A 72,089-nucleotide genomic window follows, 5' to 3' on the forward strand; every position below is an offset into this window, starting at 1 on the left:
GTTCACAAAATTAAATCAAACAAAGGAACAAGAAACCTAGAGGGCACGTGTCTTCAGAGTGGAATGGTTAAAAAACAGCTCCAATTCATTGATTAAGACAGTATGCCCTGTAGTTGTTTTATCCTGTGTTTAGATATAAAACTTATGAATCTTCACCGCCTAAAAGATAAAGTTCCAAATAAACTTCTCAAAAATCTGGGTTAACCTTTTCCATTTCATTTTCTATAACTCCTCCTTATGCAACGTAAGCTCCCTCACACTGAACTCATCTCAATTCCTTCTACACATGATGCACTTACACTATGAACTTTTATTTCTTCTGCCTTGTTCAGGCTATATCATCTATAGGGAAGCAAATCTCCCTCTTTTTTTTTTCTCTAACTTTCTAGATGCTCCATTCTCTATCATTATAACTTGCAAATGGATCAATTATTTTCTGAGCCCTTCTTTTTATTGTACTACTTTGTCAACTGTTGCGAATAGCAACTGACACATGTTCCTAACATACCCTTTGCCTGCCATTTCACTGAAAGCTCTGAGTTCATCAGGGATGTTAACTGCCTTCTAATTAATTGAGAATTATTTCATGAAATGTTCCAGCACTGCATAATATAGATTGCCATCCTTCTAGCCTCTGGTAATAGTTACCTCGTCACACATTGTTGGGTCCTGAATCCAATGTCATATATTTTAGGATTTTTATCATGATAATACACCACCACACTTTCAGTGCCAAATTCTGTATTAGACACAGTAGGCTAGGCTATGCTGCAGTAACAAACTACTCTCAAATCTGGTGACTTGCAACAATAACGGTTTGTTTTTCGTTCTCAGTACATGACCACCGTAGGTCAGCAACATATCTGCTCCAAGTAGTTTTCAGCCTGACACAGAAGGCTCTATCTACAACATTGCTGATCTTGTAGCAGAGAGAAAAGACAGAACATGGCATTTTTTGGCTCTTAAAGCTTCTGCCTGTGCATGACACAGGCTACTTTTCATATCTCATTTGCGAATAAAGCAAGTCATCTTATCAAGCCTGACATTAATGAGGCAAGTAAGTGATATCCCCTTCCAGGGAGAGGCAGCAGGTATTTGTACACAATATAATCTACCACACATACCAATCCTACTTCTAAAGCTAAAGTTTGTTTTTACAATATGTATATTCTACTATGGCTTCTTTTTCCAGATTGTCACTTCTAATCTTCCAATCTCTGCTTAAAATATTGCTCACAGACTCCCCTAACTTTAACGTGCAAAATTTAAACTTTTACAATTGGACATTTTGGTTAATCTTTAATGCAACTTAGGGAATTCCCTGGCGGTCCAGTGGTTACGACACCATGCTTCCACTGCCGGAGGGCCGGGTTCAATCACTGGTCAGGGAACTAAGATCCCCCAAGCCATGTGGCCAAAAAAAAATTTTTTTTAATGAAATTTATATTCTCTAACCCTGCTTTGTTAACAATTCCAAAGGCATCACTTGACTACCTATATTATTGTTACTTCTAGAAACTAGGTCAATGACAAAAGAGTAAGCCACTGGATTTTACTTTCTTATTAACAGTGGCATTCTTGTGTGCCTACTTATCACCAAGTGTTATCATTAAAAATAAAATATTGCAAGGAGAGGTCTTCTGCTTCTAATTTCTTTAACGAAAGCCTACCTACACTTATTGCTATTAGGCTTCTGTGTTCACTTCTAAGTATCTTCCATGATTTTTGTGCTGATATTTTCTTTTAACATAACCATACTCCTTACCATAGTTTATAAGGTCAATGTCAGAGAGACCTTTATAACCTCTCTGATCTCATTTTGTTATGGGTCAGCCACACTGGCCTCTTTTGAGCATTTTATTTATTTATTATTTTTTAAAATCTCAAAACCATTTTTCTTGACAGTTGGAATATTCTTCCCTCAGATCTTCAGCAGTTTACCTCCTTCTTTTCATTTAGGTTTCAGCTTAAATATTACCTTCTCAGAGGAACCTTCCATGTCTACTCTCACTAAAGTAAATTTCTTTCCTCCACTCCCCCATGTCCTTCTCTCTCATTATTGTATTTTATTGGTTTGTTACGCTCTAAAATTATCTTAATTGTTTGTTTATGGTTTGTCTTCCTAACCAGCATGTAAACTCCATTAGGGAGGAACAATTTTTTCGTTCACTGCTGCCTCCCTAGTTAGAACAGTGCCAGATGCAGAGTAGGTACTTAATAAAGATTTACTGAATGAATGAAAAAGACACCAGTCTTCATAAGCTTCATGACATGTCATCTTAATAATCACCACTTATTATTTTTTTCCTACCTCGTTGGCCATATCTCCTCTCCTAAGCAATGCATATTGGCATTCCCCAGCTCCATGTCCTTTGTCTCTCGTCACTCAACCTTCTCTCCCTAAACAATCTCATTCAGTCACATGACTTCGTTTCCTATTAATAAAATGAGTCCTACGGAATTCCCTGGTGGTCCAGTGGTTAGGACTCCACACTCTCACTGCTGAGGGCCCGGGTTCAATCCCTAGTTGGGGAACTAAGATCTCACAAGACGCGTGGTGGGCTTAAATAAATAAGTAAATAAATAAATAGAGTCCTAAATGTATTCTTCTAGTTTATATGTCTCTTCTGCCCTACAGAAGTCCACTTGGATTTTACATAAATACGTATCCATCATTCTCTATTGTTTCTTATCTCAATAATAGTCATCAAAATCCACACAGCCAGAACTGAACCTCTGAAACTATCCTGGACTCCCCCATCCTCCCATTCCCCTATGTCTGACCAATCACCAAGTCTTGGTGCTACCTCCTAAATATCTCTGGAATCTTTTCGTCATCATCACATCCCCTATACTAGTCCAAGCTACCATTATCTCACAGGGACTACTGTAATGGCCCCTTAACCAGTCCCTCCCCTTTCATGTTTATCTCCTCGAATTCATTCTTCATAGACAAAGCAATCATTTAAAACCACAACATCTTGCTTTTGCTTAACTCCCTAATGCTCTCAGCATAAAACCTATGCTGTGTAAATGACCATTGGTCCAGCAGATCCGATTCCCGCCTTACTCTCCAAGTTCCAACCATACGTATAGATCTCCTTCAGCTTCTCAAAAAGTCTCTTTAGTTTCAGACCGTCACACCTATTACCTCTCTTCTGTATATCTACATCCTTCCTTTCACTTGGTTAACGTCTACTCCTCCTTCAGGTCTAACATTACTTTTTCAGAGGTGACTTTTCCTATTCTTTCCAGGCCCAATTACTTGTGTGATCATTTGATTGATGCTTAAGTTACGTATGGGGTTGGAGGGGGTTCAGAGTGTTCACTAAAGCCTGTCACAGGGAAGACTTTCGGGTTAAAAAACAAAAACAAACAGATAAATGACAATTGTATTGGGGTACAGGAAAAGATTATGTGTAGCGACACGACCAATAAAAACATATTTTTAGAATGCAATTTCAGGCCCGGGGAGAGGATAGTGGCAATGTCGCAAAGGTCTTTGCAGCGTTGAACACTTAAACGAGGATCAGGAACTGTTTATACATCACACTGCCAGGACAACTGCCATCTTTAAGTCATTTACTAGTTTCTAATTTCTGCCCGTAAACGACAGTCAAGGGCAGGAAGCAGCTGCAGTATTTTTATTTTATTTTATTTATTATTATTATTATTTTTTTTTTTTTTGCGGTACGCGGGCCTCTCACTGTTGTGGCCTCTCCCGTTGCGGAGCACAGGCTCCGGACGCGCAGGTTCAGCGGCCATGGCTCACGGGCCCAGCCGCTCCGCGGCATGTGGGTTCTTCCCGGACTGGGGCACGAACCCGTGTTCCCTGCATCGGCAGGCGGACTCTCAACCACAGCGCCACCAGGGAAGCCCAGCTGCAGTATTTTTAAACCGCAGTCGCTGACCTCAGCGGCTAGAGACTTAACCTTCCCTCCAAACGCCCGGCGTTCAGCTGCCAAAGGCGCCTCGCAGCTCCCTCAGCGGCAGTCTCAGCAGCCGGCGCGCGACCCACACGCGCGCCCCCAGCGTCTCGGCGCGCGGACCCGGCTCGCAGAGAGCGAGGCCCGTGCGTCCGCCTGTCCGATCCCTCTTTAAACACGGGGCCTACCGAGAAAGTGCCTGTGTAGTCAATCGAAAGATTCTACTTTTGACGCAAAAAATTACCCATCAGAAGTATGAATAGCATAGGAATGAGAATGTTTCACTTTGCAGTTGAACTCTGTTGGTTTGAACAGGTTAGGCGGGCGCGAGAGCTGCTGGATCAAAGCAGGCACTGTTTAGGACAGCTGTATCCGGGCCCTCCTGTCGCAAGCCGTCCTCAGAGACAGGGGTCCTTCAGGTAGGAGGTGCTGGGTGACTTTGGACGTCCGCCCTTCCTCGGCGCGAAGACTGTTCAGTCCCGGGTTTTGCACGTTTGTCGTTCTCTTCGCCTGGCCTCGAGGCTTCTGTCGCAGCCATGATCCGCCAGATCATCGGTCAGGCCAAGAAGCATCCTAGCGTAAGTTCTTAAACCCTTTCCCAGTGTTTTCACTTGTGCATCCTGTGTCGGGTTGCGGCTGCCTCAGTCCCCTGGGAGCTTTCTCCTTCGCAGCCTTTTACCGTTCCTTGGGGCTGGACCCTGTCTCACTTTGTCGTGTTCTGCTGGTTGCCCCAGGACCTTGAGCTCTGACCTTCCACGCCTAGCATTGCGGGGTTTGGCCTGGCACACGGAAGGTGAGGGACGCTCTCGAGGAAAATAAAATGTTGGAACTGTGTGGTGGGCGCGCGTCCTCTTGCAGGTTGGTCGGACCAAGAGGGGTAGTTGTGCGCTGTGTGGGTTAAAGACCAGGAAAGGTCAGGCACCCTATTTGTTGTGCTGTTTAGAGGCTCGTATTCACTGCATTGCACCATGAAGCTTTGAGGCAAATATGAGGGTCTCTGATCTTGGAATGCTCAGTTTGTCTGGACGTCTTGATATTTGGGAGGATTTTTGTAGTGCGGAGTTTAATCGCAGTTGAGTTCTTTTGTATCTCACATTTCCCCCTGCATATCAACGTGCTGTGGCCCTAAAAATCAGTTACGCAGTATTTAATTTTTATCTTAAACCCAGTTGCCTAAAGACGCATTAAGCGTCGGTAGCACTACGTTTTCAGAGATTATGCGTAAAACCGGTATTTATAATAGGTATGTTTCTGTTTGCTCATTCACACTCTTTAACAGAATTTTTATTTTTCGTAACGTGTCTGTATCGAAGCAAGCTTAAGTAATTTGCCAAGAGCTTGTTTTTCAAGCCTTGAGATGAAAGAAACTGGGAAATTTAATGGGAGTGATGTATAAATATTAAGTGAAGAAGGCGATATATTTTCTGGGAAAATTTAAAATTTGAATGTAACTTTTTCCACATTTAAACCAGAATTATCTTTACATCCTTTAGAAATTACATTTCTTTCTTTTGAATGTAGCTATAAGAAATCTTACCTCAATATGAGGTCTATCTTTTTTCAAATTTTAAGACAAGATTAAAAAGACGGTTTGAAGAGAAGGTAAAACTATAGAGATAGAATGCAGATTAGTGGTTGCCTGAGGCTGGGTGTGGGGATGGGGAGTGACTGCAGTGGCCATGAGAGATTCTTGGGGTGATGGGAATGTTCTAAAATTGTATCGTGGGATGGTTGTACAACTTCATAAATTTACTACAAATCATTCGTGGTTTCATACTTGAAATTAATGAATTTTATGGCATGTAAATTAAACCTCAATAAAGCTGTTAAAGTTTTTTAAAAACATAAAATAGGGCTACCCTGGTGGCGCAGTGGTTGAGAGTCCGCCTGCCGATGCGGGGGACACGGGTTCGTGCCCCGGTCCGGGAAGATCCCATATGCCGCGGAGCGGCTGGGCCCGTGAGCCATGGCCGCTGAACCTGCGCGTCTGGAGCCTGTGCTCCACAACGGGAGAGGCCACAACAGTAAGAGGCCCGCGTACCGCCAAAAAAAAAAAAAAAAAATTAATTAAAAATAAATAAGTAAAGAGGTGGCTTGAGACTTGGAAATCAATGTGTAGAAACTCCTGTAGTCTTTCTGTTTATTTTTATCAGTATGTAGGTATTTGAAGATGACTCTTGATTCTTGTCTATTTTGTTTTTGGTTCCAGTTGATCCCCCTCTTCATATTTATTGGAGCGGGAGGTAGTGGAGCAGCGCTGTATGTTTTGCGCCTGGCATTGTTCAATCCAGATGTCAGGTAAGTGCTTGAAAATGTTCAGAACTTTGATTGTTTATCAGACTGATTCAGGAGCCACAGCCTTTCTAGGGAGGCAGCATCAAGTAGTAGAAAGAACCTGAAATTTGTTGGCATACAGTAAGTTCCGATCCCGGTTCTACTGTTGTCATTTACTTTTTCTGGTTCATGAAATTATCTAAATTTCTCTGAGTCTCATTTTCTCATTGGTTGAGTAGAACTGCTAATACCTATTTTGTAATGTGAGGATCGAGATAATAACTTCTATAAAACAGTCAGGGTTGCTGGTATGTTTAAGTGTTTTTTGCCTGTTTTCCACAATAGGGAATGCTTCTTTTTGAAGTTGTAAAAGAACAGGCATGGAAAAGGTTGTTTCATTGTTTTTCTTTTCTATGCGGTTTTCTATATATCACTTCATTGATGAAATAGAAAACACTAGTAAAAGCCAAGTGTAAAGTTTTTTGTAACAGGGATAGGGACAAGGACAACTGCCCCAAGAGGCTCTGTGTTGTACCTTTTTCTAATTGGTTATGTGAGATTGCTTATTATGAATCCTATCTCTCAACTCCATAATGAAAATAACACCATCCTTCACCTTACAGGAAGTGGGATTAATCTATTTGAAACGTTAGCTTCTTGAGTACAAGACTGTTTTAAAAAGTGTTTTATTACTGTAACAGTTATAGTGTTTTATTTCTTTTAGTTGGGACAAAAAGAATAACCCAGAACCCTGGAACAAACTGGGTCCCAATGATCAGTACAAGGTAAGCTACAAAATTGCTTCAAAATTGCTGGAAAGTGTATTTTAATAAACTTTGTCATGGGGTATGTTCTTTTTGAAATTGGATCTGCAAGTAAAATTCTGTTATAATGAACTTAGAAGAATTGCTAGATTGTTCTGTGAAATTAGAATGGCATATTTTTCTAATAAATATTTTTTCTAAGGATTTTATTCACAGGCTTTAGACTCTGTATGTGAAATGAAGATAATGCTCAATTCTACTGATTCGACTAAGAAAAAAAAGAGTATAGTTCTTGTTTAATATTTTCTTTGCTCTTGGGTAGTGTAGTGCAGTGGTTCTCAAACCTCAGTGTACATAGGCATCTTCTTCAGCTCCATCCCCAGAGATTCTGATTCAGTTGATCTGTTGCGGAGGCTGAGAATTTGCATTTCTAATAAGGTTTCAGATGATGTTGATGCTGTTGGTCCATGGACCACACTTTGAGTAGCACTAATCTTGTGGCTGGTTTGGTTGGCTGTTCTTTCTTCTTGGTATGGTTGACATATTTCAGCTGAGAATTAGTAGGAAGAAATGAAAATCAGTTGAAACTTATACTTTACCATAAACCTTCTAGATACACTTTTTAACATCTTTCTGGAAAACTGGTTTGTGAAACTACTCTTCCAAAGAATGACTTCATGGACTGAGGCCATTTACTTTTTAAAATTTGTTTTATTGATACATGATTGACGTGCAACGTTGTATAAGCTTGAGGTGTACAACTTGTTGTTTGATGCATTTATGTATTACACTATGATTACTACAGTAGTGTTAGGTAACACCTTTATCATGTTACATAATTATCACATTTTTGTGTTGAGAACAATTAAGAGATAGTTCCTTAGCAACTTTGAAGTTTATAATAAAGTATTGTTGACTATAATCACTATATTGTGTATTAAATATCCAGAACTTGTTGATCTAGTAGTTGCAAGTTTGTACCTTTAACATCTCCCTAATTTCCCGGCCCCCCCCCCCCCCCCCCCCCCCGCCATAGCCACCATTCTACTTTCTGTTTTTACAAGTTCAGGTTTTTTAGATTCCATTTAAGTGATATCATACAGTATTTGTCTTTCTCTGTCTCACTTATCTCACTTAGCATAATGCCCTTAAGGTCCATCCATGTAGTTGAAAATCTGAGACCATTGATTCCCCAAACACAGCTATACTTACCTGTAAAATTTTTGCATACAAAGAAAAAATCCTTGCAATGTCAAAAAGGGTAGGGGGCAGCTTTATTAGGGTATGATTCACATACCATACAATTTACCTATTTACAGTATGTAACTTGCCATGAATTTTCCATTATACCAGGCTGCTTCATCAAAAAATAGCAGTTTCGGGCCTCCCTGGTGGCGCAGTGGTTGAGAGTCCGCCTGCCGATGCAGGGGATACGGGTTCGTGCCCCGGTCTGGGAGGATCCCATATGCCGCGGAGCGGCTGGGCCCGTGAGCCATGGCTGCTGAGCCTGCGCATCCGGAGCCTGTGCTCCGCAACGGGAGAGGCCACAACAGTGAGAGGCCCGCATACCACAAAAAAAAAAAAAAAAAAAAAAAAAAAAAAAATAGCAGTTTCTTTGAGCACTCTCAAGAAGAGGTGTCTTGACCGAGGAGAGTTCAGGACCCCTTAGCAGATATACCTCCTTGATGGAAATGGATGCTGTCATTACTGATGACAACAACTTTTAAGATAACTGTCACCTTTTACAGATTCCAAGCTTTCCACTCAACCTTCTGATTATAATTTGGCTTCCAAATCTCTAAACAGATCTTGCTACAAGAAACAAACAAAAATGCACTGGTGAAGCTGAAGTGAACCATCTTAATCTGTGTCACATTTTGACTCAAAAAATGATACACAGGCATCCTGTTTTTTCTCTCCTATAAATTTTAGTCCATTCTGGAGAAAATGATTCCACATCCAATAAACTTCAAAAAAGAAAAGAAAACAAAAAAAACAGGCCTTAGTCCTTCCACCAAAGAGCATATTGGAGTCTCTGCGTATGTAGTTCAGAAAGCTCCTCAGGTGATTATGATAATGAAGCTAATTATTCTCATGTTCTGGAACATGAAAATACCTGCCAGTATGAGGCCATGTGAGCTGGAAATGGAACGTTGCTGCAACAAAAAACTAATGTGTGTGGCATAGATTGGGCTGTGAATAGCTAAGATACTGGTATTAGAGCCTGGAAAAATGAATCATGTAATGGCAAAATATTTGATAAGGTGTCACCTGCTATAACTTGGAAAGAAGACTATGTGCCTAAAGAGTTTGTTATACAAAAGATTTTTGGAAAACAGGATGTTTGTGGACCGTTGCTGGCTCTACTTGCCAAGAGATGAGTTTAGAAGAATTGGGACATTTGCAAGCAGAAATAAAAGGGAACCAAGTCCAGAAGCTTGTGAGCCTGGAGTGGATGATGCCTACTACTGCTTCTAGACTAGAAGACTAGTAGACTAGATTATTCTTTCTCTATCATTCACTTTCCCTCACCTAAGATAATTTTTTTTTCTGGCCCATTAACATCAGATTTGGCCATGTGACTTGCTCTGGCAAATCAATTGAGGGGAAGTGCTATCTGCCACTTCTGAGCCAGTGTGTAGTTCCCCCGTTGTTCTTTTCCATCTGTCATGAGACCAAATTGACAGTTAAGGGCTACTCATTCAGCCCAGGATTAGAATGAAGAGAACACAGGGCAGTCAGCTTATAAATGGCATATAATGTGAATGAAAAATAGACCTTTCTTGTAAGCCGCTAAGATTTGGTGGTTATTTTTTGCTACTTCACAATCTAGCAGAAGCTAACTAATACAAACAAGAGAGGGGACTAAAATAGGATTTAAGCATTAAAGGCCTAGCAACACTTATCATCTGAATAAAATGCCCCAAAGCCAAGATCAGAATATGTTGTGCCTTCCCAGCTATTGTTACAAAAACCTTAAAGGTAGCCACCATTAAATTGAGAAAAGGAATGTGGACATGGAAGCTGAAAAATAAATCAGATTTGAAAATTACTTCAACGGAGTATTTTGATACTGGCACATGGAACCGAATAAAAGCAAATACATCAGAAACCTGCTTAGTTTTGAGAAAATTAGCAGAGGTTCTGTGACCTTTCCACTCTGCTTGGGTGTAGGGGCTTGATCCTGCTTCTGGCAAGTCATATAACTTAATCTTCAGTGTCTTCTTTTATAAAGTAAGAATGAGTAAGGTTGTGATAATTAAGATAAAGCATTCTGCCGGCAGTGCCTGGGATCTATTAGAAGAGTCCAACAAATATTTATTTCTTAAAATATAACCTGCAGTTCCTTTTATAAATATTCCCTTTAATATTTTTTTAATATGTTAGAGATGATACAGTTAGTTTCTTTTTAAGTCTCATTGTCCAGTTCAGTTGCTTCATAGGAGAACACTGTCAGAACAAAAAATAGTGCTTTATGACTGATTCATACTTTTATGTTTATAAAGTTTATAAAAGTCTGTGTATGTATCTCAAGGATAAGCTTCACAACCTGGGAATTTTTCTTTTTTTAAAAGTCAAATAAAATAAGAATTTTTCAATTAGAGATAAAGAAGTTAGGGTATGTTTGGAGAAATAAAGGAAAGGGTTTCAAGAAATAACGGACACAGATTTATGAGCTTCTTGCTTAAAAACTGAAGAAAATGATGATAATTCTGCAGTTTTGGTTCTTTTGGAGTTAAATAATGTAGTCTCCAAGTAATTATAGCACAACCTCTTCAGTGTTCTTTGGCACAAGAATGAGTAAACTCAAGATTATAGCTTTATTTGGGCTTATGTACAAATCCTAATGTTTCCTCAGTAGGAATGCTAGAGCAGTATCAAATATAAATCATTTTTTTTTTAAAGTGTTGAGAGTTAGAGGCAGTTTTTTTAAGTAATGATAGTAAGATATATTTCTAAAATTAATTTAAGTTGAATATAAGGAAATTTATGGAAATTATAAAGTTTGCAAAATACAGTATTATTTAAAAGCAGAAATACTGTACTGTTTAAAAGCTTTTGTACCAAAGGTGGTCAGGTGTGAATTTGATTTTGATGCATTCTGGGTTAGGAAATTAAGGAAACGTCTAAGTGAGAGAGAGAAAATGGACAGAAAAGCCATCAAAGCAGGCCAATTTGTATCTAAAAATTATGGAAACAAACACGCAACAAAGTATTACTTTATATTACTAGCCAATCTTTATTGCTATAAATCTTTCCCATCTAAATTATAGCCCTTTCCTAACCAAATAGGGATGATAACTGGTATTTCTCTATTCTGTTGGAGAGTCACCTGTGTACGTAGTGAAGATGGAAGTAAAAACATAAGAATTGGAAGTATATATCAGAAGAAATTCATAATTATTCACCTTGAAATAGAAGTATTTTTTTATAGGTTCTACCAGATTATACTAGCACTGCTCTTCTGAGGAAGATTGAATATTTTTACCTTACCAAAACCATTATTAAAGAACTGGAATTTTAATGTCTTTGTTTGAATGACTTTTGTATTGTTAAATATTCCTAATACAAAATTAATGTCTGTAATTGTTACTATAGAAAGCTGAATAAAAATAATCTTAAACTTCTATACCATCTTTGTGTATTTGATTGATTATCTAAAATATCTTTTTTCTTTTCCAAGTTCTACTCAGTGAATGTAGATTACAGCAAACTGAAGAAAGAAGGTCCAGACTTCTAAATGAAATGTTTCACTATAAAGCCGCTTAGAATGAAGGTCTTCCAGAAGCCATCCGCACAATTTTCCACTTAACCAGGAAATATTTCCCCTCTAAATGCACAAAATCATGTTGGTGTATTGTGATGGGGTTTACACTGATTAATAAATAGTTTGAAACTTGATGTGTGTCACTATTTAATGCCGAAACTCTACTTTGAATTTTATAACTTAGGGTATAGGAAATAAACTATTAGAATTTAAGGAATTTCTTGAATTTCTGTGTATTCGTGTAATTTGAAAATAAGACTTTAAGCTGCTCTAATAAAACACTTTTATTTTGTGTGTAGGCCATTGGTAACACTAGGGCATATTTAAGAACTGGAACTGGAAATCAAATGTAGATTGGCAAGATTATTCAAGGATCTTTGGCATGGGCAAAATGAAAACCTCTAGATTTCTGTTACTGGCTGATGTCGAAGTATGTGCAGTTGTTAATGCTGGTTTTTACCATGGCATTCTCTTTGCTGAAGATTTTTAAGGTTAGTCGCTGTGGTCTGGCTGGGGATTGTAGTTGGATCTGAGTCCATCACTACTAACCATGGAACTAGTGGCCAAGAAGAGCTCTTGAGAACTTCTGCTGAGTCTTGGCAGGTTTTTAAAGGCTAGAAAGTATGTTCGTAGCAATTTTGAGTGAGAGTTAACTTTTTAAGAATGGGCTGTGGAATTGGAATTTGGTAAGAGAAAATGTTTGGGTGTATACTGTTGTTACCTGTTACATAGCTCTGACCTTTTAGCTGGATCTCAAATGATCAAATGAGCAGAACATTTCAATGGTTCAGTGGTGGCTAATCAAGAATTAACCATGTCATATATCAGGTTTTCACATAGGTATATGTAAATCATGACATTATAGACACTTGAGTTTAGTGAGACAATTTTGGATTTTAATATATAGGTATAATAAATCTTTGTGTTTACAAAGTAATAGCACATTTTACATGTCAGGAACTGAATTAAATTATGTGGATTATATCAAATACTTAAATTTTTTTCAAAAACAGTAAGGAAACCAAGACTTGGATTAAATAATTCAAGTTCATTCTGTTAGTCAAATGTGGATATAGTCGTCCCTTGGTATCTGGGAGATCTGTTCCAGGACACCCATCCCCTTCCTACCCCCGCAGACACCAAAATCCACAGATGGCTCAAGTTCCTTATATAAAATGGCATAGTGCAGTCAGCCTTCTGTATCCATGAATGCAGAACCCATGGATGTGGAGGGCCAACTGTATTTGAACCCAGGTAGTCTTGAAATGAATGTAGAGTGCATTTCAGTTACTTGACTGTCCATACTTTTAAGCTCCTGTGTCTCTTGGATAATTTCAATCCCCAGAGCAGAGTTTCTCAGCCTCGCGACTGCTGACTTTCTGAGTCACACCATTTGTTGTAGTGGCCTGTCCTGTGCATTTTTATTTTAGCATAGTTAGCAGCATCCTTGTCCTCTGCCATTATATGCCAGTGGCACTCTTCCCCTCTCCAGGTTGTGAAAACCAAGAATGCATGTAGACATTGCCAGATGTTTCCTAGTGGGCAAAACTGTCTCTTTCCCACCCATGTTGGGAACCACTCTGGATGCTTTGGCACAAATCACCTCAAAGTTTAAAAATGTGTATAAAACTACACATTAGTTACAAATAGCTAAGTAATTGAAAGACACATTTTATTAAGCAGTTCTGAATAAATGCATTAAGAAATTAGTAATAGCATTGTCTACTATTGAAGACAATTGTATGGATCTTTTAAGATTCTTAAACTTTAAGTAAGCTCTTTGTGTTCAGTATTCCTGGACTTTCCCACATAAAACTGAATGTAAAATTTGGCATGAGATATAATATGTCTTGAAGAAACTATTACATCCAATTACTGCTATTCAGGAAGCTGCAATGGCAGTGGAAGTTGACTGTCACTTAGGACTGCATCAGATATCAATGCTGCCAGGAAAGATAATGTGCTCTTTTTTTTATTTTTCCTTAAATGAATTTGTTTAAAATTATGCTTTTACTGTGCTGCTTATTTAAATATACAGCAGACTGCTTTGTCAGTTCCTCAGCTTAATGAGGTCACTAGGCAGAGCTGCATTTAAATACAGATCTTGCCTTGGGTAACATTTATGTATATTTGAAAAATTGCAGTTTTGGGAATTGACAAGTGCTTCCCAGTAGGTACTTGAAACAAGAGCCAAGCAAAAATTATACTGAATTTTGCTTCTTTCAAGTTTATTAGCCCACCCTGATCAGGTTTTATCCTTTCCACTCAACTAAAAATGCTTCTGTTTAGGGCATCAATGACCTCTGTGTTTCTAAATTCAAAAGGTAATTATCATTGCTCACTTTGACCTCGTAGTAACAGTTGATCCAGCTCCTTGAAATATTTTCTCCCTTCACTCTCTAGAACAGCATGCTGTCTGTGTTTTCTTTTTTACATCGTTGGCTTTTCTACTCAGTCTCTTGGTGATACACCTTCACTTAGTGTCGGAGTGCCCCAAAGGAAAAACACTTTGGACCTTTTCACTATTTGAACTCTCTTTATCCAGTCTCATGTCTTCAAATACTATGCTTTGGCTGTCCAAAGTAATTTTTCAGATTAACATGTCCAGTTTGAACTTGTGAACTTCTCAGTTCCCACATCTGCAATCTTCATTCCTTCTGTTTTCATTATGTCAGTTTATAGGCACACCATCCTTCCAGTAGTTCAGGCCGAAATCCTCGGAGTCTTCATTAAGTCTTTAACACCTCATATCCATATATTGATTACATTTGCTCTAACTTAAGAATAATGCCCAGAATCTCACTATTTTCAACACACAATTCCCCTACTGTCACCTTGGTCCTAAGCCATTGTCATCTAACCTGGAATATTAAAATAACCTCTCAGCTGGTCTCCCTGTCTACAGTCTGTTCTCAGCACAGCAGTCAAACTGATCTTTAATATAAAACTCAAAGTGATCTTTATTCCTTTGTTCAAAACCCCCAACATTTCCCTATTTTACTCAAAAAAAGCTAGATACTTTAAAAAAAAGAAAACGTTCTGACTTTCTACTATTTTCCATTTTGTTCCTACACCAGCAAGTGGATATCCTAGATCCTCTACATGCCTCAGGGCTTTGCATTTGCCCTTTCCTGGCTTGGGATTCTGTTCCCCAAATATTGGCATGGCTTGCTCTCTCACTTTTTTCTTGTCTTTGCTCCAGTGCCTTTTTAATGAGGCTTTCCCTGTCCAAAATTTCACACCTACTGCATTCTCATCACTTTTTATCTCCTTTCCCTTCTTTGTTTTCATCTCAGTACTTATTACTGTCTAATATGTTACATAATTAGCTTATTTTGTTTTATATATCTCCCTCCACTAAAATGTAAGCTCTGTGATGACAAGAATTTTTGCTGTTTTGTTTGTTTGTTTTGTTTTATGTATCCTCAACACCTAGAATGGGACCAGGCACATAGTTGGTGTTCAAGAGATATTTATAAAAGACCAGTTCATCGAGTGTCTAGAGTGGCTAATCATAAGTGGCTACAAGTGACTTGATGGAGGCAGAGAATCAGAATTGGAGATTATGGAACGCCTTTAGCAAAAGGGCTCTGAGCTTTACTTCACCCCCCCTCCAGTGGATAATTTTTTAATAGATCTTTTAAATTTCCAACTAGAGCATTATGTTGGTACTAAAACAACATCTCCTATCCGGATATTTGAAGCCTGTTTTCTTATTTCACAACATTTCAGTCAGGATGAATGTGAATGAAGGAAGAATCAGGTACAAGCACAAATAAAACCAGATATGTCCTCCTTTTATTAACAACAGCAAAATGTTTCCTAGAATCCACATACCGTAGTCACCATTGCCAAAAAATATCCATTTTCTTTTTTCGCATTTTTTCTTTTGTTTCCAATTGTAAAAGCAATGCATGCTCAGCATGATTAAAATAATTCACAGGAAACATTTTTATATATCCAAGGCTTACTTTTAGTGGTATAAGAAGATATGTTAGAATGCTACTCTGTAACCCCTTATTCAAAAATGCTTAAATATGGCATGCAGGAACCTTGTTATCTTAACAAATAGCAGTTGCTGCATAGAAAAACAGAACCTCTAAATTTGAAATTTAAATTTCAAGTCCAGTAAAAGTATACATAGAAATTATATATACATTCATTACTCTTTGGTATTTCCCACTGTAGCAGTTCGTTCCTTTCCTCTAAGGTGGTTGGTAGAATTCATCTTTGGAGGAAATCTCCACCTTTCTTGGTTAGGTAGAAGGTAAAAAGACAAGAGAAAGGGTTATAAGAAGGCATCTCATATCAGGATGAAACGAACTATAATTTTTTTTTCCTTTATGTTATTTCCTTTTTTAAATTTTTTTATTAGTTTCTGCTTTATAACAAAGTGAATCAGTCATACATATACATCTGTTCCCACATCCCTTCCCTCTTGCGTCTCCCTCCCTCCCTCCCTCCCTATCCCACTCCTCCAGGCGGTCACAAAGCACCGAGCTGATCTCCCTGTGCTATGAGGCTGCTTCCCACTATCTATCTACCTTACGTTTGGTACTGTATATGAAACGAACTATAATTGATAACATTATTGAGCCATGCACGATATGTATTCCTTCATTTACTACTAATTACAACATTGTAAGGCAGACTTATTACTCTACCACCACCCCCTGCCACTTTTTTAGACAAATGGGGAAACCAAAGCATAATAATATGCCCAAGGTCAAACTTAACTAGGAAGTAGTGGAGCCAGGCTTTGAATCCAGACAATTTGACTTCAAGTTCATTCCCTGAACCCTCTAGACCTGTCTCATAAGGTTGTCTTTAGAATTAAATAAGATAATGTATGTAAGAGGCTTAATGTATCTCCTGCCAGAATAAGTATTACTTAAATATTAGCTATTATATTTATAAAGCCTGGAATTCATTTCTTTGTCTCCTTCCATCAGAAACTTTAATGGGAGACTTCTAAAAGCCATATTATATAAAACTTAAAGGAAAGAAAAGGACTGTTTAGTAAAAGCTTATCCAACTACCAACAATCTGATCAAGTAACTCTTTACTGCAAATATCACTGATTTCAACATGTAGACAAGGTGACCCCCTTTTATACCAGAACTGTAAGTCTAAGAAGTGTGATTTATGTTTCTCCGTAGGTTTGCTCAAGCAATGTCTGCCCACATAGCGTGCCATAATAATGTTCCACCCTCTCTGATTTGCATTATGACTCAGTGAATTAAAATCTTGATATGTAGGTCATCTCTCCTTGGTTAAAAATGATGCTGAGTTAATCCATGCCTGATATTGAAAGAATTTTTTGATGCTATTTGAATGATAAATAGCATCTGGAAAAATTTATCTCAGGTCTCTTTCCCAGCTATTGTTTTTTAATCTTAAAAGGCAACAGCTTGTATGCTCTATAATAAGCTTTTCTGTTTGTTTCTAACCAAATCTTTTCTAGGAGAAGAGTTAATACTTCACGAGATTTTCAGACTCCATATTAATCCATCCTAAATGAAGATACTTTGCAAACTTAATTTGTTTAGACTGGTCAAAGAGTAATTTATCCTTCCTTGTTATATAGTATATTTCAACATCTTAAATTACAAAGCAATTTTGTTAGAAGAATCCTGTTAAATTGCTAAATTGTTAAATTAAATCTTATAATTTTTACAAGGGGCTTGCCTCATATTCCCTCATGATTACTTCTAGCTGTCATGTGCAGGCAAATGTTTAACAACCGGCTCTCCAGAGGGAAAAGTCCTGATTTTAAGCATTTGCCAGTTTCTGTGATTGGCAGTTTAATGCCTTCCCCTAGAGTAGTCTACCTCCTAATCCCTGGAACCTGAGAATATATTCAGTTATATATTCAAAGGAGAAAGAAGGTTTCACATGAAATTAATGTTGCTAATCAACTGACCTTAAAATAAGGACATTATCCTGGATTATTCAGGGTCCAGTGTAATCAGAAGAATCCTTAAAAGTGAAAGAGGGAGACTGAAGAGGAAAGTCAAAGGGAGGTGTGACTATAAAAGAATGGCCAAAGAAATGCACTGTTACTGGCTTTAAAGATGGAGAAAGGAGGCCATGAGCCAAGGAATGTGGGAAGCCTCTAGAAGCTGGAAAATCTACAGATGTGGATTCTATTAGAGGTTCCAGAAAGGAATTCAGCCCAATGAGACCTGTGACAGGCTTCTATATAACTGTAAGATAGAAATTTGTGTTGTTTTAAGCCACTAAATTCACGGTGATTTGTTATAGCAGCAATGGGAAAACTAATACATCCACTGCGACAGAGTTTAAGGTACCATCTTGTTTTTATTGATCAAAGGTTGGAAAAAGATGAAAAGAATTAGCTCTTGAGAGCTGATGTGAACTGACTTCAGCACATCACTGAGTAGACTCAAATAAGAAAAGTTGTTCATTTTCTCCTTATATTTCATAGTAGAATAATAAATGCAACAAAAAATGACTAATTGAAAACCTTATACTATAAGCTATTCCCTAGTATTTACTTTTCTTGTGTTGTTGTTGTTGTTGTTTTTTCCTCTTAGGACCTAAGGCAGCTGGAAGGTAGGAAGTGGGAAGCAACTAGGGAGGGGAAAGAAAATGAGATGAGGTCATCATGTTGAACAACTCCTGAGGGGGACTACAGTACAAATGATGTCCCATTTAGTTGAACAACATTAAGTCCTTAACATAGTTTTAGATTTTTACACAAGTATGAAAACTGCTGCTCTTTTATACAGTGTTTCTTTTAAATTGTTCACTAGAAACTAAGTCAAAAATCAGGATCATGTAGAAAAAAGAGAATGGGGTTTGAATCATGTAGAACTTGGTCTTAGTCACTGTCCAGCCAAAGAACCAAAAAGAAATTCAAGAGATCAAAAACACCATAACAGAAATGAAGAATGCCTTTGATGGGCTCTATGTAGACTGGACAGAGCTGAGGAAAAAAATCTCTGAGCTAGAGGATATGTCAGTAGAATCATTGGAAACTGGAAAGCAAAAGGAACGAAGACTGTAAAAAACAACAATACCCAAGGACTGTGGGACAACTACACACATACATGTGATGGAAATAGAAGGAGAAGATAGCAAGGAGCAGAAGAAATACTTGAATAGTAATGACTCAGAATTTGCCAAAATTAATGTCATAAACTAGCTCACAGATTCACAAAGCTTGAGGACACTGAGCAGATAAATGCCAAAAAAACACCCCTAGGCATATCGTTTTCAAACTACAGAAAGTTAAAGATAAAAAAAATCCTTAAAGAAGCCAGAGAAAAAACAATTAATTATAGAGGAACAGAGGTAAGAATTACATTTGTCTTCCCCTTGGAAACCACGCAAGCAAGAGAGTGGAGTGAAATATTTTAAATGTTTTGAGGAAAAAAACATGTACCACCCTAGAATTCTGTGCCCTGCAAAATTATCATTCAAAAGCAAAGGAGAAGTAATGACTTTCTCAAACAAAAATGGATGGAATTTGTTGCCAGTAGATCTGCCTTGCAAGAAATGTTAAAAAGTTCTTTAAGATAAGGGAAATAATATAGGTCGGAAACTCAGATTTACTTAAAGGAAAGGGATAATGTGGAAGAAGGAATAAGTGAAGGTAAAATAAAAATTTTAATTTTTCTTCATAATTTATCTAATAGATAACAGTTTGTTCAAAATAATAACAATGTAATGTATTTCATTATATGCTATGGATTCAATGCAGTCGCAATCAAAATCTTGGTTATTTTGTGGATATCAACAAACTGATTCTAAAGTTTTCATGGAGACGCAAAAGAGTCAGAATAGTCAAAACAATATTGAAGGAGAAGAACAAGGTTGGAAAACTGACAGTACCCAGCTTAAAGGCTTACTATTGATAGAAAACCACAGTAACCAAGTGTGTTACTGGAAAAGAATAGACAAATAGATTAATGAAATAGAATAGAGAATCCATAAAAAATGGTACAGCCACATTGGGAAACAGCTTGATGGGTTTCTTATATAACTAAACATACTGTTACTATAGGAGCCAGTAACTTCTCTCCTTAATATTTACCCAGAATAATTGTAAATCTGTGCCCACAGAAAAGCTGTACATGGATATTTATAGCAGCTGTATTATTAATTGTCAAAACTTGGAAGAAACCAAGAAGCACTTCAGTAGGTGAATGGATAAATAAAGTGTGGTACATCCAACAACTGAATATTATTCAGCACTAAAAAGATATGAGCTATCAAGCCATGAAAAGACATGGAGGAATCTTAAATACATATTACTAAGTGAAAGAAGCCAATCTAAAATACTCCATACTGTATGAGTCCAACTATATGACACTCTGGAAAAGGCAAAAGTATGGAGACAGTAAAAAGTTCAGTAGTTGCCAGGGATTAGGGTAGGGGGTGGGGAAGGGATAAGGAAGTGGAATACAGAGGATTTTTAAGGCACTGAAAATACTCTGCTTGGTACCATAATGATGGATACATGTCATTACACATTTGTCCACACCCACAGAATGAATACCAAGCATGAGCCATAATGTAAACTATGGACTTTGGATGATTGTGATGTGTCAGTTTAGGTTCATCAACTGTAACAAATGTACCATTTTGCTGGGGGATGTTGATAACGGAGGTGTGGGTTTATGCATGTTTGGGGGCAGGAGCTCTATGGGAAATCTTTGCATCTTCCCCTCAGTTTTTCTTTGAACCTAAATCTGCTCTAAAAAAAATAAAATCTTAATTAAAATGAAGAGAAGAAAAGAAAGGAAGGTTAAAAAATTCAAGACGGTGACGTTCAGCCAATCTGCAATTCTTTTCCCCTTTGCACCTCTCATTACACATGGCCATGGACTTTATGACAGCTACAAAAACTTGATGAGTAAATCTACTTCCGCATTCCACACATCTTGAGTGCTGCACTGAGGTTTTCTTTGTATCCATGAGAACAGAGTCTGTGTCTGTTTTGCTTATCATTGTATCTCCAGGGCCTGACAGTGTCTGCACTTAATAGACCTGCAAGTATTCGTTGATTGAATATATAGAACATAATGTGATTGCAGAGGCTTTTGATTTATAGACATTTTCTGAGTGATAGTGTAACTTAATTTGTAGATGATAGCTGAATTTTGAATGAATGTTTAGAAGTGAAAACTCAAGTGTTTATAGGTTATTAAAATGAAAATAAAATGCAGTAAGATGTTTTTAATAAACACCCAAGCTTTCATATATGAAACAGCAATAAAATAGCTATTGAAAAACCCTAATTACTGACAGTTTACTATGTAGACACCTTATATGATGTTTCTAGATGGAAGCTACTAATTTGAATTACTCTAGAAAAATAATGTGTAGAGGCATTTTTAGTTTATCATTATAATATGGTGATACTCCCCCTCTATTTTACTAGAATCCCACAGTGCCTAACAATCATGAATAAATTTATAGACTTCTTTTCCATATTGAAGCAAAATGACTATGAGCATGAAATGCCCATTTCTTTTAGTTTCCTTACTGCAGGCAAATGAAACAAAGGGCCTAATGGATAGTGAGAATAAATTACTCCATGGAGAAATAAGCACTAGATGCCTATTATTAATTTTTAGGTGCATAAACAAGGAAACAAAATAGATCATATTACTGGTCAATATTGGTACAAAATATAATTTTAATTCTAGTTTTGTACTTGATATTCAAATAAGTATAATTTTTGAGTTCAGCTAAATGTTGCCAGGAGAAGAAAATGAGTTTGGTATTTGCTGGCATATCAATTTGTAAACATGATCACAGATCACAGACAATTGCAAGAAATACAGTGCTATTTATATTTTAGATTGCAGTGAGAATTAGTTCGCTGGAAAGAAAACAGAAAGACATTTTAGCTAATATATGCTGCTTCTTAAAAGCACAAACCTAATATAATGCTGTGTTAGGAAAGAAATGCTTAGGAAGTAAAGAACATGGAGAAACATTGAGAAATCAGATTGCTAGGTATAAAAAGTAAAGCTTAAGGAATTAGGAGGATTAATTTTGCTCTTGCTTTCTGTAATGGATAGGGAGGGGAGAGAAGGGAGCTCTTGCTTAAATGTGCAAGGCTGTTTACATGGGTTATCTCACTTTTTATCCTCACATCAGTCCAATTGGGCTGGCATTATTATACTCATTTCCATATAGAAAAAAGTAAAGTTCAGGGAGGCTGGTTGAATAAGTGATTCAAAGTCACACCTACCACCTTATAAGAGCAGGCATTCGGATCTAGATCTACATAGCTCTAAGATCCATTCTCTTTGCATCATGCCTCTTCTGTGGCAGGACTTCTCTTTATTTTCAGCTATGCTTATCAGGGAGTGCCAATAATTTTGAGTCTTGACGCCACTGACAAAATGATCTGGCATTACAAGTCCACAACCTGGTGGGAATGGCTTAAATTTGCCTTAACTGTAGCTTGCTCTTTTCATTGCCTTTGGGTATTTTTATTCCAGTGTTAACAGATGAAGAAACTGGAGTAGTTAAGTTAAGTAAGTTATGGTAAAACAGAACACAAATTGCTGAAGTGGGGTTTGAAACCAGGAATGGTAACTCCAGAGCACACACACTTAACCATTGTGTTAAAATGCCAGGGCTCATGGAGGAGGAGATATAGTCCTTTCTCCCTACCACAGATTTCATTATCTCCTGGAGATTTATGCTGCTTGTGGGAAGGCGGCTGAGGATAAGGAGGTGAAGTGGGGAGCGGAGTGGAAAGAGAAGAGAACTCAAATGCAGTTCTTTAATTACTCACTCTGGTGGTTGCTTCATGGCTCATACCTTCTTTTGATACATGTTGTGGGAGGCATGAAAACAAAAGGCATATTTGGATGGTGATAAACAGGGATATAAGCTGTAAAGTTTATAGCATGAGGTGCGCAAGCTGGCGGTCAGAGATAGGATCGAAATGTGTGTTGAAGACAGATCAAGAAAGGAAGAAAAGGTAAAGTTTGATTTTATATGGTAGTTGAAGAGGAGCATTTATGATGGACACAATCAGAGGTTTGCTTTTGGGAGATTAATCTGGCATAGCTGTACATGGAGAATTTGAGAGAGCAGACACTGGAATCAGAAAGCCCAACTGAAAAGCTATTTAAAAAATAATTTACACTACATGTATTTATTTAGGAAATATTACTTGTTTATTTATTTATTATTAGGGAAATATTACTTGTTAAAACAGAAAAATCCCCATCTTAGTCATCTCAGGCTGCCATAACAAAATACCATAGACTGGGTGGCTTAAACAACAGAAATTTATTTTCTCACAGTTCTGGAGGCTGGAAGTCTGCAATTAAGATGCTTGCATGGGTTGGTTTCTGGTGTGAACACTTCCTGGTGTGTTGCCTTCTCTCTATGTTATCACATGGCTGAGGGAGAGACAGCAAACTCTCTGGTGTCTCTTTATGAGGCCACTGATGCCATCATGAGCCCCACCCCCATGACCTCATCTAACCCTAATTACCTCCCAAAAGCCCTATCTCAAATACTATCACACTGGCGTTCAGAGCTTCAACATATACATTTTGGGGGAATATAAACATTCAGTCCATAATACCCCAAATGTTCATGGCTTAACACAATAGAATTTAGTGAAGTCCAACCTGTGTTCCTTGGCAGGAAGTTTTCAATATGGGTCATGTTCAAAGTTGTGATTGATCCTTGCATGATACATAGTAGTTTCTACATCAGGGAGTGATGTGTAGTTATTTCTAAGCTAGCTCTGAATATAGCTCCTCTTGATCTAGAGTCTTAAGAATTACAAGATGAACTCTCTGCATACTCAATATATAATATATAATCATATAGGATATAGGATAACCCCAATAAACATGCCCATTCAGAAAGAAGATGAATGGGAACACATAGCAATCTCTGGTCCATTAAAATTCTGAAATCTCTCCATGTTATAAGGGTCCTCTACCCTAGGGATAGGGAATGTCCCTTAATTGGGTAATTCTACTTTCTGGAAGGTGCTGCTCAGTCTATTGTTCTCTGTGTCTCTCAGGTCTTTCCTTTTGAAGAGTATTCCTTTCCAATATTCCTCTTGGTCTCACCTAAAATGAACGTTGGAGAATATGCCCTCCCTACAGGCTGAGTAGCTTTTTTTCTACCCTGCTTTCTGTCTGAGGAAGGTTGGAGGCCAGGGTTTGTTCTAAAACTCAGAAAGTCTCAGATATTTCTAGTCTAGGCTCATGATTTATTTGACAGAATAATGTTCTTGTCAACTTAATAGGCATTTAATCTGATTCCAGTTACTTTTATTTGCCTATCACACACCTGTAGTTCTTTTCTAGACATACTTAGATTTTCTGTATATCTTTTTCTTCTTATCATCTGCTTCTTCTCTGTTACTCTCACTCTCATCTTATTATGATCTCTTGGTGTTTCGCCTTAATTGGAGTACCTTGGACTTATCAGTCTTTGGTGGCAGAAGCATACCCTTAATTTTTTGCCTTGGGTCATTTTGACCAACTGAAAGCATATACTGGGTGTCAAGTCAATTTATTCACAAACCTTAGCTTTCATCTTTGCCAGAGACTCAGTTTTAATCAGTTTTAATTCTCTGCTTTATCTTTTACTATTCAGGTTTGAGGAGAGTTACCTCTGTCAACCCTATAAATCACCAGATTTGTACATTCTTTCTAAATTGTATATTTCTGCTTATTACCAACCAGTTCTTTTCATGAGCTTCTCATTTTCTTGTGATACCTCATTGAATGTAGGCAACACCAACTAGAACATGTTGCTAAACTTCTTTCTAACCTTTTCCTTTAGGATCACAAGTTCATCAGCTATATAATCTTCCATCTAAGTTATTTCAGGTGGCAGGTCTGTCAGATGTTTTGCCATGGCATAGTATTGGACAACCATATTTTCAGCCTTTGAAAAGAGTTTCCTCATTACCTGTTGCCTGAACCCAGTGCCACATTTGTTAGGTTTTATTGTATGGCAGCATCTCACTGGTAGGTACTAATTTCTGCATTTTTCAGGATAGGCCAGATTATGATATATAAACAAAAACTCCCAAATCTCAGTGGCTTACTAAACTGAATTTATTTTTCTTTCATGCTACATGCTTAGTGTGGGTTGGGTAACAGGTTTTTTTCATAGTAATCACTAAGGAATCAAGGCTAGTGGAGGTTTCATGTAAACACTTTCTTCCAAAATCACAGGGTGACCAAGCCATTCTCATTTGTCTGGATCTTTCCCAGACTTAGCACTGAAAACCCTGCTTCCCATGAACCCAGTCAAACCAGAGCAGTTTGTCTGGTACTGTTGTGATCTTGAATCTCGAAGTCCTGTGTACCAGGAAATCCCTCAGTTCTGGGGAAATTGGGGTGGTTGGTCACCCAACACAGTCATTACAGTAGTGGGAAGGAAATGTCATGCTTAAGGCATCCACCTAATAATGACACCTGCAACTTCTCCTTCCTCTCATTGGTTGGTGTTAAGTCAGTCGGATGACATTGCCTAAAATCAAGGTGGGCAAAGAGCAATTGACCATGTGTCTGTAAGACAGAGTCAGAAATATTTAGTGAACAACACAAAGAACTACCACACTAGTTCTGTGCCCAGGAAGAAGACAAAAGGGATTGATAAGCATCTGGTCAGATCATAGCATATAAAAGAGATTGTGGTGGTTTAAGATATTAAAAGATATGAAAAGTTGTACAAATAAAATCAATTTAGAAATGATAAAAGCAGATGTTTAGAAGGAAACCCAGAAAATAAATCAGATCCAAAAGATAACAGATCTGCTGCTGAACTATAAATTTAGCAGCAAGTACCTTCTTGGTTCAAGTTAGTATATATACATATGCATGTGGTGGTGGAAACAATACATGTATAATTTTAAGGTCAGTTATTCTCTGAGAGTAAAATTTTGTAGAATATACAGGCAATGAATGCAAATCAGCCACCTGTGAAAATTGCTCTTCCTGAGCTCTGCAAATGTGAGAATGAACTAAGAATTTCCAAGGCTATCAGTTACTAGAGTATAAGTTCAGAATAGTATTCAATCATTTATTCATCTGTCAATTTATTCAATATTTACTGAGGGACAAAAACTTTGATAGAGACTAAGGATGTAGACATAAATGCCCCTCTTCTTATTGGAAGAGATAGATGAACAGGTAAATATGTCAGTTATAGATTGTGATAAGTACAATGAGGGGAATAAACAGGATGATAAATAGAGAACAAAAAGAGGGCAAAGAAGAGGTAGGAAGAATTTTGAATTAGATTATAATGGAGTTTCTCTGTGAGGAAGTCATATAGCTGAAACCTAAAGGGTAGGAATGAGCTGCTAAGAGAAGAGCTGGAATAGCTTTACAGCCGCAAGTGTTAGCAAGTGCAAAGACACTGAGGCTTCAAAGAGGAACCAAATAAAGCCCACATGGCAAGAATGTAGCCATGGGAAAATTAGTACAAAAAAAGGTGGAAGGGCTTCCCTGGTGGTGCAGTGGTTGAGAGTCCGCCTGCCGATGCAGGGGACTCGGGCTCGTGCCCCGGTCCGGGAAGATCCCACATGCCGCGGAGCAGCTGGGCCCGTGAGCCATGGCCGCTGGGCCTGTGCGTCCGGAGCCTGTGCTCTGCAACGGGAGAGGCCACAGCAGTAAGAGGCCCGCGTACCCCCCCCTAAAAAAAAGAGGTGTAAGAGGAGGCAAGAGCCAGGCCAGGGTAAGGCGTTTGGACTTTATTCTGATAATAGAATAGAAAGATTTTTATTCAGTAAGTGATATGATCTGCTTTTTGTTTTACAAAGAATAATCTGATTACCATTTGGAGGATGGATGGAAGAGGGCAAGAGCAAAGGCAAGGAGACTAGTTAGAAGACACTTTTAACAATCTTGGTGAGACCTAGTGGACTTTTGATTAGGGTGGTGGCAATGGGGGTGGAGAGAAGAGGATGGATTTTAGATATAAGGTGGAACTAGCAGCAGTGGGACTTGATGATGGATGTAAGGGGGGAAAGAAAGAGAAGGATCAAGGATGACTCTTAGTTTTTGGCTTGAGCAACCTAATGTGTGGATGTACCCTTTAGTGACCTATGAAAAACTTGGAAAGAAACAGTGTCTGTGGAAAAATCAAGAATTCTGCTTGGACAGATGATTTACTTGCTGGACATCCAAGTGGGTGTGTCAAGTAAGTACTTGGATATGTGTTTCTGGAGACCTGGAGAGATACACATTTATGAGACATCAACATATTGATGGTATTGTAAGGTCAGGTAGTGGTTAAGAAAAAATAGGGAGAATGTGCAGATACAGAAGAGAAGAAGTCCTGTGCCAATCTGGAAGTACTCCAGCATTTAGAGATTCTGTGGAGACAGAGGAACAGGAAAGGAGATTGAGAAGATGCAACTTGGTGAGACATAGTGTAGTATAATGGACACCGATGGAGGAGATTGTTTTAAGAAGGAGTAGTGGTGGTGGTGAATTGTGCTATTGCTGCTGAAATGTTCAATAAGAAAAAAACAAAACAACCATCAAATTTGGCAACATGCAGACTGCAAGAGCAATCTCTATGGAATAGGTTGAGGAATGAGTGTAAAATGAGGAAATGGAGACAGTGAGTGTAGATAAAATCTCCAGGCATAAGCTAATCATACCAAATATAAACAGCTGTAATATAATTAAATTGCAACTTAATATACTCCAGTAAATAAAAAATTTACCAGTTTATAATTATATTACTTATCTCTAGGTGGAAATTAATTAACAGAAGGTGATAGTGAGTGCAGAACCTAGAAAAGGGAGGCCAAAGTCCAGGAATCTACCGATTAGTCCAACAGGCTCAGAGGGAGAGTGATGATGAACCTGGAGATAATTGCTTTCATCACTATAAGGATGGCTTTGGTGAAGAGCAAGGACAATTCTTCATATTTCACTATTGTCTGATCAAAAATTTCCCCAAGACTATTTATCTCTCTTCACTTTGATTTCTTGCCTCCCAAACAACCTTCTCACTAATAGTTCTGTGTTCCAAAGTAACTGATACCAGAGAGAAGGGAAAAAGAAACAGAGGGGAGTTTTGATGGAAGGCTGAATGGATGGAAGGATTCATTTTGGAGATGAGAGTTTTCGGTTTTTGTCTTTTCCTAAGAAGCAAGTAAAGACGATAGGATGCAATCAGACACAGCAAAATATGTAGTAATGGACCAAGTGTGGAGCTTGGGCTGCCATAACAGGGTACGACAGACTGGATGGCTTAGACAACAGAAATATATTTTATCACACTTCTGGAGGTTGGAAATCCAAGATCAAGCTGCCGATAAATTCAGTTTCTGGTGATACCTCTTTTCCTGGCTTGCAGACTGCCTTTTCCCTGTGTCCTCACATGACCTTTCTTGTGTGTGTGTGTGTGTGTGTGTGTGTGTGTGTGTGTGTGTGCGCACGCGTGCACAGAGAGAGATTTCTGATGTCTTTTCCCCTTCTTATAAGAACACCAGTCCTATCAGATTAGGGTCCCACCCTTATGACCTCATTTAACCTTCATTACCTAAAGGCCCTGTCTTCAAATACAGTCACTTTGGGAGTTTGGACTTCAACATATGAATTTGAGGGGAAGACTATTCAGTTCATAACAGATGGTTTTGCTCTTCTCAGAAAAGGAGGATGCATTTCCTATTGACTTTATGTAATAAAAATGGAAAGATTATGTACCCACACTACAGTTTGATTCCATTCTAAAGCAAGACATAGCAGCCTGGGATTGGGAATTCGTATAAATGCCAGAGGTTAAACAGGATTGGGAATTGGATTAGTAGACATAAACAAGAATGTCTGAGAGAGTGGGGGTAGATGTGGGGAGGAGAAAATATTGTTAATGATGGCATCCTCAAAATGGTGGGCCATTGGATTTAAATTAATGCTTTCCTAACTCTTTTCATGTCATGGCAGGAAAATGACATAGAAATGACAATTTTTGTGGCATTTGGAGGCATCTTTATAGGTCTTGGTGGAAAAAATTTTGTACTATCAGTTTTACCTTTTAGTAACATACACTTAATGAGAATAATGAATAGCATATACTACAGAAGATATTACTGTTGAATTTATCTGCAATCTTAAATAAAATCCTTTAAAATGTTTTAATGGAAAACTTCCATTTGTTTTCTGAGCATATTTTATATTGTTTTCTGAGCATATCACCTTTTTTTTTTTTTAACCAGTTACGGCAGTTTATCATAAAGTTAAACACACACTTAGCATATGACCAGTAATTTTGTTCCTAGGTGTCATGCAAGAGACATGAAAAGTTATGTCCACATAAAAACCTATATGCAATGTTTATGACAACTTTATAATCACCAAAGATGGAAGCAATCCAAATGTCTATCAATTGATGAATAGATAAACCAATTGTGGAATATCTATACAATGAAACACCACTCAGCAGTAAAAAGGAACAAACTGTTGATACATGGAACAACATAGATAAATCTCACTATTATGTAAAGTGAAAGAAGACAGACTCAAAAGTCTACAGAGCATATCATTTTTAATATCAGGATTTTCCCCCTAGAATAGCCATGAGCAATTACTGATCAAGACTTTTAAGTGATCATCCATTTAAATTCCTGATAGTCATTATTGATGGAACAAATAAATATATAATAAAAAATTAAAACAAAATTTTAGTACAAAATATTATAGGAATTGAAATCAGTTCCAAAAATGATTTTTAAAAAGCTTTTTTCTTTTTTTTTCATTGACAAATGTAATGGTGGACTTTTTCTAAGATAGTGGAAAAAGATTTCAAATCCAATTAAGCTTTTCCAGACCAAGCATTTAAATGCATATGCATTGTTAGAAGAATCATCATGTAGCTAGCTTGGTGGCTGCTGAAAGGACAAATTAACCATGACTTGCTTATGATGACAGATTTGGGGATGTAGACTCCAGCTGTGCCTGCCCTGTGTTCTGCCTGACCTCCTCACCCCAACATTCTGGAGCGTGGACTGTATTACTTGGTTGCCTGGAACACAAACTCCTTCAACAGCTTCCTGGTTCACTTGTGGGGAATGGGCAGTGACTGAGTGCTGAAGCAGATTTTGAGGATGTCCAAGCAATAGAACAAACACATCCTTGTCCACACTCATCACTGTATGACAAAATGGGAGGCACAAAGGGTTACTCATCATTTTTTGTGGGCAGCACTTGGGTTGCTCCCTGAGGAGCCCCAGAGGAGGCTGCTATCTGCCAGAGGTTACCAAGTGGGGCTGTAGTCGATCCAGGCCGCACCATGCCTCCCCAAGGTTAAAGAGAGCATCATTTCAGGGAACTCTGTTTAAGTTTTGTAAAGAGGCGACTCAAATCAGAAGAGGGATGATGGTTTCAAGGAACTAGGAGAAGTTGTAATAAGGAAAAAGAGCAGGATCTTTTGCGCAGAGCTTAAATTCTGAAAACCCTATCCATTTTCTTTTTTTCCCCATTTCGTCTATCATATAAAAACACAACATGCCATATTTATTTAGAGCAGTGGATTATCCAACACTATGCTTTTTGAATACTAGCACCAAGAAATATTTTATAGGAAAACATAATTCTGTTCGAACAAGGAATAAAACCAAATTTGCTTACTTTTCTTAACAACCTATTATAGATAAGTTATCTGTGAATTTGTGTCAATCTTCTTGAATATACTACAATACTCTTCTAGTATTTTTAAACAGCTTTATTGAGATATGATTCACATACCATATAATTCACCCCTGTAAAGTGTACAATTTCATGATTTTTCAGATGCTCACAGATATGTGCAACTATCACCACATTCAATTTTAGAACATTTTCTTCACCTCAAAAAGAAACTCTGTAACCTTTAGCTCTTACCATCCTACTCCCACATAACTTTCCTAGCCCTAAGCAACCATTGATCTACCTTCTGCCTCTATAGATTGCCTATTCTGGTCTTTTGTATGAATGGAATCATTTGATATGGAGACTTTTGTGACTGACTTCTTTCACTTAATGTAATGTTTTTTAAGATTCATCTAAACTGTACTATATATCAGTAATTCATTTCTTTTTATGGCCAAGTAATATTTCATTGTATGAATATACCATACTTTGTTTCTCCATTTGTCCACTGATTGATATTTGGGTTTTTCCCCCCATATTTTGGCTATTATGAATAATGCTGCTATAAATATTCTTTTTTTTTTTTTTTTGGCGGTACGCGGGCCTCTCACTGTTGTGGCCTCTCCTGTTGTGGAGCACAGGCTCTGGACGCACAGGCTTAGCGGCCATGGCTCACGGGCCCAGCTGCTCCGCGGCATGTGGGATCCTCCCGGACCAGGGCACGAACCCGTGTCCCCTGCATCGGCAGGCGGACTCTCAACCACCGTGCCACCAGGGAAGCCCTATAAATATTCTTATACAAGTTTTTGCATGGGCATATATTTTCATGTCTCTTGAGTGTATATCTAGAAGTGGAATTGCTGGGTCATGTGGTAACTCTATGTTTAATTGTTTGAGGAACTACCAGAATGTTTTCCAAAGTGGCTGCATCATTTTATACTCTCATCAAAAGCGTGTGAATGCTCTGATTTCACTACATCCTCATCAGCTCCTGTTATTATCTGACCCATTAATTCTAGCCATCATAGTGGGTGTGAAGTCGGATCTCATTGTGGTTTTCATTTGCTCCTCCTTGTTGACTAATGATATTTAGAGTCTTTTCATGTGCTTGCTGGCTACTTGTATATCTTCCTTAGAGAAAGGCCCATTTAAAAAATTCTTTGCCCACTCTCCAGAAAATGAGCATAGAGGGAACCTACCTCAACATAATAAAGGCCAATGTGACAAACCCACAACCAACATCATTCTCAATGGTGAAAAAATGAAACCATTTCCTCTAAGATCAGGAGCAAGACAAGGTTGCCCACTCTCACTGCTATTATTCAACATAGTTTTGGAAGTTGTAGCCACAGCAATCAGAGAAGAAAAAGAAATAAAAGGAATCCAAATCAGAAAAGAAGTAAAACTGTCACTGTTTGCAGATGACATGATACTATACATAGAGAATCCTGAAGATGCTACCAGAAAACTACTAGAGCTATTCAATGAATTTGGTAAAGTAGCAGATACAAAATTAATGCACAGAAATCTCTTCCATTCCTATACACTAACGACGAAAAATCTGAAAGAGAAATTAAGGAAACAATCCCATTTATCATTTCAATAAAAGGAATAAAATACCTAGGAATAAACCTTCCTAAGGGGACCAAAGACCTGTATGCAGAAAACTATAAGACACTGATGAAAGAAATTAGACTATACAAACAGATGGAGAGATATACCATGTTCTTGGATTGCAAGAATCAACATTGTCAAAATGACTATACTACCCAAAGCAATCTACAGATTCAGTACAATCCCTATCAAGCTACCAATGACATTTTTCACAGAATTAGAACAAAAAAAATTACAATTTGTATGGATAAACAAAGACCCCGAATAGCCAAAGCAATCTTGAGAAAGAAAAATGGAGCTGGAGGAATCAGGCTCCCTGACTTCAGACTATACTACAAAGCTACAGTAATCAAGACAATATGGTACTGGCACAAAAACAGAAATATAGATCAATGGAACAGGGTAGAAAGCCCAGAGATAAACCCACACACATATGGTCACCTTATCTTTGACAAAGGAGGCAAGAATATACAGTGGAGAAAAGACTGCATCTTCAATAAATGCTGCTGGGAAAACTGGACAGCTACACATAAAAGAATGAAATTAGAACACTTCCTAACACCATACACAAAAATAAACTCAAAATGGATTAAAGACCTAAATGTAAGGCCAGACACTATCAAACTCTTAGAGGAAAACATAGGCGGAACACTCTATGACATAAATCACAGCAAGATCCTTTTTGACCCACCTCCTAGAGAAATGGAAATAAAAACAAACAAATGGGACCTAATGAAACTTAAAAGCTTTTGCACAGCAAAGGAAACCATAAACAAGATGAAAAGACAACCCTCAGAATGGTTCACAAACGAAGCAACTGACAAAGGTTTAATCTCCAAAATATACAAGCAGCTTATGCAGCTCAATATCAAAAAAACAAACAACCCAATCCAAAAATGGGCAGAAGACCTAAATAGACATTTCTCCAAAGAAGATATACAGATTGACAACAAACACATGAAAGGATGCTCAATGTCATTAATCATTAGAGAAATGCAAATCAAAACTACAATGAGGTATCACCTCACACCAGTCAGAATGGCCATCATCAAAAAATCTACAAATAATAAATGCTGGAGTGAGTGTGGAGAAAAGGGAAGCCTCTTGCACTGTTGGTGGGAATGTAAAGTGATACAGACACTATGGAGAACAGTATGGGGGTTCCTTAAAAAACTAAAAATAGAACTACCATATGACCTAGCAAGCCCACTACTGGGCATAGACCCTGAGAAAACCATAATTCAAAAAGAGTCATGTACCACACTGTTTATTGCAGCACTGTTTACAATAGCCAGGACATGGAAGCAACCTAAGTGTCCACTGACAGATGAATGGATAAAGAAGATGTGGCACATATATACAATGGAATATTACTCAGCCATAAAAAGAAACGAAACTGAATTATTTGTAGTGAAGTGGATGGACCTAGAATCTGTCATACAGGGAGAAATAAGTCAGAAAGAGAAAAACACCGTATGCTAACACATATATATGGAATCTAAAAAAAAAAAAGGTTCTGAAGAACCTAGGGGCAGGACAGGAATAAAGACGCAGACGTAGAGAATGGACTTGAGGACATGGGGAGGGGAAAGGGTAGGCTGGGACGAAGTGAGAGAGTGGCATGGACATATATACACTATCAAATGTAAAATAGATAGATAGTGAGAAGCAGCTGCATAGCACAGGGAGATGAGCTCGGTGCTTTGTTACCATCTAGAGGGGTGGGATAGGGTGGGAGGGAGATGCAAGGGGGAGGGGATATGCGGATATTTGTTTATGTATAGCTGATTCACTTTGTTATAAAGCAGCAACTAACACAACATTGTAAAGCAATTATACTCCAATAAAGATGTTAAAAAAAAAGCGGGAGAGAGAGAGACATGTACCACAATGTTCATTGCAGCACTGTTTATAATAGCCAGGACATGGAAGCAACCTAAGTGTCCATCGACAGTTAAATGGATAAAGAAGATGTGGCACATATATACAATGGAATATTACTTTGCCATAAAAAGAAACAAAATTGAGTTATTTGTAGAGTAGCATTGACATATATACACTACTAAACGTCAAATAGATTGCTAGTGGGAAGCTGCTGTATAACACAGGGAGATCAGCTCAGTACTTTGTGATCACCTAGAGGGGTGGGATGGGGGGGAATGGGGGGTGGGTGGGAGGCACAAGAGGGAGGGGATATGGGGATATATGTTTATGTATAGCTGAGTCACTTTGTTATACAGCAGAAACTAACACAACATTGTAAAGCAATTATACTCCAATAAAGATGTTAAAAAAATTCTTTGTCCATTTTAAAAATTGGGTTATTTGTCTTTTTTAAAATGAGTTGTAAGAATTCTTTATATAACCTAGATGTAAGTTCCTTATTAGATATATGATTTACAAGTATTTTCTCTTATTGTGTGTGTTCTTCTTACTTTTTTGATGGTGTCTTTTGAAGCACAGACATTTTTAATTTTAATGAAGTCAAATTTATCTATTTTTTCTTTTGTTGCTCATGATTTTAGTGACATATCTAAGAATTCTTTGCCAAATCCTATGTTTCCTATGAGTTTTATAGTTTTAGCTTTTACATTTAGGTCTTTGATCCATTTTGAATTAAGTTTGGTATCTGTCGTTAGGTAAGGATGTTTTGATCACCTCCTATTTACCCAGCTGATGAGGGAGGTATCACCTATCATAGATAGTATGAGATGGCTGAACAAATGATATCCAGCACTAGACAGATGAAATCAAATAGATGTTTTTTAATCAATCATACTTGCAGCCCCAGGGAGGGACACAGCATATCATACAGGGTCACATGGGGGTTGCGCTTTAGAATAGTAGTAATAAGTAGAGGCTGTGGATGTCAGATTTCGTAGCATCCAGAGGATGAGGTGATCCCTGGTTCCCATGGGAGGTCATTGGTTTGTTTGTGATTGGCTTGTTTGAATTTCAAGTTCTGGCAGAGAGATAAAACCCATTAGACTGAGGACTGAGTGGGTTGCAGCTGGTGCAGCTGATAGAGGAACTAGTCAGATGGGAAGCCTTTCCTGCTGGGTGGGGGGCATATCTCACAAGAGCAAGGAATCTCAGGCTTAGGACTTTGGGACCCTGTGAGGCTCAAAGAAGCCAGTGCAGCACAGGAAATGTTAGACTTAAAATACAAAGAAAACAACTTCAGTTTTTTGTATGTAACCATCCAGTTGTTACCAACCAGAACCGTTTGTTGAAAAGATTATTCCTTTCCCATTGAATGGTGTTGGCACTCTTGTCAAAAATCAGTTGACCCATAGATGTATATGTTTAATTCTCAATTTTCGATTCTATTCCATTAATCTATAAGTCTATTTTTTCCTGGTACCACAGTGTCTTGATTTCCATTGCTTTGTATTACATTTGGAAATTGGGAAGTGTGAGTCTTTCTACTTTTTCTTCTTTTCCAGAATTGTTTTGGCTAAGTAGCTAATATGTTTTGGAGATTACATTGGAATCGTAAAAGTGGGCTGAGATCCATGTAGAAGAAGAACATAACTATTATAGACTAAGGAAGGGTTTTCTTCTATCCTATAAATCTTCCTCTTCAAGAGAGTGACAGCTGTAAAAAGGAAGTACATAGAATGATAGAGAAAAATCCTTCTGTTAGACAGAATTAGCCCTGGGTGATGAGGTACTGATGAAGCGGGAGATGTCCAAACAATATAGCCATGTAAATTGAATTAATTTTCCATGTAAATTGAATTAATTGTAATAGGTAAGAGAGTGATTAGTTCTAGTCATTAAGTGTTTCCAGCTACAGTTAGGATTGCACTTTCCTGTACCTGGAGGTGACTTGCACTGAATAATGAAATGTGAACAGAAGTGATCCAAGTCACTTCTAGGTAGAAGCTGTAAAAGCCTGTGACCCTGTGTGATGACAACCCCAGCTGACACCCTTACCCCCACCCCTGGCCCACCAGCTGATCTGCAGTAGATTATATGAGAGTATTTTTGTTATTGCTGAACAACTTTTCCTGTCCTGACTGTACAAAAGCCATTGGTTTGGCAGTTCATGGAAACTTTTTTTGAGAATCTGAATATATAAAGTAGGTTGATCAAATCTTTATCACAAGCTTAACTGCTCCTCCAAAAAGGGCTAACTTCTAGTAGATAATAAAGGCACAGTTGAAATAACATTGCATTGAACCTGTGGGCTGTAGCTGCTGAGGTATCTACCTACCATCCTCACATCATCAATCAGTGTAAGCTTTCCTGCCATTAGCTGAGTTTGGCATAAGCCAGAAGACTTGAAACTCAAGACTAGGTCCGAGTATTGGAGATGTTTTGCTTCCTCCAACTTTAGAGTTAAATGAATTAGGAGCAACTGGTTCTCGTTTTACAGAACCAGATTTAATATGAGACTTGTTAACCATGTCAACTGAAAAAGAGAAAAGAGCAGCCCATGTAACACTTTTTTTTAACATTTTAATGAGATTTGAATACAAATATATACATATCATATAATTAAGTTACATTGTTAACTTCTTTAGCATTTTATTAAAATAATGTTTATATCTGATACTTCATATAGAACAAAAATTCCACTATACTTACTATGTAAATTAGCCCCCAAACAATTTGTTTGTTATCTTTAGCTATAAACAGATATGACAAATTCAAGCTGATTTGGGAAGTTATTTAATCAGTTAGAGACAAAATGTGTGCAAATGAAAATGAAATGTCATATCTTACAAATCAATTTTGAGCTGAAATAATATGATTTCTACATACAATTTGAGCTTCCCATAAATATTAACAATGCAAAGTCAAAGCTACATCTTTACCTTTATATCACACTTTGATATTTTTCAAGGATATGCTAGTGTGAGTTACAGAAAATGAGACTCCATGTATAAAATTTACCAGAATGAAACTTAGAAGGAAAAAAATACAAGTTATATATTTTCCTTCAATTAGGTTTATTGCATATTTATATTTAACATATGGATTTTACATTTAAATTACACTTACAAAAAATAAAAGCTAATATTTATATGTTCCTCACCATGTGCTGACCTTGTGCTAAGTGTTTTATGTATTTTTTTATCTTTACAATTAGTCTATAAGGTAGACACTATCATTATCATACCAGTTTTATAATAAAGAAATAGACACTTAGAAAGGTTAAATAACCTGCCCGTGATTATACTGCTAATAAGTGGTGAAGCTGGAATGAATCCTTGTCTTTCTGACTATAAGACTCATATTCTTATAAGACTTATGCTATAATATTCCTGCTGCCTCCCATAATATTTTCATATTAATTTAACTAAATTCTGGAGAGCTGTATGACTAATAAAGAAAATACAAATAAAGTAAAAACATTTCAGATTCATACTGCTTTTTCAAATGGAAATTTTATATGGCTTTTTCCAGTGTACATTTAAAAATCTCAATAGATGATTGAACAAGATGTCTTTACTTAAATTTTCTCTAAGAATGTTGAAAAGTTTGATAAGATTAGTAGAAGAAGAGAAAACAATTAACTGTCCATTCAAGCCCAGAAACTTTTTTTTGTTTTTTTAAATCTGGCTTGAAAAAGAGGTAACTTGAATTGATTTAGAAGCAGACTTCAAACTGTTTCTTTTTTTAAATTAATTTATTAGTTCTTTATTATATGGAAGTATAGTTGATTTACAATATTATATTAGTTTCAGGTGTACAACATAGTGATTCAATATTTTTGTAGGTTATACTCCACTTAAATTTATTATAAAATATTGGCTATATTCCCTGTGCTGTACAATATATCCTTGTAGCTTATTTTTATTCATACTGGTTTGTACCTCTTTATCCCCTACCCTTATCTTGTCCATGCCCCCTTTCCTCTCCCACTGATGTCCACTAGTTTGATCTCTATATCTGTGAGTCAGAAGCATACTGTTTCTTTGTTCTGGAAAAAAAACTGCTGTGGGCCATTTTGTTACACAAAACTACCAAGGAAATTTGAGGAGTTTGGGAATCTCTGGCTCTAAGGAGCTAAACTGTCCTTATAGTGAATCAATGTTTGTCCATGAGTAGGCATATCTGCATTTCTGCAGAAAGTGTTTCCTTTCGAGAAGAGATTCTTTTTCTATGTATGTCATTAAGCAGAGCTGTGCCTGCTAACTGGCTTGCTGAGATTGTGTACTTGCTTTAGCCCCAGCTCACAGGCAATCTGCACCTGAGGACAGGAAAAGTCAATTCATTGGACAAATACCTATAGAACATCATCTATGGATCAGACACTGTGGAAGGTGCTAGAATACAGAAGGAAAAGTAATACAAAAATCCATATAGTCTATATTCTAGTAGAAGAAGGCAGATATCAACAATAAGTAAAAATGTATATCAGATGTTGATAAGTGCTCTGGAGAAAAATAAAGTGGAGCGGGGAGTGGGGAATGTGTTGAACGGATTCACAATGTTGTTTATTTATTTAGAAATTACTTTAAACTTAGAGAAAAAACAAAAATACTACAAGAAACTACTGTTTTTGCAAACCATTTCATAGTAAGTGGCTATCACTCCTGACTACTTTACTACAAACAAAGATGTTCTGCTATACAACCATAATACAGCCATCACAATCAGGATATTAGCAGTGATCCTTTACTGCCATCTCATCCCATTTCATCAGCTGTCCCAGTAATGTTCTTTATACAATAGGACCCTATCCAAGATCACGTATTACATTTAGTTGTCATGTCTTTTTAATGTCCTTCAATCAAAAACAGTTTTTCATCAGTGGGGGAATCCTTTCACAATATATATGTATATCAAATCATCACATTGCACACGCTAAATATCTTACAATTTTATTTGTCAATTATACTTCAGTAAAGCTGGGGAAAAAACCTAGTTTTTCAGTGTTTCTTTGACTTTCAATCTTGTCACTTGTGAAGATTACTGGCCAAACATTTTGTAGAATGTCATGTATATGGGTATATCTGATGGTTCCTCATGGTTAGATGCCAATTATACATGTAAGAGTGCCACATAAGTAAAGTTGTGTTCTTATTTCATCCTGTCAAGTGATAGGTGATTTCAATTTGTCTCATAATTGGTAATGTTAACTTTGATCACTTCACTAAGAACACATCTGTGAGGCAATCTCCACTGTAAAGTTACTCTTTTTCCTTTTGTAATTATAAAAGCATTTTATGGGGAGGTATTTTGAGAGTACATAAATATCCCATTTTGCACCAATTTTCATCCAATAGATTTAGCATCTGTTGATATTTCTTGGTTGATTATTACTATGATGGTCCATGACTTTCATTATATTTATTGGTTATTCTATTGGTACTATAGAGAAAATCTTTTTCTTCTCTGCATTTATTTATTATTTTAAAACTTTATATCAGGATGAATTCATGAATTTTGTTTTATTCAGCAAGTTATAATTTTTAGCATTATTATTAAATTTCTTGCTCAAATTTTCCCAGATTTGGCCTGTGGGGGACCCTTTCAAGCTGGCACCTGTGTCATATTGACAAAACCTCTTCTTTGAGAACTTCCTTTCTCTCTAGCATATAAGATGCTTCAGGCTTATCTTGTAATTTCTCTGCCCAGCTCTGTAATCAGCAACTTTCAAAGATCCCTGGACCCCATAAGTGGGTAATGACACTGGATATATGGAAACTAAGATCTGAGTGCTAGGTATGCTTGTGGCTAGTAAGGTATTGCTGCTCCCAGATCTTTTTAGTGGACAGAGCTGGGGTTATATGTATGATTATACACATGTATACATAATACTTATACACACATATTTACATACACATTTATTTCTATATCTGTATATACTGAAAACATGAGTTAACATTAGCCTCCAGCTCCAATCCAACACCACAGTTCATTTTAGTTTTATCCCTTTCCATATTTGTAACCCCCTTCTCCCCCTGGGAGAAACTTGGCTGCCTTACCTTTAATATATTTATGTGTTAGATCAATCCTCTCTGAGTAGAACCAATCTCCAGATGCTGCTACCAACCTCCTTCCTCATGGCTGAACTCTTCACTCTCCACCCATCTTTTCCTTTTAAGACTTTGACATCTGACTTCAAGCTTCCTCTGCCAGTGGCCCCTGCACTGATGTCCTCCTCACCTCATGGATTCCTACACAATGCACAGGTTTGCTGCCCCTCAACCCCACTCTGCATGAATGTTTACCTTTCTGGGCTTTGGAGTAAATTATTAGGAAGGCAGGAAGAATACAAGTTTGCCATTTTCAATAGAGTGGTCAGGAAACACCTTGCTAAGAAGATCAGATTTGAGGGAAGGTCTGAAGTTGGTGAGGGAGTGGGTCCTGTGGGTTTTTGGACAAGAGTTTTCCAGGCAGAAGTAGTAACATGTGCAAAGGCCCTGAGGCACAAAGGTGCCCTGTGAGTCCAAGGCAAGGAGGCCACCATCACTGGAGCACAGTGAGCAAAGGAGAGAGTAGTAGTCAGAGAAGTATCGGGGGCCAGAGTAGTCAGAGAAGTATCAGGGGGCCAGACTCTGTAGGGCTTTGTAGACCATTGTACAGCCTTGACTTTTCTCTAAGTGAGATGGAGTGCCATAGGAGGATTTTGAGCAATGGACTAATGTAATTTGACTTTGGCGTTAAAAGATGACATTGGTTCCTATGTTGAGAATAGATTGTGTGTATGTGTGTGGTGATGAGGGGTGGAGGGAGACGGAATTTGAAAGCAAGGAGAACAGCTAAAATACTCCTAGAATGATCAGAAGAGAAATTAGCTGTGGAGGTGGTGATAAGTGGCCAGATTCTGGATACATTTTGAAGGCAGAGCTGATGGGATTTGCGATGGGTTAGATATAGAGCTTAGTCTGAAAGATATGTAGATAACAAATACTTAAGTACTGAAATGTAAGCTAAGGAAGTCAGGGATTTTTTATTTTATTTTTGGTCAGTTTTGCTCACTGTTGTATCCCCAATTCCTAGAACAATACCTGGTATATATCAAATATTTAACAAGTAGTTGTTGAATAGTTGAATGAAAAAAGTAAAAAGTAGAGAGGAATCTGAGTTTTTATATTTTGGGGGGAATTTACATCTTTTCCTTTAATGGCGGGTGTAGAAATTACCACTGAAAAATATTAGGAAACCTATATTTAGTCAACTGATAAAATGTGAGGTGAGTACAATGAAAAGGACTCAAGAAGGCCAATAAAAATATACTTTTAAATATTTACTGTTACCAAAACAAGGAATACTGAAAGGTTATGACTATGTTCAGTGGTTCTTCACTTCAGGGTATCGGTACTCACTTGCTCTGTTTATGTGAATTCTTGTGCATATGTGTGAGTGGTAAGAAATTTACCACCTACAAGGAGGAAGAATCAAAATTTGAGTAGGATTTTGCTTAAAAGAATTAAATACAAGCAAATGTGATTATTTTTATTATAACAGGGTCTCCCTTTTTTTGAACTAGAGAAAAGCAGATTTGCAGCAAGTATGCTGGAAAATGTACACAGCCTGCAGTCTATCTCTTTTATCCCACACCCATAGTGTTAATTGGTACACAGTTTCTAGAAGGATATTGACAGTATATATATTGGAAATCTTAAACATATTTGTGATAGTTGACACCACAATTCCCACTCCGTATCCCCCTTAGGGTTGTTTATGTGCATGGATTGGCCTACTTCACCAGCCTGGTTACACAAAATGTCACATTTAGTTTAAAAAATTTACATAATTCACATAAATTTCTCACACTTCTGCATGCTCAAAGCAGTAGAACATCTGGTCACTCACTTTTGAAGTTGCTCCCATATAAGTTGTTGAAAAATTTAGTAGGTTTAATTGGCCAAAAGGGATTGTCTTTCCCAGGGATTCTCTAGGCAGAAAGACAACAAAAGAATGTGACTAACCCTCTGGTTTATCTTGCCACTGTAACATTTTATTCCACCACACTAATACTATCCATGTCCTTGGCTATGATAATGGCATTATCACTATGATAACCGGCACAGGCCACAGTAGTTCCATTCGGAGATCTTACTCTCTTACTTAGTCTTACAGTCAGGCATGAGTGACCCACTATTTAGTACCCACAGATGCAGCTTTTATATAATTAAATTATTAAAATATAAATTATTATAATTTATATATTATAAAATGTTACACATGCTTATAGATAATACAAAAACTAACAACCAACTAACCTTTCAGACCATTTCTTTTCTTTCTATATTATTGGGATCTTACTGTAATTCTTCTTTTTTTAATGTTCAGCTATTGCACCTTAGTATTATATTATTTTTCTAAACTTTTGGGGTTTTTTAAAACATAATTTTTAATAGTCACAAAATATACCATTGTAATTACATGTTACCAAAATTTATTCAAATAAAGCCTGATTGTTGGACATTTAGGTCATTTTTGTCACTTTTTCCTTTTGATCTGTTCCTATGCTGTGATTTCAGTTGAGCAGGTGAAGGGATTAAAGAATTGGACTCTTGAAAGGAACCATTGATGGGCGTCAGAGTTGGGCAAATGAATTGAGGTGTAAAAGAATCTGTTGCATGTATAGACATGGTCATTAGCCCCATTATAGCCCTAACCTTAAAATCATGTTCTGACTCAGGCCTGGAGGTGGAGGAGTCACAGAATAGTGGCACCAATTACATGTCACAATTTTTTTTTCAGGTTGTATTTACATGATGCTGAAACAACCTATTGAGTAATTAAATTCAACAAAAGTATGACATTCTTGTTTCAAATCCTGCCATGCTACTAATGGCTACTAGAGGGCAGCAGAAGCCAGGAACTGGCAGGGAAAGCAATAGCATGAATAGGCTGAAGAGGCCCAGGCCTCTGGTTCCCTCTGGGGAACCATCTGTTCAGGGTTGAGACAGAAGATTGGGTTCAAGGAGTCTGCAATAAGGTCTTTTCAGTTACTTGAGAAGGCAACAAAATAAAGGAATAACAAGAGTGTTAAAAGGATTAGGTACTTAACAGACTTACCTTAAACCTTTTGGAGGATTGAAACAAACAAATGGAGACTAGCAAGAATCACCAAGTTTAAGCCAAAAACCATGGGTTACCAGGTTATTCATTCAATGGAGAGGGTAGACTTAAAGCTGTGGTAAGATTTGAAGTGAGTGTATCAGGAAAGCAAGATGTCTGTACAGAACTGGTGATGTTAGAGGGCTATGACAACATGACATCATCTGAGCAGACCCTCCATAGAAGAGCCCACATGAGAGGGCAGCAACTGAGCAAATGTTAAGGCATAAGAACCTTGGGAGGTTTGGAAGCTATAGAAAGAGGTAACATTTTAGTAAAACGATTTCTAACTTATGGTAGTAGAAAGAACATTGGGCAGGAGTCCTGAGAGCTGGATTTAAAGTCTATCCACTAACTAGTTATATGACTGTGAACAAGTGATTTACATTTCTTGGGCTTCTGGTTTATCATGGACAAATTGGGGGGTTGGACTGGGTGAATTCTAAGATACCTAAGATATCTGAAATTCTAGGAGCGAATTGATTGGTGATTATTCATCAAAACTATCACCCAGTTACACTGTGTAGGTAGAGTGAGATAACAGTCCAGCATCCGTCTTTCCTTAGTCTCTACAAACTGTCTTCATGACTACTTGATGTTTCATACTGTGTACTCATGTAAGAGGAAGAAAGAACAAGGTTTCCCAGAATTTGATGATCCTGTTTTTTTTTTTTTTTTTTTTTTTGCGGTATGCGGGCCTCTCACTGTTGTGGCCTCTCTTGTTGCGGAGCACAGGATCGGGACGCGCAGGCTCAGCGGCCATGGCTCACGGGCCCAGCCGCTCCGTGGCATGTGGGATCTTCGTCATGTGGGATCTTCCTGGACCGGGGCACGAACCCGTGTCCCCTGCATCGGCAGGCAGACTCTGAACCACTGCGCCACCAAGGAAGCCCGATGATCCTGTTTTAAATACACTGGTGTGTGCCTTTGGGAAATCTTAAAAAAAAACAAACCCAGAAAAATAAAAAAAAACTAAAAGAATGCACAAAAACTCACTCTTGCAGTTCAAACTCTTTAGTTGTTGACACTTTGAGTTAGAGTTAGGATGACTTTAAAGGATCTTCAGGATATTTTAGACTTTTCTAATCAGAGCTTATATTTTTGAATTCTAAAGTACTAGATAATGATAAACACATTGTCAAAATGTTCATTTCCTTAACTATCACTGTAGGATTACAGACAATTTTTTATTTTCAAATTTCTTTTAAATTTATTTGTAACCTTATTTTAAAGTGGAAGTTATTGCTGCTTGAACTTTATAAGTTTATGAAAGAGTTTAATAGGTAAATAAGTCTGAGGAAGCTGTTTTATAGTTATTACACTACAAACATTTTTTGAAAACCACCTCTTGTGAGTAGACATGGAAGAATGTAGAATATAGACATTTAAAAATTTCAAACAACTTTAAATCTGCTTTAAATAAAATCTGATCTGCTTTTTCATCTAATTTATACAAAGAATTCAAAAATCTTATTAAAAATGATGCATAGTCATATTGATTTTTAAAGCAGGAAGATATCATAGGGTTGTCTGGTACAAGTGGTTCTCGACCTTTTTACTGCCAAAGGCTCCTTTAATTAATTTTTCTCCAGTGACTCAACATTTTGAAATATTTTGTCTATTTTTCCTCACCAAAAGCACTCCTTAAATGATAATTAGGGGCTTCCCTGGTGGCGCAGTGGTTGAGAGTCCGCCTGCCGATGCAGGGGACGTGGGTTCGTGCCCCGGTCCGGGAAGATCCCACATGCCGCAGAGCGGCTGGGCCCCTGAGCCATGGCCGCTGAGCCTGCGCATCCGGAGCCTGTGCTCCGCAACGGGAGAGGCCACAACAGTGAGAGGCCCGCGTACAGCAAAAAAAAAAAAAAAAAAAAAAAAAAAAAAAAAAAATGATAATTAGGTTTTTCATTTTAAATTAATCTGAACACATACAACTGCTGATCTCTTTAGCGTGAGTTCAGCAATAACACCATCCTGAGATGATGAATTTCTACCATGTAAAAAAATTCTAGTATTTAGTGCAGACTTACTGTGAGAAAATACACTAATTCTATTATAGTTTTCAGATTTTGAAAATAGCTCCAGGACTCTAGTGGACCCTGGGGAACTATTTCTTTTCCCTACCTCTCTCAGTTTACAGGTAGGTAACTCAATCATTTGTTTAGAGTTATGCTTATACAAGTGCGGTGCTTTATCTACAATATTGGGTGTTCCCTCTTCTTTAGGAGTTTATGGTAATGAATGCAGTAAAGTTTATACTTCTCACAAAAAAGTGAATCTAGAAACTTGGGTTCGTTGATTTTTTTCTCTGTTTTTTGTTTTTTCTTAGATGACATTTAAACTGAAGAAATCTAAGTTTAAGGGGCATCTCAGGTAGCAGATTTAAGGAACTAAATTCTGGATATTTCCTGGAATATAAGTTCCAAGATATTGTCCTTTACTGTTGTTTTCTTTTTGGAATCCTTCAAGAATAAGAGTTGAGAGATTATTTTGTTTTAGCAGCCTGTTGATGTGACTGTCATTTCATTACTTAAAGTTTATTAGATACTAACTTTACAAAATAGAAAATCTTTAAATTCTGACTCCATAGAAGGCAAATAGTAACACTGCGCTTGCGTGTGTGTGTTTGTGTTTGTATTTGCTGATTACAGGAGCAGCCTTCCTACTCCTGCCCATAAACATGTATCACACGTATGGTTTCCAAGAAGTGAGAATGAAGAGTATTTTGAGTACTCCTGAAACACCAAAGTATAGGTTACCTATACCTTCCACTCATGGAACTGTCTCTAGCTCTTTCTTTCCCTCCATATATATAGCCAAAGCTATCTCTTGCCATTCGCTACCATGATGCCTAGAAGTCCCATATCAACCTTTTTTTTTTTTTTAAATCAAAATATGCAAAAATGTCATCTTGGAGGGTTAAGACAATAATTTATTTTCAGCATAACCAAGTCAACATGAACTATTTTTTTAACCAACAGAGAATAGGGATGAGAAAATTTGGAAATTTGGAAGAGTGGTAAGGTGAAGGACAATGGAACTTAGAATGCTCAAGTGGCAGGCAATGACAGCCAGAGTTGAAATCAAAGAATAAATGAATTTTGTCTTATTCATAATTTTAAGTTAGTAATATACAGAGAATTCATGTTTGGAGGAAAATCAAGCTTTTAAAAACATATTTGAAAATGCCATATTTTTGTACCTGTTTTTGATACTAATCTAGCATAGGGACCCTCACTGCTAGACCTTGCTTTTTTTTTTTTTTTTGCGGTACGCAGGCCTCTGACTGTTGCGGCCTCTCCCGTTGCGGAGCACAGGCTCCGGACTCGCAGGCTCAGCAGCCATGGCTCACGGACCCAGCCGCTCCGCGGCATGTGGGATCCTCCCTGACCGGGGCACAAACCCGTGTCCCCTGCATCGGCAGGCGGACTCTCAACCACTGCGCCACCAGGGAAGCCCCTAGACCTTGCTTTTAATATGCAGTCATCACTAGAGTAAAATGAAAATTATACATATATTTAAAGATAAACCATTAAAAAACTACTCCAGTCTTATACATGAAAAAACTCATAATATTTGTATTTTATATTTGCATTCAGAGAATATTTAGAGAAGGCCATCTTTAGAAACAGAATTAAATAATTTGACTAAAAACATTTAGAACTCTTCAATGGCAACGATTAAAAAAAAAAAAAAAACACTTAGAACTCCTTGGGAACAGACCATTGCAGGGTTTTATAGAATCTTGTGGCTCATACTTGCGTGGTTTATTAGTGACAAAACTCTGGCCTAGAGTCAAGTTTCCTGCTTCTCTCTTTTTTTAAAAAATAAATTTATTTATGTATGTATTTATTTATTTATTTAGGCTGCATTGGGTCTTCGTTGCTGTGTGTGGGCTTTCTCTAGTTGTGGCGAGCGGGCTCTACTGTTCGTTGTAGGTTGCAGAACATGGGCTCTAGGCGAGCGAGCTCCGTAGTTGTGGCTTGCGGCCTCTAGAGCACAGGCTCAGTAGTTGTGGCTCACAGGCTTAGTTGCTCTGCAGCATGTGGGATCGTCCCAGACCAGGGATTAAACCCGTGTCCCCTGCATCGGCAGGTGGATTCTTAACCACTGCACCACCAGGGAAGTCCCTCCTCCTCCTCTTGAGATACTCAATTCACAAAGCAGGGCCTCCGAGGAACTGAAAATAAACCTAAATTTAAAATGTTTTAGTTTCTCTGTTTAGTAATAACAGGTACCACTTTTCATCAAAGTCCTGTCGTGAGCCAGGTGTTTACATGGATCGACTGCAATCTTTACAGCCACCCTATAAGGTGGTGATAGCTAACATTGAGAGGTAGAATAGCACAGAGGTTAAGAGCACTGGTTCTCCGTCACATAGAATAGTGCCTGGTACCTGTCTGGATTCGAGTTGCACACTTTTGCTTAATGGCTGAACGACCTCCATTTCTTCATCTTTACGATCTAGATAAGTAGTACCTATCCCATAGTGTTGCTGTAAGTGAGAAAAAGGAGAGCAACACCTGAGAGCCAGGAGCTGGCCCATTTCTATCAGCTAGGGCTTGGTGTTCTAGTAGCTGGCTTGATACTGCAGCTAGGCTGTGGCGTTTGCTGAACATAAACAAGTTCATTGACCATCAACAGCAGACAAGGCCACTCTGTGATTGTGATGAATCAAGAGAAAAACAAGACTACTCTATAATCATGTCTGAATACAGACAAAAACAAGAACATTGCCCAAACCACAAAAATAACCAAGTATCCCCCTTTCCTGGCTAAAATGAATGACTATAACTTCTTTACCAATAACAAATCTAGCTTTATTTTTCCTGCCTTCTAGACAAGAATCATTAAGACACCAATTATAGAATTACCTTCACTTTCTGACGATATCAAATACAAAGCAATGTTCTAGTTCCTTGAACTCTCCCTAAATTACTAACACAAGCCTGAATCCTAGTCCTTTCTAACACCCACTTGCTAAGGTGCCCTACAATTCTCCCCAATATAAGGTCTCCCTTATTGTAACAAGTCAATAAACCCAACCTTGTTTGACCAAAGGTGTGTTCCTGCTGGTCCTGGGATAGAGGGCATTGACATGAGGAATGAATGAGTTAATCCATGTAAAAGACTTAAAGTAGTGCTTGGTACCAAGTGATTGTTCAATGAATGTTATCTATATAGTGTTTTATAATTCTGTAGACAGTGATATGGAAACTCAGAGAGGGCTCACAGCTGGGAGAAGGTGGTGGTGTAATTCCAGTTCAGTTTTATTATGCTCCAGAGCCCATGTTTTCACTACACCACACTACTATGCTTTGATTCATCACCATTGCTCTCCCATCCTTCCTGTTAGGAGGTGCCATTATTGGCCCCTGGAATTCGAATTTTTTCTTGATCTATGTTTAAATAAAAATTCTTTTCCTTTAAGAGGCATTAAAAATTCAACGGTTAATCCTTTTCGTTTATGTAGTGGCTTGTTAGGTGAAAGACCTTCAGATGTTCTTTCTTTTACTACAGCTTTAGTCTTTTGATCATGGTAAAATTCTTTTTTATCCTTTGAAGTCTCATTGACTGAAAAGACTGTGGTAAAGAATGTTAACTTAGATCTTTTGCAAAATAAGGTAGCTGGAAGAAAAGAATGGCAACAGTCCCAAGCTAGCGCCAGGGTACAGAAGTCAGAAGATGGGAGCCCAAGTATTAGGCTTCAGTGAAACCACCCAGCCAACTGCTAAAGTGATAAGGGAATAATATTAGGGAACCTCAAGGAAAGACAACACTCACAACCAAAGCATGCTTGACCTCCAGAGCTTAAGGTAAAAGAGAAATTAATAATAAACTGGACCATGGATCTAAGTGCCTTTTGCATCCACTCACTTTCTAATTTATTAATCATGGGAATTTCTATGTGTTCTGGGGTGGGTGGAGTGAGGTCTTCTGTATCTATTTGCTTTATGCAAGACCTTCTAATTGAGTTCTTTCCAAACTGTGTTTCTGGAAATATTGGTATTCTAGGAGATATTAATATGTATTCTGTGAAAGACAGTCTAAGGGTCAGTTTTGGGAATTGTTCTAACTGTGTCTACTTGAAGATTCACAGAGGCATATTAAAAGCTCTTAAAAATGCAGTAAAATATCTTTAATTTTATAAGTCAGGCATTTCTCAAATTCATTTAAATTTAAGACTTTTTTCTTAGAACATATTACCACCATCATCATCATCATCATCATCACAGCTAACACAAAGTGCTTACCATACACTAGATACTGTTCTAAGTACTTTGTATATACTAACTCGTTGCCTCAACAATTTGGTTGGAGCCGGAGGAAGATGGCGGAAGAGTAAGACGCGGAGATCACCTTCCTCCCCACAGATACATCAGAAATTCATCTACACGTGGAACAACTCCAACAGAACACCTACTGAACGCTGACAGAAGACCTCAGACCCCCCAAAAGGCAAGAAACTCCCCACATACCTGGGTAGGTCAAAAGAAAAAAAGAATAAACAGAGACAATAGGATATGGACGGGACCTGCACCAGTGGGAGGGAGCCGTGAAGGAGGGAAGGTTTCTACACACTACAAGCCCCTTCGAGGGCGGAGACTGCAGGTGGCGGAGGGGGAAAGCTTCGGAGTAGCGGAGGAGAGCACAGCAACAGGGGTGTGGAGGGCAAAGCAGAGAGATTTTGGCACAGAGGATCGGTGCCCTCAGGCACACACCAGCCCGAGAGACTTGTCTGCTCGGCCGCCAGGGCGGGCGGGGCTGGGAGCTGAGGCTCGGGTATCGGCTTTCAGTCGGAGCGCAGGGAGAGGTCTGGGGCTGGCGGCAGGAAGAGACCCTGAAGGGGTTAGTGCTAGCCCGGAGGGAGTCCGGGGAAAGGGTCTGGAGCTACCGGAGAGGCAAGAGACTTTTTTCCCTTTTGTTGCCTGGTGCGCGAGGAGAGGGCATTCCCCTCCCTCCCCTCTGCCTGAGTGAGCCAGAGCCCCCGAATCAGCGGCTCCTTTAAACCCGTCCTGTCTGAGCGAAGAACGGACGCCCTCCGGCGACCTACGCGCAGAGGCGGGGCCAGGTCCAAGGCTGAGACCCGGGAGCTGTGAGAGCAGAGACAGGGAAATCTCTCTGTGCAGCCTCCGAGGCAGCGGATTAAAGCTCCACGGTCCATTTGATGTGCCCTGCGTCTGTGGAGTGCATGAATGGACAGCGAATCATCCCAAATTGAGGAAGTGGACCTTGAGGACAAGATTTAAGACTTCCCCCCCCCCCCTTTTTTTTTTTCCTCTTTTTACAACGAATTATCTCAAATTAAGGAGGTGGACTTAGCAAGATTTCAGACTTTTCGCCCTTTTCCTCTTTTTACAACGAATTATCCCAAATCGAGGAGGTGGACTTGGAGAGCAAGATTTTTGATTTTTCCCCCTGCTCTCTTTTTGTGAATGTGTATGTGTAATCTTCTGTGTAAGATTCTCTCTGTATAGCTTTGCTTCCACCATATGTCCCAGGGTTCTTTCGGTCCGTGTTTTTTTTCAATAATTACTTTTTAATTTTAATAATGCTACTATATTTCATACTTTATTCTATTTTATTTTACCTGCTCTTTCTTTTTTTCCTCCCTTCCCTTCCTCCCTCCCTCCCTCTGCTCCTCCTTTCCTTCTTTCTTTTTCTTTCCTCCATCCCTCCCTCCCTCCCACCCTTCTTCTTTCCACTTTCTTTTTCTTTCCTTCCTCCCTCCCTCCCTCCTGTCTTTCTTTCTTTCTTTCCTTCCTCCCTCCCTCCCTCTCTTCTTCCATTCACTCTTCCTTTTGCTTTCATTCCTCCCTCCCTCCCTCCTTTCTTTCCTTTCTTTCCATCCTTCCTCCCTCCCTCCTTTCTTTCTTTCTTCCTTCCTTCCTTACTTCCCTTCTTCCTTTCTTTCAATCTCTCTTTCTTTCTTCTACTAATTATTTCTTTCTACTTTTTCTCACTGTTATTCTGAGCCGGGTGGATGAAAGGCTCTTGGTGCTGCAGCCAGGAGTCAGTGCTGTGCCTCTGAAGTGGGAGAGCCAACTTCAGGACACGGGTCCACAAGAGACTTCCCAGCTCCACATAATATCAAGCAGCGAAAATCTCCCAGGGATCTCCATCTCAACACCAGCACCCAGCTTCAGCCAACGACCAGCAAGCTACAGTGCTGGTCACCCTATGCCAAGCAACTAGCAAGGCAGGAACACAACCCCACCCATTAGCAGAGAGGATACCTAAAAACATAATAAGGCCACAGGCACCCCAAAACACACCACCAGACGTGGACCTGTCCACCAGAAAGACAAGATCGAGCTTCAACCACCAGAACACAGGCATTAGTCCCCCCCACCAGGAAGCCTACACAACCTACTGAAACAACCTTAGCCACGGGGGACAGACACCAAAAACAACGGGAACTACGAATCTGCAGCCTGCAAAAAGGAGACCCCAAACACAGTAACATAAGCAAAATGAGAAAGCAGAAAAACACACAGCAGGTGAAGGAGCAAGATAAAAACCTACCAGACCTAACAAATGAAGAGGTAATAGGCAGTCTACCTGAAAAAGAATTCAGAATAATGATAGTAAAGCTGATCCAAGATTCTATTTCCCAGATCCAAAATCTTGGAAATAGAATAGACAATATGCAAGAAACAGTTAACAAGGACCTAGAAGAACTAAAGATGAATCAAGCATCGATTAAAAACACAATAAATGAAATGAAAAATACTCTAGATGGGATCAATAGCAGAATAACTGAGGCAGAAGAACGGATAAGTGAGGTGGAAGATAAAATAGTGGAAATAACTGATGCAGAGAAAAATAAAGAAAAAAGAATGAAAAGAACAGAGGACAGTCTCAGAGACCTCTGGGACAACATTAAACGCACCAACATTCGAATTATAGGGGTTCCAGAAGAAGAAGAGAAAAAGAAAGGGACTGAGAAAATATTTGAAGAGATTATAGTTGAAAACTTCCCTAATATGGGAAAGGAAATAGTTAATCAAGTCCAGGAGGCACAGAGAGTCCCATACAGAATAAATCCAAGAAGAAATACGCCAAGACACATATTAATCAAACTGTCAAAAATTAAACACAAAGAAATCATATTAAAAGCAGCAAGGCAAAAACAACAAATAACACACAAGGGAATCCCCATCAGGTTAACAGCTGATCTCTCAGCAGAAACTCTACAAGCCAGAAGGGAGTGGCAGGACATAATTAAAGTGATGAAGGAGAGAAACCTGCAACCAAGATTACTCTACCCAGCAAGGATCTCATTCAGATTTGATGGAGAAATTAAAACGTTTACAGACAAGCAAAAGCTGAGAGAGTTCAGCACCACCAAACCAGCTTTACAACAAATGCTAAAGGAACTTCTCTAGGCAAGAAACACAACAGAAGGACTATACCTACAATAACGAACCCAAAGCCATTAAGGAAATGGGAATAGGAACATACATATCAATAATTACCTTAAATGTAAATGGACTAAATGCTCCCACCAAAAGACACAGAGTGGCTGAATGGATACAAAAACAAGACCCATATATATGCTGTCTACAAGAGACCCACTTCAGACCTAGAGACACATACAGATTGAAAGTAAGGGGATGGAAAAAGATATTCCATGCAAATGGAAATCAAAAGAAAGCTGGAGTAGCAATTCTTATATCAGACAAAATAGACTTTAAAATAAAGACTATTAGAAGAGACAAAGAAGGACACTACATAACGATAAAGGGATCGATCCAAGAAGAAGATATAACAATTGTAAATATTTATGCACCCAACATAGGAGCACCTCAATACATAAGGCAAATACTAACAGCCATAAAAGGGGAAATCGACAGTAACACAATCATAGTAGGGGACTTTAACACCCCACTTTCACCAATGGACAGATCATCCAAAATGAAAATAAATAAGGAAACACAAGCTTTAAATGATACATTAAACAAGATGGACTTAATTGATATTTATAGGACATTCCACCCAAAAACAACAGAATACACATTTTTCTCAAGTGCTCATGGAACATTCTCCAGGATAGATCATATCTTGGGTCACAAATCAAGCCTTGGTAAATTTAAGAAAATTGAAATTGTATCAAGTATCTTTTCCGACCACAATGCTATGAGACTAGACATCAATTACAGGAAAAGAGCTGTAAAAAATACAAACACATGGAGGCTAAACAATACACTACTCAATAATGAAGTGATCACTGAAGAAATCAAAGAGGAAATTAAGAAATACTTAGAAACAAATGACAATGGAGACACGACGACCCAAAACCTATGGGACGCAGCAAAAGCAGTTCTAAGGGGGAAGTTTATAGCAATACAATCCCACCTTAAGAAACAGGAAACATTTCGAGTAAACAACCTGACCCTGCACCTAAAGCAATTAGAGAAAGAAGAACAAAAAACCCCCAAAGTTAGCAGAAGGAAAGAAATCATAAAGATCAGATCAGAAATAAATGAAAAAGAAATGAAGGAAACGATAGCAAAGATCAACCAAACTAAAAGCTGGTTCTTTGAGAAGATAAACAAAATTGACAAACCATTAGCCAGACTCATCAAGAAAAGAAGGGAGAAGACTCAAATCAGTAGAATTAGAAATGAAAAAGGAGAAGTAACAACTGACACTGCAGAAATACAAAAGATCATGAGAGATTACTATAAGCAACTCTATGCCAATAAAATGGACAACCTGGAAGAAATGGACAAATTCTTAGAAATGCACAACCTACCAAGACTGACTCAGGAAGAAATAGAAAATATGAATAGACCAATCACAAGCACTGAAATTGAAACTGTGATTAAAAATCTTCCATCAAACAAAAGCCCAGGACCAGATGGCTTCACAGGCGAATTCTATCAAACATTTAGAGAAGAGCTAACACCCATCCTTCTCAAACTCTTCCAAACAATATCAGAGGAAGGAACACTCCCAAACTCATTCTACGAGGCCACCATCACCTTGATACCAAAACCAGGCAAGGATGTCACAAAGAAAGAAAACTACAGGCCAATATCACTGATGAACATAGATGCAAAAATCCTCAACAAAATACTAGCAAACAGAATCCAACAGCACATTAAAAGGATCATACACCATGATCAAGTGGGGTTTATTCCAGGAATGCAAGGATTCTTCAATATACGCAAATCAATCAATGTGATACACCATATTAACAAGTTGAAGGAGAAAAACCATATGATCATCTCAATAGATGCAGAGAAAGCTTTCGACAAAATTCAACACCCATTTATGATAAAAACCCTGCAGAAAGTAGGCATAGAGGGAACTTTCCTCAACATAATAAAGGCCATATATGACAAACCCACAGCCAACATTGTCCTCAATGGTGAAAAACTGAAACCATTTCCACTAAGATCAGGAACAAGACAAGGCTGCCCACTCTCACCACTCTTATTCAACATAGTTTTGGAAGTTTTAGCCACAGCAATCAGAGAAGAAAAGGAAATAAAAGGAATCCAAATTGGAAAAGAAGAAGTAAAGCTGTCACTGTTTGCAGATGACATGATACTATACATAGAGAATCCTAAAGATGCTACCGAAAAACTACTAGAGCTAATCAATGAATTTGGTAAAGTAGCAGGATACAAAATTAATGCACAGAAATCTCTGGCATTCCTGTACACTAATGATGAAAAATCTGAAAATGAAATCAAGAAAACACTCCCATTTACCATTGCAACAAAAAGAATAAAATATCTAGGAATAAACCTACCTAAGGAGACAAAAGACCTGTATGCAGAAAATTATAAGACACTGATGAAAGAAATTAAAGATGATATAAATAGATGGAGAGATATACCATGCTCCTGGATTGGAAGAATCAATATTGTGAAAATGACTCTACTACCCAAAGCAATCTACAGATTCAATGCAATCCCTATCAAACTACCACTGGCATTTTTCACAGAAGTAGAACAAAAAATTTCAAAATTTGTTTGGAAAAACAAAAGACCCCGAATAGCCAAAGCAATCTTGAGAATGAAAAACGGAGCTGGAAGAATCAGGCTGCCTGACTTCAGACTATACTACAAAGCTACAGTAATTAAGACAGTGTGGTACTGGCATAAAAGCAGAAAGATAGATCAGTGGATCAGGATAGAAAGCCCAGAGATAAACCCACGCACATATGGCCAACTTATCTTTGATAAAGGAGGCAGGAATGTACAGTGGAGAAAGGACAGCCTCTTCAATAAGTGGTGCTGGGAAAACTGGACAGGGACATGTAAAAATATGAGATTAGATCATTCCCTAACACCATACACAAAAATAAGCTCAAAATGGATTAAAGACCTAAATGTAAGGCCAGAAACTCTCAAACTCTTAGAGGAAAACATAGGTAGAACACTCTATGACATAAATCACAGCAAGATCCTTTTGGACCCACCTCCTAGAGAAATGGAACTAAAAACAAAGATAAACAAATGGGACCTAATGAAACTTCAAAGCTTTTGCACAGCAAAGGAAACCATAAACAAGACCAAAAGACAACCCACAGAATGGGAGAAAATATTTGCAAATGAAGCAACTGACAAAGGATTAATCTCCAAAATTTATAAACAGCTCATGCAGCTCAATAGCAAAAAAACAAACAACCCAATCCAAAAATGGGCAGAAGACTTAAATAGGCATTTCTCCAAAGAAGATATACAGACTGCCAACAAACACATGAAAGAATGCTCAACATCATTAATCATTAGAGAAATGCAAATCAAAACTACAATGAGATATCATCTCACACCAGTCAGAATGGCCATCATCAAGAAATCTAGAAACAATAAATGCTGGAGAGGGTGTGGAGAAAAGGGAACACTCTTGCACTGCTGGTGGGAATGTGAATTGGTACAGCCACTATGGAGAACAGTATGGAGGTTCCTTAAAAAACTAAAAATAGAACTACCATATGACCCAGCAATCCCACTACTAGGCATATACCCTGAGAAAACCATAATTCAAAAAGAGACATGTACCAAAATGTTCATTGCAGCTCTATTCACAATAGCCCAGAGCTGGAAACAACCTAAGTGTCCATCATCGGATGAATGGATAAAGAAGATGTGGCACATATATACAATGGAATATTACTCAGCCATAAAAAGAAACGAAACTGAGCTATTTGTAATGAGGTGGATAGACCTAGAGTCTGTCATACAGAGTGAAGTAAGTCAGAAAGAGAAAGACAAATACCGTATGCTAACACATATATATGGAATTTAAAAAAAAAAAAAAATGTCATGAAGAACCTAGGGGTAAAACGGGAATAAAGACACAGACCTACTTGAGAATGGACTTGAGGATATGGGGAAGGGGAAGGGTAAGCTGTGACAAAGGGAAAGAGAGGCATGGACATATATACACTACCAAACGTAAGGTAGATAGATAGTGGGAAGCAGCCGCAGAGCACAGGGAGATCAGCTCGGTGCTTTGTGACCGCCTGGAGGGGTGGGATGGGGAGGGTGGGAGGGAGGGAGATGCATGAGGGAGGGGATGTGGGAACAGATGTATATGTATGACTGATTCACTTTGTTATAAAGCAGAAACTAATTAAAAAAAAAAAAAAAAAAAAAAAAAGAAGATGTGGCACATATATACAATGGAATATTACTCAGCCATAAAAGGAAATGAAATTGAGCTATTTGTAATGAGGTGGATGGACCTAGAGTCTGTCATACAGAGTGAAGTAAGTCAGAAAGAGAAAGACAAATACTGTATGCTGACACATATAAATGGAATTTAAGGAAAAAAATGTCATGAAGAACATAGGGGTAAGACAGGAAAAAAGACACAGACCTACTTGAGAATGGACTTGAGGATATGGGGAGGGGGAAGGGTAAGATGTGACAAAGCGAAAGAGCGGCATGGACATATATACACTACCGAACGTAAGGTAGATAGATAGTGGGAAGCAGCTGCATAGCACAGGGAGATCAGCTCGGTGCTTTGTGACCGCCTGGAGGGGTGGGATAGGGAGGGTGGCAGGGAGACTCAAAAGGGAGGGGATATGGGAACATATGTATATGTATAACTGATTAAATTTGTTATAAAGAAAAAAATAAAAAATAAAGAAAAATTAAAAAAAACAAAACAAAAAAAAAAAAACAATTTGGTTATTGCCAGGGATATGGAGGCATAGAGCAGTGCAGTAACCTCCTCAAGGTGACACAGCTAGTAAATCAGTACAGAAATTCCTTTAACTGCTCACATCTTAGGAGAAAAAGTGACAAGTATTCTTTTGACTTGAGGTAACAAAGAGAAAAGTACTAGATTTATTCAAGTATTCTATCAGCATTTGTTGAGAAACTAGTACAGACAAATGCTATTCAAAGTACTGGAGATACAGCATTGAGTAAGACAGACAGTATCCCAATTCTTACGGAGCTTACATTGTAGTGGGAATAAATAGACAATAACAAGCATATAAATAAACAAAAAAACCAGATAGTGGTAAATGTTCTTATGAAAACAAAACAGAGTGGTCTGAGAGTGTGGATTAAGAGTAGCTTAATTATTCTTGAAAATTAATTGCAATACCTTATTAAATAACTTCATGTGACTCCAACTAAAGCAGAATAATCAGTTTAATCATAACCTTTTAATAATAGCCTTACTGATTCATTGATAAGGTGTGTTTTTCCCCATTGGAAAGGTCATCAATTTGGCTTTTATATTCTTAGAGCAGTGTTTCCCAAAATGGGATCAATGAAGTACTTGTTCCTGGGAATTTTAATAGTTGTGTATGTGTGAAAATATTTTTGTGGTCAAAGAAGTTTAAAACAAATTCCTAACTACATCAGTTACCCAGAGCCTCCAATATATCAATACATTTTTTTCTGCAAAAAATATAGTGTACAATATTTTAAACTTATTTGACCATGGAAACTTATTTGACCATGGAACCTTCTCTTGTGGCAGTTTCTCATGAGAGTTGTATTGTGTGGAACCCACCTTGGAACGTATTACTTTACAGCTATCTTGCTCTCCTTTTTTTTTTTTTTTTTTTTTTTGCACAGCACATTTGTGTTGCCATAATTATTAAATTCACTTAAAAGAAGTTTTGATCTTTTGCACCGATTTAGAATAATTCCTTATTAAATTCTCCTTTGTTGTTAGGATTCTGAAAAGCCAGGTTTCAGATCTAAGAGAAATAATATTTCAAAGAAAAGTACTATTTTTTCATATTCTGGAACCTTGTTAATTCTGTTTGCTGGCATTTGGGTTAGTGGAATTAGATATTCTGATTTTTCTCCTATGGCTGCTTACTTTTTTTTTTTTTTTTTTTAAATTTTTTGCGGTATGCAGGCCTCCCACTGTTGTGGCCTCTCCCGTTGCGGAGCACAGGCTCCGGACGCGCAGGCTCCGCGGCCATGGCCCACGGGCCCAGCCTCTCTGCGGCATGTGGGATCCTCCCGGACCAGGGCACGAACCCGTGTCCCCTGCATCGGCAGGCGGACTCTCAACCACTGCGCCACCAGGGAAGCCCGGCTGCTTACTTTATTATTGTGGTTAAATCTTTCTTGATAAACCTGTGCTACTCTTGGGATCTAGTGGGCACTATGTGTTATGTGCTCTTTCTCTATCAATAAGAAAAAGAGACTGTCCACCTTTCTGTCTCACATGAACAGAACATAAAGAGAAATAAAGTTTTGTCTAAATGTACAGTGAAAAATGTCACCGATATTCCCAGTTCCCAAAGGCAAAAATTATTACCAGTTCCTTATAGATTCTTATAGATATATATGTATCACATCCATTTGTAATATTTACACTCACATACAAATATAAAACTTCCCTTTTCGAACACAGGTGTAACAAATGTAATAGCACACTGTTCTACCCCCCTTATTCACTTTGCAATTTATTTTGGGAATGTTTCTATGTCAGTTTGTAGAGATCTACATCATTAACAAAAAGAAAAAAGGAGCTAAAACTATTGCAAAGTATTCCACTGTATATATTGTTAAATATATTAAACTTATGTAACTATATTCTACTGTATGGATTATTTTATATATATATAAATTTATTTATTTTTGACTGCATTGTGTCTTTGTTGCTGCGCGCGGGCTTTCTCTAGTTGCGATGAGTGGGGCTACTCTTCGTTGCAATGTGCAGGCTTCTCATTGCGGTGGCTTCTCTTGTTGCGGAGCACGGGCTATACTCACACTGGCTTCAGTAGTTGAGGCTCGCAGGCTCTAGAGCGCAGGCTCAGTAGTTGTGGCACACAGGCTTAGTTGCTCCATGGCATGTGGGATCTTCCTTGGACCAGGGCTTGAACCTGTGTCCCCTGCATTGGCAGGCGGATTCTTAACCACTGCACCACCAGGGAAGTCCCCACTGTATGGTTTATTATAATTTATTTAACTAGTCTCCATGTCATAGAAATTTGGGGGATTTTAAATTATTGTCTAAAACAAAATAGCTCCTAAATGCTAGTCTTGTGAAAGTGTAAATTTTGCCTTGATGTTATTATTTTAATAAGTTTATGGTTTTGAAATTAACATTGTACAATTTGAAAAGATTTTTCACTTGTTATTTGGTTTGGTATAAAAAAGTTTGCAGGTTTCCGGAACACTGAAATTTTAAATCTTGTGCTAAAAACAGTATGCTTTATAAAAACCTAACTGGTTTCCTGTATTAAAATTCTTTCTAATTTTTATCCTTGCTGATATTGTAAGTTTTCATATTCATTACATCATAATATTATCTACATATTTCCACCCCCAAATTCTATTTTAAAAGCTTTTAAGTTTTTCATTTTTGAATTTAAGACCCATGACACTTCTGCATGGATTATTGTTCTGAGGTACAGTACCACTGCATATTTGGTTGACTTCTTTCTATATAAACAAGTCACAAATAATACAAATGAGCTTAGATTGGATCAGATACAATGAGGGTCGAAGAGTGATGGTTGATGCAAACAAGCAGGGTAATTAGTATTGTTCTTGCTGCATGATGAATTATATTATATCATGCATTAAAACAATGGATTGTCCTTCAGGATATCAAAGACTTTGTAGCAAACAACATAATGGGAAATATACAGTCCTTTATCATTTCAAAAAAGTGAGGCTTACAAATAACAATTTTGAGAATTCTTTTCAAGTTTCAAAGAACATTGTAGTGTCAGCACTGATGAGAATGTATGCACCTTGTCCTTGGTAATGGACAAGCACAGTGTATTTACTATTCTTTTACTCTGTAGTACTGTTCTGTGATGACACGTAAGCTGTTTTGATCTCTGGGTACTTTAGCTTAAAGTGGACCAGGAACTCTTCTACCCTTGGGGGTGTTAGTAGGATTCTAATGATTCTGTTTGATCTACCATGCTAAACACAAATGAAGTAAATCAGGAGAAATACACATAGTGAGTATATCAAAGAGTTATTTCTACTTCTGGGCATAAGGCAGTTGCTAAGCAACCTGTGTCAGACTTCATGGTCATCTGTTAGGAAGGACACAAAGTCAATGCTCACTCAAGACACATGAGATCGTAAATAAAAAAAGTATTTTGTTGGATTCAAGAAAAAGCTGCTTGGATGAACGTATAATGGTTTCAGGATATGATGCATCTATTTGCAGATGTGTTTAAGGGAACAATTAAATAGGTAAAAAAAGAAAAATTCTACATTCAATCCAAGCAGGCAGGAAGGACAAAGAAAATAGATTTTCTTTGAATTGTTCCTGCTTCCCAGGATCTACCTTCTAAACACTGTGGCTCTCTGTGGGGTGTAATAGCTTTAACAGGCCGTGCTGTGAACCTTCCAACAGCAGGGGAGTCCACAGTGCACCTTTGGAATTTGGAGTTTTATTGATAATAATAAAATTACTTATACTCTTCTTTCACATCTTTCTTCAATATTTTAAGATATGAAGTTTGTAACATAGAAAAGAGTTTTTTCAAAGAAGAGAGGCATGGGATAGGTTTCAGGCTGAGTTTAATAAAGTTATCCAAGGAACAAAGTGTGGAAGAATTATGGTTTTTGCTTTGCAGAACCTATATATATGTTCAGTATCTAAAAATAACTGATGATTTTTCTTCCATATTTTTTCTAGATAAATATTTTTCTCCTGATATGAGATTATTGCTTGTCCCATCACAACATTTCATTGTGTGCTGTTTATTAACTTCAAGGCCTCTATATACCATTTACTGGCACCTTGGCCTTAGACAAAGGTTTTTTAAACTCATCTGAGCCTCCAGTTTCTTGAATGTAAAACAGAGCTATAAATAGTCATCTCATAGAATTGTGACAATCTTATGAATTAATAGTTATATAAAATGCCTAGTGGATAGTATGTTTTCATTTTTTGATAATTATTACTACTTATGGCATAGACTATTAGGACAAAGTATTCTAAGTAGGATTATTGCATTTTGTCTAGTAAAAACACAATTTTTTAAATGGGAAAGTACATTAACTCATGTTTTCTCTTGAGATTTATTTTTTTTAGAAATTAATTACATTTAATTAGAACCAAAATAATCATTACATTGAAGTTTAAAAAATATTACATCTGTCTTTGAATTACAGATTACTGCCCATTTTCTTTTTGGTTCTGCAATAAGTATAAAGTTCCTAAATTTTGTCAGTAAACGAATATTTCTTTCTGTAACATAATTATAATATCTTTAGCATACAGATGATACAAAAAACCTACTACCCATAGGTCCAACCTCTCTCACAGGCTCATAGATTCTCCTTGGAGGCATAGGCCAACATTTTCTTTTAGGAGAAGAATTTTTGCGTTGAATATTGGGAATCTGTTAAAAATCTGTTAACATTTTTTACAATGATGAGTTCAGTGATACTATAAAGTCAGTTGGGAAGAGCACTGTGATGTTGAGTTAAAAGATCCAGAACCCATCTTTAGGGAGTTGCAGCTCATCTTTTTAGGACTATTTGGGCCTAGGTGTTCTCTCTGTGGCAGTGGAACATTTGTTAACTTATTCAGTAACTATTGTTTGCATGCCTACTATGTGTACTAGGCCCTGTATGAGAGATGCTGGGAATATAGTGGTGAACAAATTCAAAGTGAACTCTGCCCTCCTGGAACAGTGGGGAAAACAGTAAAGTACTAAGTTCCTTGAAGGAAATGAACAGGGTGTAGGGATAAATAATTGTGCTGCTGGGTTGGGTGAATGAGTTGCAACTATATAAGGGAGGGTGGCCCAGAAAGATCTCTGTGCAGTTGGCATTTAGACTGAAACCATTCAGAACAAAGTTGACCCCCTGGACCTCAGCGTTCAGTGTGGGTAGCTACAACAGCTGATGTACTTGTTAATGACTGACCTTTCTTTGTCTCCAGGACTCTTGAGTTTGAATAATACAGCATGGTTTTCCATCAGTAATACAGCATGGTTTTCCATCTACTTTTCCTTTATGAAGGCATTCAGCTTTTATCTTTGTTTTCTGAGACAGCTGTTTCATTTTACTGATAGATGTTATGTCATCCTTTAGCAAGCCAGCACTTCTTTCATTTTATGAAGACTGTTTTCTTCTATACATTGTCATTTCAACCCATGTCTTTTCATATAAATTATGAGCTCTTTAAAAATAAACGAAAGTAATCTACTGGTACAGATCAGGGAGGAGCTGTAATCCACATATTAGAATGGGGTTGTTCCATTTTGCAGGTTTGTTTTTCTATATCTTGATTACCAGTTTCTCATAAACAATTGACTATGGCCTAAAAAGAGATTTAGAAGGTCATTTATGTTTTACTACTCACTGCATTTTCATAGAATTTTAAGTCTTTCAAATTATTGTGTTATATATATTTACAGACAAAACTCTGATTTAGCAGCAATAACAAAAGCATCCTTGCATTGGTGGGAGTGGTGTTTTCAATTTGGTTAGCTTTCAAAACACCCATGAGTTGTAACAGTAGGAGCATATTAATCTACACAATTTAAACATTAATAGACTAGCATTCATCTTCTTACATTTATATGATTAAAGCCTAAAGTGCACAATTTCTATTTTAATACAAATAAGTGTCTACATGTCTGTTTGGATGATTGGGAGTTTTTGAAATTTATAATTAACACCTAACAACTGCTAGAAAGGTATTATGAGAAAAGAAGGCAAACAATATGAAACATGAAACAGAATGCCACATTATAATAACATCTGTAGCCCATGTTTTATCTGGTTTGTGTTAAATGCACTATAGATTAGCGGCCTCTAAAACTTACCTAGGAAGGATACAAATGTGAATCAGTCATGTACATTAAAGAACTGATTAGAATTTATTTTTCCCTAAGAATTTTTTATTGCTTACCTTTAATTAAACAATAATGGAAAACTAAGCTGTTTTACAGTAAAATTTTCTATTTGTAAAGATAAGAAATAAGCATAATTATAAAACATAAAGAAAGAAATTCAGTTATACTGAAGAATGAGAAAATAATTTTCAGTTCAGACTATAGATACGTTTTTATAAATAATTTTTCAGACTATATATACTTTTTATAAATCATACATATATGTTATCTTCATACACCATACCCATACATCATTTTTCAGACTCTAACTCCATATATATACCATACCCATAAATACATTGACACAGACATTTGGGAACAAACAAATGAAAAGAATTTCATTTCATTTACAGAATGGTGTTTTGAGGTTTTTTAAACACTTAGGAGAGTTTTCTGTGGTTCATCTGGCATTTTGGCTGTGGTTATTAAGACTTAGACTTACAGCAATAATTTAATTACATTTGATTAAAGTGCTGTGTTTATCTTTGACTGACTAATAGGATCACGAAATATTGATGTGTCCAACTTGACCTTAGTGATCCAAATCAATTATTCCAGCTATATTTCTCTGTAGTCATTTCATTAATGGCCTTGCTGAGGTACCCCCATTTTCTGAGAGTAGACCCAGCTTTGCTCAAATGACTCACTATGCTACTGCTTATTGAATTAGTTAAAAAAAATCCTGCTCTCTGTTTTTTTTTTTTTTTTTTGCCGTACTTAGGCCTCTCACTGCTGTGGCCTCTCCCGTTGCGGAGCACAGGCTCCGGACGCGCAGGCTCAGCGGCCATGGCTCACGGGCCCAGCCGCTCCGCGGCATGTGGGATCCTCCCGGACCGGGGCACGAACCCGTGTCCCCTGCATCGGCAGGCGGACTCTCAACCGCTGCGCCACCAGGGAAGCCCCCTGCTCTCTTTTAAAGAGTATTCAGACTGAAGACAAAGCTGCTCTTATTGTGGCTTGGCTCTCATTCCTGTGCAAAGGTACATCAGTTCTGTTAAATGTAACACACTGAGTGAGTGCATGGAGAAGATCTGGCCTAGATAACTGCTCTCTTTTCATCCTAAGTCTTCCGGGTCTGAACTTTAGAGCCCTGGTTTTAAAATGAGGCTCTAAGTCCAAAGCGGAGGAAACTTAAAGAATATTTGCTTTCCCCTCCATTCTCCGCAGTTTCAAACTAATTAAAAATACCAGAATACTATGATATATATTTATGCTACCCTCCTTGTTGAAGGCAAAGATGGAGTTAATAGGGCATAATTAATCAACCATTTTATTTAACTATTTCTTAGTGTGCATTTCTATGTCTCCTCTCTCAACTCAAAAAGGAAGTATTTAAATGTATACTTTGCTTGTACATAATTTTCTATTCTTTTTCTCATGTGCATCTTTTCCCCTTATGGCAGTTGTTAGCAGCTATAGTCCAGACACCTTGAGTTGAACATCACTTGAGAGAGTTCTTGGGTAAATGAGAATTTAATCACTTTTCACACCCTTTTTACTAGCAAGGGAACCAATAAGGTTAGGAGGAATGGTTGGGGAGTTTTGCTTTACTGAAGCTGCCACTTAGATTCATAGAAGTTTGAGTAATAAGCATTACTGAAAAACATTGCTTTGGCCACTTTAGATATTTTTTTAAAATCCTGACAAAGAGTAGGGAGTGATAATGGAAGTATGCTTGATTAGCAAAATTTAAGGTAATGTATCACTAACACTGTTATTCTCTATTCTTCCAGAGGTTCTTTATAAATATACAAGCAAATATAAGTATCTTTTTATTATCTTCCTTCAAAGAAATCATGTTATAACATTACTCTGTGTGTTATGTTTTAAAAGTTTTACATGTATTTTAAAAAACAGCATGTGTATATTTGAATACTAGATTAATTTTTTTTTCAGGCAAGGCTTTATTGGGGCCCCTGCTACAACAGGGGGCAGTGAGAAAAAACAACAGTTTCCCTTGCTTGCCTGCTCACTGAGGGGGGCCAAGCTTGTTCTTTATATGGGATGAGGGTAGGGGTGTGTCCAGGGGTTGGGCCTGAGGGGTGGTTTAGGTTGTTTGCCCACCCCTCTAGTGGTGTTGTGGGCAGGGGGCATGCTCAGTACCCTGCTTTTGGTCCTGGCTCTTCAGAAGGGACAGTTGAGTTATTTTTGGTCTTTTGTATCTTTTGGTCCAGAATTTGCCCCAACTGTGTATGCACGAAGTTATTTTTAGTCCTGTATAGTTTCTTTGTATTTTGTTGTTTGAAGAGACGTGTGTCCAGGTGGAAGCATTGCAGCACTGCAGCAACAGGTCCTAGGTCCCAGCCTGTCTCATTCCCCCCTGAGAGACTCTACACCCTTATTCTTAAGGGGTAAGAGGCCAAAGGTGTCTTCTTCTGAACTTCTTCCTGCTGGACAGGGGCTGCAGACCCTAGCCTACCCCAGAGGTGTAGAAGTCCCTCACTGACTGTTACAAGGAGCTGTAAGGACCTGGGCCACTTTCTGCTGGAATGGGCTGAATTCCTTGAGCCATCATGAGCCTTACTTCAAACTGTTGGAGCCTAAAAGACACAAACTTAACCAAAAGGTTGAACAAACAAGGGCTAAAAAGGAGAAGAACAATAGCCATTAAAGGGCCTAGAAAGGGAAGGAAGCAGGTTAACTTTGGGCTTCCTTAACTGTTGACCAGACAAGGGAGGCGGTATCGCCCCTGCCAAGATTGTGAAGCCACTCTGCCTGGGTGTATATTTCCTTTTTTTTTTTTTTAATGTTTATTCATTTTAATTTTGCCTTTAAAAAATTTTTGAAGCCAATATATTGTGTTTTCCATGTCTGAAACATACTTCCTTAATATTAACTTTTACCTGTCTTGTCGCATTGATCCGAGTGTAGCAGGAAGTATTAGTTGTCACGCAAACTCTACCTTGTTCTGCCAGAAGGTAGTGAAGGGCCAGACGATTGTCAATATCCACATCAACCCACTACATCATTTTACTTATCTGTCAATGGTGCCTGTCTTTTGAATAGGTAGCTCAGATATTCCACTGGCTCACAGGTGACCTGTGGGGTTTCTGGAGGTAAAAGCTTTAGTCTGGACAAATGCACCCAAAGAGATATCCCTTGCAGTTTGACAGCAGTGGGGGTGGTTAAAATTACTTTATAGGGGCCCTTCCATTTTGTCAATAGTTGGTCTTGGGGGGACCCTTCTTTCCAGGTTTTAAGAAGAACTTGGTCCCCGGGGTTTATTTGTGAAGGAACTGCTCCTTCCTCCGTAGTTTTAGTGGGAGCTGGCAGTGCCTTGTGGGCACAGTCCTGGATTGCCTTCTGAACTTGTCCTAGATTAAGAATATATCTCAGGGCCTGGTTCACTCCCTCATCCAGTACAATGTCAGTAGTAAGAAAAGGCCTCGCATAGGTCATTTCAAATGGGCTAAGTCTCAGACCACTCCTGTGGGCTACACGGACCCTGAGGAGTGCAATAGGAAGCAAGTTGGTACAGGGTTCATGAGTTTCTTGGTAGAGCTTTGCTAAGGTTTTCTTTAAAGTATGGTTCATTTTCTCTACCTTCCCTGAGGGCTGGGGGTGCCAAGAGGTGTGTAGCTTGTAGTCTATCCTTAGAGCCGTTGTGAGCCCCTGTGTGATTTTGGCTATATAAGAGGGTCTGTTATTGCTCTGGGGGGACTTTGGAAGTCCAAACCAAAGAATTATTTCTTTTAAAAGGGACTTACAGGCTTCCATAGCCCTTTCAGATTGGGTGGGGAAGGCTTCAACCTATCCTGTGAAAGTATGAACAAACACCAGAAGATATTTATATCCTAATCCTAATTGGTGGCATTTGGGTGAAATCTAACTGCCAGTCTTCCCGTAGAGCACCAGCTCAAATTTGGACAAGTCCTTTATCCTATTCATTCATGAGAGGTCAGGGATGGCACTAGGAGTCCTAACCCAAAAGCTGGGACCAGATCAGAGACCAGTGGCTTACTTTTCAAAACAACTGGACTCAGTGGCCCTGGGATGGCCAAGCTGCCTGTGGGGAGTAGCAGCCACAGCCCTGTTGGTTAATGAGGCTTCCAAGCTCACCTAGGGACAACACTTAGATGTGTTAACCCCTCATCAGGTACAATCTGTGCTGGAAGTCAAAGGACATCATTGGTTGACTGGAAGAAAGTTAACAAGATAGCAAGCCCTCCTAATGGACACCCCCAACATTACCTTAAAGGGGTGCCAAACCCTGAACCCAGCAACTCTGCTTCCGGCAGTCGAGAGTGGAGACATTGCATCATTGTATAGAGACCATAGAACAAACTTACTCCAGCAGGTCTGATCTTCTAGATGAACCTCCTGACAGCTCTGGGGTCAACTGGTTTACTGATGGGAGCAGTTTTGTACAAATGGGAACCCGAAAGGTGGGGTATGCCATAGTTAGTCTAGGTGAAGTCATAAAAGCCAAGGCCCTGCCACCCCAGATGTCAGCCCAGAAGGCTGAACTAATTGCATTAATGAGAGCTTTGCAATTAGGGAAGGATAGGCAATTAAATACTTTTACTGACTCTAAATACGGGTTCCACGTGCTACATGCTCATGCTGCCATTTGGAAAGAAAGAGGAATGTTAACTGCTAAAAATTCCCCCATAAAACATAAAAATTTGATTCTGGCTCTTTTAGAAGCAGTGCAGCTTCTGACCCAGGTAGCAGTAATCCCCTGTAGGGGCCATCAGAGGGATGGATCTTTTGTAAGCCAAGGGAACAGCAAAGCTGATCAAATTGCAAAACAGGCAGTTCAATTGCAGGAACCTGAACAAGTTATGGCTCTAGTGATTGGCCCGCCTGAACTCCCTAGCCTTCCCCAGGATTCCCCACAGGAACTAGATTAAGTTTTGATTGCTAACAGAATGATTCCCTATGGTTCAAAATGCAAAAACCCAAAGCTTAATTTTGTGTGTGTGTGTATAAATATATAATTATAAACGTGTAATTTTAAAGTGCTTAGTGATTTGCTAGGCATATTAACAGCTATAAACCTTCGTTTTCCTCCCCAAGAAAATTATGATCTAATTCTGGAAATGAGGTACACATGCCTTTGAAAAGTTAATACTTATGGCAATGTACTGTAACTTTCAAATGTATGTAGAAGACATTACTATGTCTGTAGAACTCATTCTTGTCATTTGACATCAAAACTTCTTTTCATAGAAAAATTATTTTATTATTTTTGTAATGAAGGGTTTAAGCAATTCAAAAAATTGCAAAAAAGTGATAGAAGTGATCTCCAATCTCACTACCCCAAGCAATCATCGTATTAAGTGAGCATTATCCCATTATCTTTCTATATATGTACGCAAACAGAGGCTAGAAAGAAAGCTTTGAAAAATATTTTTCATGAAATAGGATCATGTTGTATGTGATATTTTAAGAATAAAATGTATTAAGTTTTATTTGAATTTAGAGCTAGCAAATGAAAATAAGGTGAAGTGAAAGAAGTTGCTAAAGATCAAATGTTTTGAATTATTATTTCTTAAAAGATCCCTATTAAAAGATTAAATAGAAGGATTATGGAAATCATTAAGAGTTTGGAGCCTTTTTAAAACTACTTCAATTTAAGAGGGTGTTGATTGACTTTTTGATGATGGGGAATTAGTGCTCTCATGTTTCCTTTTACTTCTTTTCTTTAATCTCCTGGTATTTGTTAGTAACATTATTATTTTCATACTGCCAAGGTTTTTGGCATTTACATTCTATTCTGTAAACATAATCTATTCTGTAAACATAATCTTTTCTTTGTATTCTACTTAAATGGAGACACAACTCATCACTTGTCATTTTTACATTGTTTCACCATTCCCTAGTTTGTTATTTTCATTCATTCTATAAAAGTAATTTTAAATTTTGATATATTTTTAAAAAGCAGTTTTTGAAGAAAGGCTCATGAGTTTTGTGGTCCCCAAATTCTTTAATGTTTTAGAATGACTGACTGCCTGTTGGTTTTATACTTGACTAATATCATGGCTTCAGGCTGTCATAGAATTCTGTAGACATTGTTCTTATGCTTATGGCATAAAATGTTATATGTAGAAATCTAAGTCCAGCCTGATTGAAGTTCAGTAAGTTAACTAGGATTTTTCTGAAATCTGATATGCTTTTTGGATCTGAAGATTAATTCCTTTTATTCCCATGGAAATTTATTTATTAAGTTTTCTACTTAAAGGACATCAATTAACTTTATTTTGGATCATCCTTCTTTCTCCTTCATATATTTGCTTTGCTCTTATTTTTTCGATATATTTGCATTTTAAAATCTGTCATCATCATGATGTTGTCTGGTTTTTTCCTCTAGGTTGGTAATTTGTTAGCTATATATATTCTGTTACTTATGGTTTCTAATTTTATATACTCTAGTTTCTCTTCAGATCGTATGAATCTTTTGCCTTTTAAATTTAGCTATAATCTTTATTATGTTGCTTTGATCCTCAATTTATTTCCTTAAACTTGTAACCTCTGTCTCTTTCTCTCCCATTCTGCCTCCCTCTTAATATTTTTCTCTCTTAACTCATTTTATGTATCAACTTAGCTAGGTATGGTACCCAGTTGTTTGGTCAAACACAAATTTAGGTGTTGCTGTAAAGGTGTTTTTAAGACATAATTAACATTTAAATCAGTAGACTTTGAGTAAAGTAGATTACCCTCAATAATGTGGGTGGGACTCAACAAATCAGTTGAAGTCTTTAAAAGAGCAAGGTCACCAGAAGAAGAAGCGTGTTTTACATCCAGGCTGCCTGCAGACTGAGACTCAAGACTGAGTCCTCACCTCCTGCTGGAATTTCAAGTCTGCCAGTCTGCCCTGCATATTTCAGACTTGTCCACCTCCACAACCACTTTTTCTCTTACCTTCTGGTCTTGTCTGATTCAATCTTGGAACTTTTGTTTTCTCGAACTGATGTTTATTAAGTTGATCTATAAATTGTTGGGAATTTTCTTCTGTAGGTTATCTATTCTTACTAAGCTATGTTATTTGACAATTTTTTCATGTAGTATTTTCTTGCCTTTCACCCCTTTCTTCTTCTATCCCTCCCTCTCCACATTCTTTCTTCCCTTCCTGTATAGTATGTGCATGTATGCACATGTGTATGTGCATACTTGTGCATGGTGTGTTTTCTTTTCTTCAGGTTGCTACTTGTGTGGTGACTTTCTCTTCTTTTTTTTAAACATTATTTTATTATGGTAAGAACACTTTACATGAGATCTACCTTCTTAACAAAATTTAAAATTTACAATACAGTATTTTTAACTGTATAGGTACAACGTTGTACTGCAGATCTCTAGAACTCATTCACCTTGTTTAACTGAAACTTTATGCTCACTGGTTAGTAACTCCTCATTTCTTCCTTCTCCCAGTCCCTGGCAACCACCATTCTACTGTTTGATTCTGTGAATTTGACTATTTTAGATACCTCATATAAGTGGAATTATGCAGTATTTGTCCTTCTCTGACTGGCTTATTTCACTAAGCATAATGTCCACAAAGTTCATCCATGTTGTCACGTATTGCAAAATTTCCTTTTTTTAAAAAGGCTGGGTAATATTCCATTGTATATAGATAGCACTTTTTCTTTATCCATTTATCTGTTGATGGACATTGAGTTTGTTTCAGCATCTTGGCTATTATGAATAGTGCAGTGAACATGAGAGTACATATATCTCTTTAAGATCCTGACTTCAATTCTGTTGGATAAATACCCAGAAGTGGTAACACTGGATCATATGGTAGTTCTATTTTAAGTTTTTTGAATTGAATCTCCATACTGCTTTCTACAGTGGCTGCTGAACCATTTTGTATTCCCACCAACAGTTCCAAAACTTTTTCTGCATCCTGCTGACACTTGTCTCTCTCTCTCTTTTTTTATAATAGCCACCCTGACATATGTAAAACATATTGTGGTTTTGATTTGTGTTCCCCTGATGATAGTAACATTGAGCAGCTTTCACATACCTGTTGGCCATTTTAGAAATCAATAGCAGAAGGAACACTGGAAAATTCACAAACATGTGGAAATTAAACAGCACACTTTTGAACAACCAATGGGTCAAAGAAGAAGTCAGAAGGGAAATAAAAAAAATCTCGAGACAAATGAAAATCGAAACATAATGTACCAAAACTTATGGGATGCAGGAAAAACATTACTGAGGGAAGTACATAGCAATAAATGCCTACATTAAAAACAAAAGAAGGAAAAAAAAACCCCAAAATCGCAAATAAACAATTTAACTTTACACCTAAAGGAACTAGAAAAAGAAGAACAAACTAAGCCCAAAGTTATCAGAAGAGCAGAAATAAACAATAGAGAGTAGAAAAGCATTAAAAAAAATCAACAAAACCAAGAGTTGGTTTTTTGAAAAGATAAACAAAATCTGAAAACCCTTTAGCCAGGTTTACTAAGAAACAAAGAAAGAAGACTCAGACAAATAAAACCAGAGGTGACTCAATTTTGATTTTATGAGAGGCGGTGATTTTATTCAACAAATTACAATTGATAGCTGTGTATTTCTTTTTTTAATTTATTTTTTTTGAAGTATAGTTGATTCACAATGTTGTGTTAATTTCTGCTGTGCAGCAAAGTGACTCAGTTATACACATATATACATGCTTTTATATATTCTTTTCCATTATGGTTTATCCCAGGATATTGCATATAGTTCTCTGTGCTATACAGTAGGACCTTGTTGTTTATCCATTCTATATGTAATAGTTTGAATCTACTAACCACAAACTCCCAAACCATCCCTCCCCCACCCTTCCCCCCCCGCCAG

General features: G+C 37.8%; 1 protein-coding gene across 1 annotated transcript; it reads left to right on the top strand.

The window, feature by feature from the left end:
* Window positions 1-4,369: 4,369 nt before the first annotated feature.
* Window positions 4,370-11,866, top strand: NDUFA4 (NDUFA4 mitochondrial complex associated). Its single transcript, XM_079711517.1, has 4 exons — window positions 4,370-4,504; window positions 6,136-6,224; window positions 6,925-6,985; window positions 11,649-11,866. The coding sequence occupies exons 1-4, from the start codon at window positions 4,463-4,465 to the stop codon at window positions 11,703-11,705; spliced, it is 249 nt and encodes an 82-aa protein (XP_079567643.1). The 5' UTR covers window positions 4,370-4,462; the 3' UTR covers window positions 11,706-11,866.
* Window positions 11,867-72,089: the final 60,223 nt, after the last annotated feature.

The sequence above is a fragment of the Hyperoodon ampullatus genome, assembly GCF_949752795.1.
Source record: "Hyperoodon ampullatus genome assembly, chromosome: 9".
NCBI lineage: Eukaryota > Metazoa > Chordata > Mammalia > Artiodactyla > Ziphiidae > Hyperoodon > Hyperoodon ampullatus.

What these genes read in the sequence shown, in the direction of transcription:
- NDUFA4 (XM_079711517.1), top strand. Translation starts at nt 4,463, where the DNA reads ATGATCCGCCAGATCATCGGTCAGGCCAAGAAGCATCCTAGC. An exon ending in AGGCCAAGAAGCATCCTAGC is followed by an intron (nt 4,505 to 6,135) that starts GTAAGTTCTTAA and finishes TTTTGGTTCCAG; the next exon opens with TTGATCCCCCTCTTCATATT. An exon ending in TTGTTCAATCCAGATGTCAG is followed by an intron (nt 6,225 to 6,924) that starts GTAAGTGCTTGA and finishes TATTTCTTTTAG; the next exon opens with TTGGGACAAAAAGAATAACC.